At 39.3% G+C, this 60948-nt stretch overlaps 2 long non-coding RNA genes across 2 annotated transcripts; one reads left to right on the top strand and one right to left on the bottom strand.

Annotated features, from left to right (window-relative positions):
• The first annotated feature begins 3487 nt into the window (after positions 1-3487).
• On the top strand, positions 3488-39811 carry LOC120316860. The gene is made up of 3 exons (XR_005559077.1): positions 3488-4158; positions 30820-30887; positions 39030-39811. It is a non-coding gene; the product is annotated as an uncharacterized LOC120316860 (long non-coding RNA).
• Positions 35352-40138, bottom strand: LOC120316859. Its single transcript, XR_005559076.1, has 2 exons — positions 40003-40138; positions 35352-38602 (listed from the first exon to the last, which is right to left on the bottom strand). It is a non-coding gene; the product is annotated as an uncharacterized LOC120316859 (long non-coding RNA).
• Positions 40139-60948: the final 20810 nt, after the last annotated feature.

Raw genomic sequence — 60948 nt, 5'->3', positions numbered from 1 at the left:
CACTCACTCACTCACTCAAGCTGAACACCAAGCTGTTCCAGTTTGAGGGAACTTAGGCAGAAGAAAGCGAAGCCAATTCTCTTGCTTATCATCACAGCTGATGACCCAGGGTTGCAGCCTGCAACTCAATGGTCTCCAGGTGAGAGTTTATACCTCTACATTCTCTCAGTGGCCACTAGCAGTAACATGGTAATAGGAAGAATTTGGCTGGCCTTTCTTCAGACGCCCCCTAGTGGTTAAAGGAGGCACTACATGCAAGCCTTTAACCGCACCCAGAGAAGGCCCTCTAGTGGCCAAAGGGTGAACCTTGAAGCCAGAGCACTCTGGTAGCTGACTCGCAGCAAGTGACCCCTAGTGGTGAAGGGGTGAACTGCACTGAAGTACCCACAAATGCAGGAGAACGCACCCAGTGGCATCTCCACCCACAGACAGCACCTCTGAAGCTGATCTACAAGTAGTGATCCCTAGTGGTCAAAGAGAGAAGTTCTTCAAATTAGCTTCAAAATAGCTGAGAAGAACACTGAACCTACCCTAGCCATAGCAGAGCGTCCTACTGGTCTAGCAAAAGGGGTTCAACCAACCAGCATTTCTCCGGCCAAGGAGAAATGCTGCCAACAAGGAACCTTGACCTGCACACAGAGGCTGAAGCTCAAGCCTCAACACAGCCAAAAACGTCTTAGGGTTACTATGATCTTATACAACGCAGAGAGCTCACAGAAGCCATGCATTCAATCTGATGAAGAAATGGAACACCCTCTACCAGCACCATGAAAGAAGCTGGGAGAGATTATACAAATTCTACCATGAACAGAAGGAGGAACTCTCCCCAGAACGTGCACATGCAGTGGAAGGAGATAAGGAAGACGCCTATGTGCAATGGATGGACTCTGAACAGCAACTCAAGGACATTCAAGAACAATTAAGAGACTCAAGAGTCGATAGCGAGATGCAAAGTCTCAAGGTACTAAACAAGGAATGTAAGAAGTTTCTAGAGAGCTCACAGGGTTCCCCACAGCCCAAGCCTCACCAGAGAAGCAGACCGGTCGACACAGCCAAGTCCGAAGTCTCCCGCTATTCACATGCACCGTCCCACCGGTCGCATACAGCTCCATCCCACGTGTCTGGAACAGCCTCATCTTTCCGCCACATATCCAAGGCACATTCCAGCGTGTCCCAACAACCGCATGTTACAGGTGCCTCCCGCCTTTCGAAAGCATCTTCCCATCATAGCCGAGCATCCCGAATCTCACAAGCAGAGCAAATGATCATCGATGCTAAAGCTGCCGAAGCTGTCTTTCGCGTGGCACAGGAGGAGCGGCAGAAAAAGAAGGTATTGACAGCCATAGAACTTGAAGAAGCCAAAATGAAGGCCAAAAGAAAAGACGCCCAAGATGAGCTTGAATTCATACGAAGCCAGCAAGATATGGCAGATAAAATGGTTAGAGCGGAAGTCCTTCAGAAAATACTCCAGTGCACCACTTTCTTGCCAAATAGGGAGCAACTGGAAAAGGAAGAGCGTCGTAGCCATGCACAGGCCTACATGGACAACCAAAGCACATTCCAGAATGCACAGGTGAGAGCACCACAGCCAGCCACAAGCCCCCCAAGACCGAGTAGGCGAACAGAGGAATCTCAATGACCAGATGCAGCGGTCAGCCACAGAGTTGATGTCGTGATACCTAGGGCACGAGATCTCCCCACCGTTGCCACCCCATTGAACCCTATAAAACCACACCTACAACACTGCACGCTTGTGACAACCAAACCTGTTTTGATGGCAACAGTGTTCCAAACGCGCCTAGAACAACACTGCACGCTAGTGACAACCAAACCTGTTTTGGTGGCAACAGTGTTCCAACTGCACCTAGAACAACACTGCACGCTTGTGACAACCAAACCTGTTTTGGTAGCAACAGTGTTCCAACCACACCTAGAACACTGCATGCTTGTAACAACCAAACCTGTTTTGGTAGCAACAGTGTTCCAACCACACCTAGAACACTGCATGCTTGTAACAACCAAACTTGTTTTGGAAGCAACAGTGTTCCAGACAAGCAAGAATTACAACAACTTAGCTTTGTCCATGAAGGACAAACAAGACAAACAATGCTTCTGAGACTGGGAGTCATGGAGCTTACTCCCAAGAAGTATCCAAAGCATGCAAGTGCAGCATACGTATGTCTCCAGCTCACCTGCCCCAGTGCAGAAGAAAGAATTGTATGCTTCCTTAGATGAGTCTACGAAGGTGACTGCAGCCTTAAGATACGTCTCACTCTACAGCGGGGAGAGCCACACTTACGTTATCTTGTTTGCGACCGTAAGATGCATCAGAGTCTACAGCTGGGAGAGCTGCAGTCTCGGTGTCTTCTTAGGGAAAGCGAGACTAACAATACAAGAAGCCCACACCGTACCAAGGTTAGAGCTATGTGGCACCACTTTGGCTGTAAAGCTGACCAACTTGACAGCAAAGACGTTGTGCCTTGAACTACAGTCCACCACCTTCTACGCAGACAGCAAGGTGATGTCAAGCTACATCTGCAAACAAAGCAGACACTTCTACGTCCATGTAAGCAACAGAGAGAAAAGGATTGAAACATCTTTAAGCCCTGAACAATGGCAACATGTGCCAACAAATAAGAACTTTGTTAACCAAGTGAAGTGGCCCAACCTTGCCACACAGATAACAGAATTGATCTGGCTAGAAAGTCTTCAGTTCTTGGCCTGTCCAAATAGACAGATGCCATAGAGACCAAAACGTTATGCACTTCCAGCTTCAGATCAAAGTGCCAACCTTCAATCTCAGACACCCAGTAAACATCAACCAATCCGCTTCAAAACCCTGTCTAAGCGGAGACACCTGAAATTAGGCATACTTTTGATTGTCTTGATCACTTGTCTCAGCATCCCAAGAATTAGCCCTGTAGGAGCCTGCAAAGACTTACTGACTTTCATGGACTCCATGTCATTAAATACACCCATACCCACACATGAAGTCCTCACCCTGATGACAACAGTAGCAGCCCTCTTCAATACTCCACCGGTGGATCTAGAACCTTCGGTTCTTGAGTATCCTGAGTCTTCTGCTCAAGCTGTTGTTCCTGATTTATCACTTCCAGCTGCTGTTCCTGACCCTTCAGTTCCAGCTGTTGTTCCTGATTCTTCAGCTCCGGCTGTTCCTGAGTTTCCAGATGTTCCTGATCCTGAGTTTCCAGCTCCAGCTGTTCCTGAGTTTCCTGATGTTCCTGATCTTGATTTTTGAGCACCAGCTGTTCGTGTGTTTCCAGATCCATCTGTTCATGTTTTTCCAGGTTCTTCAGTTCCTGAGTATCCTGTGAATCCAGTTCCCTTCGTTCCTGAGAAACTTTCAGTTCCAGTTTTTCTGTTCCAGATTTGGTTCCAGTTTCCTTCACAGGAAGAAGACCTTGTCTCACTGGGAGACAAGATGGCATACCAGAACTACTGGCCCATGGGACTTGCGCACCGGGCCCACCCACTTGATGAACTAGTTTGTCCAGCTGAGGTCCAGATCGTGAAGCCACGTGAGTCAGGTTGTGACTCAAAGACACTTGTACCAGGCTGATCATCGATTTGTCCCCGTTGCTGATGAAGAACAAACCAGAAGATCAAACCTCAAATTATGTATTGTCTTATGCATTGTTTGATGTAACACTTGCTTTTTTGCATAATTGTGCATGTTTTATATTTACCAATAGTTATGCATGCTTGATACCAAGTTTTCACCTATTTAGTCACAAGTTAGTTAACAATGAGGCTTGCATGCCTTGATGCTATGTTTTTATATTTTAGTAGTGGAAATATAAATTTCCAAGTGGGGAGTATTCTGGACCGTATAGGTCTATGTAGCCTTAACCAGAGAGCAGATATCAGTGTGTTGGAGTGTCTGGCAGTTATTGGGTTAAATGCTACGTATGTTGATGGGTCAGTGGGAGGAGTATCAAAGGTCATTGAGAGACTTCCTGGACACAAGCCAGATGGGATCCTTTGTTCACCAGCCGCATGGTTCCTAGCCACACGGTTAGGAGATCCTTACCAACATGTGACGCCCAGGAAGAGAAGAGGGGAAAATCCAATATCAATTTACCTGAGGAATAAACCAACATTGCAAACATGTACTTCTGGATGCATCTCCTCGTGACTGTAAGTTATTGTCTAGAATTCCCAGAATAAAGCTATATTTCTGTTTATTCTTCTGAGTTATCTATCTGTTTGGATTGTACAGAAATCAGCCTGTTCAGTTTGGAACAGAATAGAAAGTGTTGCAAAATTCATGGGAACAGACAGTCTGGGAGTTAGGATGATGAGTGCTAGAGAGTGCTAGAAGAAGCAGAAGAGAAAGTCAGAAAGGATTTGTATGTTTTCATTGGTATATTGTTTTTTTTTCTCAGTGTCAAAGACAAGCAATCTTGAAAACTGGGAATGGAAATGCAAGACCTTGCATGCTGTGGGTGTAGAATGAGTGATTTCTGTTAGAAATTTAAGGGTAAAAATCCGAGATGAGGGTGATTTTGAGTGAGTGACAGGATTATAGGCACAATGGAATGGTTTTATGTAATAGGATTTTTCTATCCATTTGCAATAAGATTGATTATGTTAGCAATTTGCTTTTCTGAGAATGCAACCATTTTGTCAGGATAGCTTATTACATTACATACTGCTCAAAGTCAAAACAGGATATGAATGCAGTTATAGTTCCACAGATTCATGGAATACACATTGTAGCTTATATTGGAGGTAATATGCAATTATCAAGATCAGTAGTTGTTGTCTTCCATCATTTTAAAAATCATTCAAGTTGGGGCCCATCAATGGAGCATGGGCACATTTTATAGTTTGGCTTTGTCTTGTACAAAGAAAACTTTATTTTGCTTGCACTGATTCCTCTCTTTTAATTTAAAAGTACTCTGGGCAAGAGTTTACACTGATACATTGTTGAAATATATCAAAATGGCCATTGGCTTTTAATACAAATGTTACCAATCAATTCTGTATGTTTTATGAAAATTCCCACAGATGTATCTGCTCCTGACAGAAAAAAACGGAAAGGGAACTGATGGATACAGGACAATGCTAACATTTGAGCTGGATTTGTTTATGAAGCAAGCAACTTCGGCAGCTGTTGTAAGCAGCAATCTCAAGGTTTTCTTGACACTGAGTAATGCTGCAAATCTTAAGCATAAACACATCTAAATTTCAAGTAGACATTTTTATCTTCTCTTGCTTTGTGCAGAAGCATAAAAATGCTTCATGAAATGTGAACAGATGGACCACAGGCAGTTTAAAGTCAACCTGTTCTGGCCATGGAGCTTGGGCAGGAGCGATAGACATCATACAGAAAGGCTTGCACTGCCAACTCTTATTTTTCCCATTATTTAAAACAGCAGCTCTTCAGACACTCCATTTATGGAAGAACGTTTCTATCTGATTAGATGCTACATATAAAGCTAACTCTTAGCAGCCTCCTCTCAGGAATACAACTTTTCCTGGGCATCACAATATAAAAACAATAAAAATATAGAAATAAACTGGTACTAAATATGGCCAATATTATATCAGTCTTATTAATGTAAAATGCAAGAAATAATACAAAGTCTGGGGTTTAAATTTTTTTATTTACCTATTAGTCACTAGAAGCTGAGCGGGACTCAAAGAAGATTTAACTTAAAAAACATCCAAAGGCAGGGCTACATACCTTCATAAGGGATGGCCATACATCACCACAAATGAAATCTGATCAGAACATTGGGGGAAATATTTCAAGCAAGAAAAATGTCCTACATTTTGCATATATAAAGGAATACAAGATGTCTTATTCATTTTAAAAACTGTATTCTAAGGTAATACAGAAAATATAGTTCTCCTGCTATAGGGATGAACTATGTATTAAGGAGCATAATTAAAATGATTTCCATTGAGCTTAAATCATGTTGGCTAAAATGACAGTAAATATAGAGCATATGATTGCCAAAGAAATAATGTCAAGGACAAATATTTGCAGATATTAGAGTAAGCTGGTTATGAAATGAAATATGACTATATAAAAATACTTTGAAACCTGATTAATAACTTCCTCTCATGTTCATTTGGCAAAAATAAGATGATGATGATGATGATGATGATGATGATAATGATGATGATAATAATAATAATAATAATAATAATGATGATGATGTTGGAAGGGACCTTGGAGGTCATCTAGTCCAACCCCCTGCTCAGGCAGGAAACCCTATACCATTTTGGACAAATGGCTGTCCAGTTTCTTCTTAAAAACTTCCAGTGTTGGAGCATTCATCGCTTCTGGAGGCAAGTTGTTCCACTGGTTAATTGTTCTAACTGTCAGGAAGTTTCTCCTTAGTTCTAGGTTGCTTCTCTCCTTGATTAGTTTCCATCCATTGCTTCTTGTCCTGCCTTCAGGTGCTTTGGAGAATAGCTTGACTCCCTCTTCTTTGTGGCAGCCCCTGAGATATTGGAACACTGCTATCATGTTCCCCCCTTGTCCTTCTCTTCATTAAAGACATACTTTAATGAACTAGACATACCCAATTTCAGCAGCCGTTCCTTATATGCTTCCCAGCAGCTCTGGGCAGTTTAAACACAATGGAAATCCATTCAGGGCCTCAGCTACTTTTCTGCAGCCTCCCAAAAGTTAGAGTTTGTAGCACTTCCCAACAGCTCTGGGCAGTTGTAAAAGATGGTTAAAAAATTAACCATACAATGTTGCATGTCTAACATACAGTTTCCTTCATAGTACAGAAATATAAAAATAAGGCATGATTTTGAACCATATTTAGCCAAGTGGATGCACTGTACCTCCTGGAGAGCTTTTACCACCTTCTATTTTCAACCAATTGAGGTATTTAATGGCTAACATGCAAAAGTTCTTGTTAAAAAACAGCCACACATATTTATTGCTTTCACTCCCTTATCCATTAGAGTGCATTCAGCATCTACTGAAAAGCGCTCTTTATCTGCCATTTAAACTGATTCCCAGGGCATCTGTAGGGAATTGTAAAAAAAAGTTCAGAAGGTATATATGACATTAAAAAAAAATAGATTGAGCTTCAGATGCACCATGATAGTTGACTCTTTTGACTATACCCTGCAGACATTTCTGCTGGTTTCTATTAATAAGACTTTTTGTTTAATTGTTTGGATGAGATATCTAAGATAGAAAGTTGCCTTATGTTCTACATACCCTGTAGCAATGCAGCTAAACGATATAGGACTTCAATCATAATCTCTTAAATTAACAATTATTATAACCAAGATCATTATAATCCACTACATTAACAATTAAGTTTGGTAGAAGAAGTGGAGTTTTACTTATTCAGCATATACTGGGAGAGTGGAAGTACTTTTTAGGGGAAAGGTGTCTCAGAACCCGGAACAAAACAACAAAATGTCCTCTTGTCATATCATATGGACTTTCTGGCAATGAAGAATCCTTCAAAAGAGCTTTCCTGCTGATCTAAATAACCAATTAGATCCACAGTAGGAATGATGTCCTTCAGACTGGCAGGGCCTAAGTCATGTAGGTCTTTAAAGGTTCACACATGCCCACACCTGTCATTGTGCTTAGTAAACAGTTGGAAACTAGTGCAGATCTTTAATATAATCAGATTAATGACTCAGTCACTGCATGTTATACCAATAGTATTTTTTCAAGGGCAGTTCTACACAAAATGCCTTGAGGTAATAAAGAGAGGATGTAATCAAAGCATAGGAATTTGTGGCTAAATTTGTAATTCAAAACATATTAGTTCTAGAAAAGGAATTGTGTCTCTTGGAAAAGAAGGTAAGGTCTTTTGTTAGTCCATTTTTACACCTCCAAACATCGATCAAACCTAAAGATCTGTCCAGAGACTAAATTTGATCAGCTCAGGAAGATTCATTGTTGAATCCTTAATTTGTAGCCATACAAATATATTCCTGAGCTCAGCCATCAGAAAGGCCCCTCAGACAGCTCATCTCTTTATAAGAAGTGCAACCACCCAGAGGATGCTTCACTTCAACACCCACTCTAACTTTCTCTTTACCAGCAGCCCCTTGGTTTTGTCTGCATTCTATCCTCCCTCATCCAACCTGTTATGGCGCTTCAATGTGTTCAAGGATCTTGATTGCTTCTTTAGAGTTAGATGGGTGGGAAAAGTAGAACCAAATGCTATTACTACACTGAAGCAATGTATTCCAAAGCATTAAATCATGTCATCTAAAGAATCACATAGATATTAAACAACAAAGGGAACAGGATAGAACTCTGTGGGACACCAAAGTTAATGACTTTCCCCAGCACCACATTCTGGATGAGTCCCAACAAAAAAGACTGCAAAATATTGCTCAAAAGCCCAATCCTGCTCCCAAAAAACTATGGACAAAAATATCAAAGGCAACTGAGAAATCCATGCGAACTAGCAGGGTTGCATTCCTCCTCCTGGTTTACTGTGTAAGATAACTTTCAAAGTGATTAAAACAATATCAGTATTACCATATCATGAATGACATCCTGATTAAAATACTGTAGGTGCAGATAATCCATTTCATCCTGGCACATTTGGAGTTCCAAATTATTTTTCCAGGTCTGGGTCCAAAGTTACTAACGGTTGCCAAACCTATTATAAAACCAACTGCTATCATGTTTAGAGATTTTAACTTTTTTTTTTTTAAGGAGGATCTTCCCAAATTACACAACCTGGTAAATTCTCTATTCACTTTATGAGGAATATACTTGGAATATTTTTTTCAGACTATAATTCAAACTAAAAAAATAAAACAAAGTTCTTGGATCTACCGTGTTTCCCCGAAAATAAGATCCAGCTGGAAAATAAACCCTAGCATGATTTTTCAGGACGCTTATAATATAAGCCCCATCGCAAAAATAAGCCCCAGGTAAGATCGTCAGCCAGACAGACACATTTAGTACTGTATTTCCCCGAATATAAGTCCTAACTAGAAAATAAGCCCTAATATGTCTTTTGGAGCAAAAATTAATATAAGACCCGGCCTTATTTTTGGGGAAACGTGGTATTCCAATCGTGTTTGCATCTTGACAATTCCATATATGAAGTACTGCACGGCAACTTAGATTATCTGCATTTCTTTATAATCAGAAAGAGAATTATTATTCCATATACAAACCAAACTTCCTCAAACTATATTCTTCCAAAATTATGACTTTCAGTTCCCAAATTCCTCAATGAACTCTATGGAAGGGTCCTAGATTAAGAAAGGCTTAATAAGATGGCAATCTTTTTGACTTTTTTGTCCCTGAGAGATGCATGGGCTATTGGTGTGATAGCTAAGGACTGTATAGACTCATTGGGACGTATGCAGATATGTATCTCCTCAGGTAGCGCACACACACACACACTCACTCACACACACACACACACACAGAAGTAGTCAACAGGTTAAGCTAAACATTACACTAATCTTCAAATCCCTCTATTAACCACCTGTTATTATATTTAGACTGTGAAACTTTCTTCTTTCCTGGGAATGGAAACTTAGCTTTTTACTTTCTACATGAAACTATCAATTGAACAGAACAATATCTTTGGATAAGCCTTTTTATTATCTTTTTTTCTTTCAAGTTTATTACCTATTTGTAATCTTATTGTATATAATGCTATTTATAAATCCCAGATACACAGGTCACTAGAATGGTGGTGCTCATGAGTTTAGGAATTCAAAGTTGACTTGGCAAAGAATAGAGAAGGTTATGGATTAGATTCATATCAAATTCAGTTTAATTAATCCTTATTTGGCTGAGGTTGGTATGAAACAAAATAAGGAGAAAAGAATCCCAGTATAATGATAATCAGCTTTTGTGAGTCTTGGACAATACTGCCAGAGCATATAATGATAATCAGCAAACAGATTTAAAATGCATGGGAAATTATCAGGACTTGACCCAAGAATGCTTCCCCCCCCTTCATAGTGTATTTGATCTATCCAAGGAAAGTTGGAACCTAAAGGCAGTAATGGTTGAATAATAACTATTGCTCAATTGAACAAGATAAACAATGTTGAAAAAATTGCAGCAAAGGACTTGTGAGTTTCTGGTTCTATTTCAAATAAAGTGTTTGGGTTTATGAAGCTGACTCTCCTAAAATAAGAAAACACGGACATATTTTCCTTTTCTTACCCTCTCTCTTTTGTCTCTCCCTGAACTGCCTCTTCAAGCTGTAGATTTGGCAGCCAAAGTTTTCTGCCTGGGGATCTGGAAAAGCTTTTTGGCTCTTCAACTGAGATTCAGAGTGTTTTGTCCCAGCATTCTGTATCCCTGTGGGGGTCTCCACAGCACAGTTTGCCAAATGAAGCTTTGTGGTGTGTATCTATAGATGTGTCAAATGATTTCCTTAAAAGTGCCCTGACTTTATTTGCTTAAGTCAGTCTGTGTTCATGGAAACTATAAATTTGCTAGAATTAGACAAGGTTGGTGTTCTTAGAAATGTATGTGTTGCAATTTGCACAGAACATTCTGACGGAGGAGATGGGGGCAATTTTGCTTGACAAGCCTGAAGGCTCAAGTCAAAGCACTGCCTTAAATTAATGCCACCCTTAGCATCAATGACTTCAGATAAGGTTTTTCATTACCTGTATCCTTTGAAAATAGTGGATGCTTTAAATTATTAAAACTCCCGGTTCTTGTAATACAGGTCTTTTTGCTAGTGGAGACTGCTCTTCCTCCAGGATGCAGGAGAAAGGTTCAGTATGAAAAAGGCAATTTGGGATTTGTGATCCACAGCATACCCAGTTTGATTCATTTTAATCTCCTATGACTGCAGGAACAAAATTGGATTCTTATAACTGTAGTAGCTTTCTTCAGTTCACTTCTGTTCAGTTCTCAAAGGAATGTGGAAGAACTGAAAATGAAATATTGGAATCTCCTTTGCAGATATTCTCCCAAAAAAAGTCCATATTACGTTAAAAACCCAATTTTCTTCTCTGTTTAATATATTGTTTCAGTTGTTTCCTGTAATAGATCCTGACAACCTGTCTTTTGGTCACTGAAACTGAATCCAAAATAAGCATTTAACATCCAGTTGAGTATGAATTGACAATAAACAACAATGGTGGCAGGGTTGAAAAGAAAGGCTCCCAAAATGCATCAGGCCTGCCTGGTCTACCACCTCTAGACCCAATACCAGAAGGAAAGGTATAAGCTAACTGTCTTACAATAACATGAATGAAAACACAGTTCAAAGAAGATGATGTAAAGCAGAGGTCTCCAACCTTTTGGGAACCAGGAACCGGTTCTGTGGAGAAAGGTTTTTCCACGGATCAGAGAGTGCATGGTTTTGTGTGCTGCTTGCATCCCGCAGATGGGGCTTTGCTTGTTTGTCCGGACTGGTCAGTGATGGGATTCAGCAGAACCAGTAGCTAATTTTTTGTTGCCCAGGCCCAGAATGGACATCCAGAAGCAGCATCCACACAGAGAACTGGTTGTTCACATATTTGAATCCCACCACTGGGACCTGTTGCTGGCATGCCGCGGGGACTCCTGATTGTAAAGGATGATTCCTACTAATTAAGGCTACCATATATGAGCTGCAAATATCTGGACGGTGACTATTGGACTGATATATTCTATCTTCTTTGCTCCTATTTATCAAAGATGTAATTTTGTGCAGTTCAGACATGGTAGCCCCTAATTAATAGTATTTTTTTATTAAAACTGCTTTATTATTCAGCATTAAGTATTTTCATCACATTTTATTTCATCACAGCCTGAAAATGATATGCTACTTTTTGTTTAGTTTCTCTTTTGCTTGATAATGTCAGAAACCATATATTATTAAGGGGAACTATCTCTCATTCTATTTCTTCTATTGCTCTGGGTTCTGTCATACTCCTGGAGGGGAGGGAGGAATCACTGCGGACTGTCTCTTTGTTTTCTTTATTGCTACAATGTATTTCTTTCACTTTCTCTGCATACTTGCTGTTTGAACTGTTTCTCCCTTGATGTCACCTGGTGGGGGGGAGAAATGAACCTCCAGCCATCTGGCTTATCTCCCATTTTGGAAGGGAAGGTGCGAAGCCACAACAACTTCACTACAAGCCTGGGAAAGACCAGTGTTATCAGCAACTTTCCCACAATGGACTTAACACCTGAGGATTGGCCTGTTTGAACTGACCGGATGAACTATTGGGTTGGGATTTGCTGGGGATTCCTTTAACCTATTGATCTGAGTGGGAAACCCTCAGATCCTGTCTGTTATGTCTGCCATCAGCTTCTCCTAATAAAAGTTCCTTTTGGAAGAAACTGCTTCCGCAAGTACTGCTTTCTTAGGATGAGGTATTGAAGTGGGCCCTGACAGATAATATGAACTGAAGCATTCTTAAGACAGTAAAGGTCACACTTCAAAGCAGAATTTGATCTGCTCAAACTCATTCAGTACTGTGAGAAATCGGTGCTATTTTGTAGCCAGAAAGATAGGATCTAAATCAGGTTAGTCTTCCAGTAGTGTTGTGTTACAGTTCCCCATAATCCCCTGTAGTACCCATGTTGGCTAAGCATATGAAAGTTGAAATTCAAAATATCTGGAGCATTTTTATTTAATAATAATAATAGTAGTAAAGTTGGAAGGGACCTTGGAGGTCATCTAGTCCAACCCCCTGCTCGGGCAGGAAACCCTACACCATTTCGGACAAATGGCTGTCCAGTCAACTTCCAGTGTTGGAGCATTTACTGCTTCTGGAGGCAGGCTGTTCCACTGATTAATTGTTCTCACTGTCAGGAAGTTTCTCCTTAGTTCTAGGTTGCTTCTCTCCTTGATTAGTTTCCACCCGTGGCTTCTTGTCCTGCCTTCAGGTGCTTTGGAAAATAGCTTGATTCCCTCTTCTTTATGGCAGCCCCTGAGATATTGGAATACTGCTATCATGTCCCCCCTTGTCCTTCTCTTCGTTAAACTAGCAACCGTTCCTTATATGTTTTAGCCTCCAGTCCCCTAATCATCTTTGTTGCTCTTCTCTGTACTCTTTCTAGAGTCTTAACATCTTTTTTACATCGTGGTGACCAAAACTGGATGCAGTATTCCAAGTGTGGCCTTACCAAGGCATTGTAAAGTGGTATTAATACTTCACGTGATCTTGATTCTATTTCTCTGTTAATGCAGCCTAGCACTGTGTTGGCCTTTTTGGCAGCTGCAGCACACTGCTGGTTCATATTTAGGTCTATTTTCATATTTTAAGTCTATCCAATAAATTGTACTTGGATAATTTTTAGGCTGGCTTGATGGGGTATATATAAAATTAAACTTTTGTGATAGTATTTTTCTGCCATCTTGTGACAACCATATTTAACTGCAGTCTAGAGCTCAGCAATGAAATTTACTTCAGTCAGAAAATATACCATATCTATCTATCTATCTATCTATCTATCTATCTATCTATCTATCTATCTATCTATCTATCTATCTATTTATCTATCTATATGTATATATGTATAACATTGTCACAAGAAATAAAGGAGTTATAAATAAAAGTTTTGATAGATATGTTAAATCTTTAATTTTCCTCTTTAAAAGCACTTAAGAGCCACTGAATGTTTTTTTTAATGTTAAGCATCACTATTTTTAAAGGGCTGAAGCATATGGGATGAAAAAGAAATTAATTTTATTTCAGTTTTAATATAAACTTCCCTAAATCTTAGTTCCTGAATCAAGATGCAGTTATTACTTGGTATTTTCCATATCTTCAAAGTTTTTGATGCAGTTCTCTGAGTTTTTTTTTAAAGCATGTGTATAAATATTTATTGGGAAAGTCTGTACAAGAAGATGAATACTTCTTATATTCAACAAAATAAATTGTAAGAGTGCATTTAAAGTTGTGTAGTAAAATATATGTGTGGATAGGTGTGAAAAACACACAAACATATCAAATGTCAGACATTAAAATAAGTATTTAAAACATTATGTAACATGACTCAGTCAAATTTAGTATCCTTTTACTGAGCTGGACATTCCTTCCTTAGCAGGAGCTTGTATTTCGATTTTAGTGCTGCAGTATAAAATGTGGAATACAGAGTATGACTCTGGAAAAGGTTTAACCCTAAAAGAAGAGTAACTAGCTAGTTAGTTACTAATAATGTACAAATTTGTATTTGATGTTGAGTAACTAAATAGCTCTGAGCCAGGCCTTTCTCTTAATTTATCTCACAGAATTATAGTGACATCAAATGACACATGGAAGGTTGAAATAATCTTTAACTTTTTGGAAGAATACAAAATTTTTGCTTAAAGCAACACCATGCAGACTTGCTGGTAATAAAGTTGCACTAGGCATTTTATTCATATGTTCCTATACTGAATATCTGCCATTAGAAGCAGAACATAAGTTTTCCTCCTCCACTTCTGACAAATGTACCACATATGTTCTTATCTTCTGAGCCCAGGGCTGGTTCTTTCAATAGGTCAAAGCAAGCGGCAACTACCATCAGTAGATGGTAGGAAGCAGAGGCAAAGTGACAAATTCCTCTTTGTGCTTCATATGTAACCTAGCTGTCCAATTGTGTAGTGGACCACAACTTATGTATGAGCCGGCAGTGTGTTGTAGCTGCCAAAAAAGCCAATGCAGTCCTAGGCTGCATCAACAGAGGGATAGCATCAAGTTCACGTGAAGTGTTATTACCATATTATACTGTATTGGCAAGATCACACTTGGAATACTGCATCCAGTTTTGGTCGCCATGATATAAAAAAGGTGTTGAGACTTTAGAAATAGTGCAGAGAAGAGCAACAAAGATGATTAGGGGGCTGGAGGCTCTGTTCTAACTCTGTTATTTTGTTATTCTGCCCCCACGTTGATGGATATTGCTACAACATCCTTATCACTGAATTAAGATTCACCTGCCAATTTAGTTTGCTTACTATATATATGTAGCCTGGGAACAGGAACATCTTATCTTTAACTCAGGCAGCAAAAATATTTTCAGTCTTAACTCTGACTTTATGAAATAAAAGCATGATCATATTACAATAGTTTCATAATTTCTGGCACACAAATCTGCAAGAAGGTATATAAATGTAAACAAAAGAGGGGGGGGGAGATCTCTAGAAAACCCGTGAAGTCCTTAGATGCTCTGTTCACTATTTTTTTAAAGTCATGACTCAAATATTTGAGTAACTGATTTGAGGAAAAATATGCCAAATTGTTACAGTTCTGCATTGCTTCCAATGAGTTCTCTAGAGCTCCTTTGTTGTTCTGATGATAGATAAGCTCACCATGAAACTAGGTTTAGGACCTGAGAAAATTGATTTCCTCACATTGCGCTTCTGCACCCCATGTCTGGCTCCTTTGTTCATGCTTTAACTTGAAGGCACCATTCTGTGGGCAGTAGGTGGATAGGTGTGTTTTTAATGAGAAGGACTCTCACATATCTGCCTCTCTGAACTGCCCTTTCTTTCCAGGTCTTCATTCCACTCGGCATTCCAGTCATTCTGAGACTAAAACTGTTTACACGGTCTGATGCCCTGAAGTTATGCTCTACTGTAAAATGGAGAATATTTTGTTTTAACAAAAGAATGATCTGTTCTGGGAAATTTCCCAGCCAGGATTCAGAGCTTTTGTGAGCACCTGGGAAGAATTTAAAACATGTACTGTTGAGAATTAGTAAGGCTCACTTACAGAAGAATTGTGGAATAGATTGGTACAAAACCTGCAACAGCTCTGTTTTGGCAGCTTCAGCTCTGTTTTATTAGTTCAGTCTAGCCTTCCTTGTTTTAGGCTCTGTTGTAGGATACAACGTTCAGATTTTAAGCAAGTGCCAGATAATTCCTGGACAAATTTTCCTAGCACATTAAGCTAACAGTAGTAAACCAACAAAGGCTGTTCAACGTCATCAGTCATATTCTTCATTCCAGTCACCACTAAAATTAACTTTAATGTGGTACCTTACCTTGTGTCTAGCTCTGTTTGTATATCTAATTGCAGAAATCAGTGATCACAAGAACCTGGTTGCAGACTGCGGGACGAACCTGATTTTTTTTTGGGGGGGAGGGGGTATATTTTCTTATCCTAGAAGCAGAAGAATTATTAAAAATAAAGCAGACCACTGTTTCACAAACATTGTGCCAAAACTAGGTAGATGGATGAATAAACAGCAACAAGGACATTGCAGCATAGTTTAAGTAAGATATTCTGATAAATTTTCAATCAGTGTCTACTTAACTAATCTGAGAAGTCTTGTGAGTGTTCCAAAGAGCAGGAATCTGATCAGAGCAATGATTAGAAGAGCAGGTTTTATAATTATAAAAGAAATAAAATGTATTTACAAGAAATGCTATCTAGCAACAGGCAAAGCCTAGAAAAGAGTCATTAGAGCATGTGCTATGTGAAGCGTGTGCCTGTGAATATAGGCAGAAATATAGGAAGAAATATTAGCAATCTCTTAGAAGAGCAGGTAGAGTGGGGACCAAGAGAAATCTTAACTCTGTATCTATCCTGCACTGCCCTCTAGTGGTCAGTGTGGCATCAGGTGCTGAAGAGTTACTGCTGTTGGAATCACACCTCCGGCAGGATCTATTGTGAAACCTTAAGAAAGAATGTGAAAATGATCTGCAGTCATGACCTCCAATCCTTGTGGCATATTTCTGTTTCTGTCTAAAAAGAATCTGATGCATATGTCCAGGAAGGGCAAGATTAAAATGATTAAAGCAGAGGAATAACAAGTGTCCATATTTTAGAAGGCGTGAGAGATGGAGATTTATTAAATCAAATAAAGGAGGCACCCCAATAAAATCTGGCAGATAAAGTAATTATTCAAAAAGATAATCAAACCAGGTAACAAGTTCAGGAAACTAATAGCTGTGCTAATTGCACTCAGAAACAACAGAAAAACAAGCTCTGAGTCTTCGGGATAAAATCTATTTATCTTCTTGGGAAGTTTGTTACTGCCAGTCAAGGAGCAGGGAACAATGAATGTGACAGAACAACTTCCAAGGCATATTGAGCCTAATATATTATTCTGTTCTGTAGACATACAGTAAGTGATGGGATAAACATGTATAACATATTGTATTGTAATTATTTGAAGATCTAGCAAAGAAGCTCAAGATCCCAGTGGCTCAGGTTCAAGCAGCACTGTCCATCTTTTCAGTCCAAAACAAATAAATTGAAAGGCCATATGGAAAATTTGTTTCTTGCAAAAGAAAGTGGGCATTTGTTCAATTAAACAATTCTGAACAATCAGGAAGAACAATCACTCAAAGAATGTGTAGACTGTGTTGTCTATAGCAGTGTGTCTCAATTTTGGCAACCTGAAGATGTGTGGACTTCAACTCCCAGAATTCCCCAGCCAAGCCCTTGTTGGCTGGGGAATTCTGGGAATTGAAGTCCACACATTTTCAAGTTGCCAAGGTTGAGAAACAGGCCTATACACTAATGCTCAGGGCATGAGAAATAAGCAAAATTGGTTTGAAATGTGAGTAATAGGAAGGTGAATATTATTAAATAAGTAATCTAGACCCTGGTGGGAGGTTTCTCATGATTAGAATAGAGCAGTTGAGTGATATAATTTTTTTCAAAGGAGCAGAAATATAGAAAGGAAAGATCAGGAACTGTATTATTTGCTGAAAGTATTTACTTTTGTTCATCAATCCAATTAAATAAATGATACTGCAGAATGTATTTTGATATTCATACTTGAAGGGAAATATTGGAATGGTGGCAAACTGAATATGAACCAGCAGTTTAATGTGGCTGCAAAAGGTCAAGTGTAGTTTTAGGCTTGATAGAGCTTCCCAATCAAAGAAAGTAATACTTCACATCCCAAATCAGAGGACTTGATTGTTGCTCTGCATTAATTCGCTCTTTCAGTTGTGCACAGTTTTAGGCAGCATATTAAGATAGATTTAAAACAACACAACAGGTTCAGAGAAGGACAACAAGGATTATGAGGGGGATTAGAAAGTAATTCTATGAACAGAGAGTGAAGGGATTGGGAGTATTTAGTGATTAGGGGATTAGGGAGGATAGATCATCCTTTTAAATATACCTATGCCCAGTGCATTTTTTGTAAGAAAAAAGGTGCCGGAACTCACATCTTGTTAATCTTTTATTTACCTTTCACACGTAGTCAATCACTGTACACACACCCACACACGTCAGTTGTGTAAAGAAACATAGTGGTCATCGCCCGCAGTAAGCATTCAGTGTGCGATCACATGACCAATCATAAGTCCAGCAGTGCCACAAGCCGAGCAGCCAGACATTCATTGGACTTGACACACAAGCAGCCAGCAGGCACCGTTTTAATTATTTTGCCACTGACCTGCTACGCTCGACAGGGAGATTCAAGTCCACATGGATCAAACATCAAATTTTCAAAAGTTACTTTTAAAACTTGGAAAATCTGTCAAAAAAGGATGCCGGAACTTTGTTCTGGTGAGTTCTATGACAAAAAAAACCCACTGCCGATGCCCTTTAAGAAAAAGTCAAGGTTTCCCCCCCCCCACACACACTAGTTCAGAGTGTAGGACATGAAATAATGGATTCAAGTTTCAGGAAGCCAAATTCTGAATTTAGGTTATGAAAACAGTACCAGCAGCTTGACAATGGAGCCCATCGCTCAGAGAAGACTGTCATGGACTTCCTTCAATGGAAATGTTTAAATGGAGACCCATTGCTGCCATGGCCAGGGTGAGCTCCCATCACACAGTCCAGATTCCACCAACCCAGCGGTTCAAAAGTGAGCAACCACAAGTAGATAAATGGGTATCATGTCAGTGAGCAAGTTCACCAGGATGTGAAAGGAGCCATCCCCCAGGCAATGGTGATGTCACCGGTAAATCCTTTCACATGGAAGCATTTCAGTGCTTCTAACATGGAGGTATTCATATTCCTGGAGCCCAAGCATGGAGTTGGGTTTGGCCTCTCTCAATATTATAGTTCTAGAACTTTGTAATAACTACTACTTTGTCAAAAGTTTTAGATTAGGCTCCAGCTTTGTCCTTAAATAAGATTTGGAATATTGCAATAATATAGATATTACATATTATATCTGTAATTATTATATATGCAATAGATATTATATAACACAATAATACAGATACTTCTTTTGAAGTATTTTTAGCAGAACTACCTGATTCTGTCATAGCTGTGTTCCCTAAGCCATCCAGCCGGTAAACTCGCAAGATTAATTTTTCTCACCATGCACATGTATACATAATCCGAATTAGACTGTTTAGTTTCTCTGTGTCATATAATATATGTGGGTATATGCATATTTCTGTATTTGTTTTTGTCATATTTATGTAGTGTATATTGGAGGTGGTGACCCTTTGAGAGCTGTATGCAACAAATTTCATTTTAATGTTTGCCAATTAGTGTACAATAAAGTGACAATAAAGTTATTAACTAGAGTAATTGGTAAATTTTCAAGGCAGGCTGTCCCAAGAATTTGCAGGGTGGATATAGTTTGTATGATATTCATTGTGCTAAAATTTTATGTATGACTCCCTTTTAGAAAACAAGAGATACTGTTGATTATCATTTAGCTAGGGCTGTTAGACTGTTGCTGATAGACTCAGGTAAAGCAAACCAAATAAAAGCCGACACTTCACTTGTTCTTCTTTACTTTCTCCTAGAAGCTGATTTCTAGTGTTCCTCCCTTGAGGCTGAGACTGTCGGAGTGCCTTACCAATGGTTTATGATGCTTTGTGGCTGTTAACAGTTTTTATCGCTCTGCTCTTTAGAAGGTTACTCTCAACAGCCTGATACTTGCTAGTGCTCCTTATTTCTCTGCTGTCCCTTCAGAGTGCCGGAGAGCCCAGTGGACTTCTGTATTGTTCTCGAATGCATTGTAAAAATCATTCCAGACATCAGGCTTCATCTCTTAAAGCTTTTCCTTGCCATATAGTGCAAGTGCCTAGAGCTCAGGGCTAACTATGCAGGCTGACATCCCCATATTGTCTTACTTCACACTGTTTATGTCTCTTCCTTTCCAGTCCTCCTTTTTTGCTTTATTACTTGGTTGTTCCTTTAAATAAAAAGTGAAGAGAAGATTTAAACAGTCAGTCTACCAGAACTGCCTTTTCTGCGCCTTTGCTTGGAGTCCCACTATGATCCCTTTAAGTCTGCATAGCATTGCAATTAGTACTGGACTAAGACATTTCTTTCAAATGACAGAAAATTACTTCTCTTGTGAAAGAAGTTTCTGTTTTTCTATTTTATTCTGGTGCAGCTCTAGAATCTCTTTAGAATGCATTTGGGTGGCATCTGTGAGCATACAGTAATTTAACTACCAAATGACAAGGACTTGCAACTGTTCTTGCAGTTACGTATTATTTTTCTGGCTATCTTTGGTTTTGAATCTAGAACAACATTGTGGGAAATCCTTTGGACACTTTCCTTGGAATTTAATGAAATGTGGGTAACCAGGAAATGATTGACTACTAAATAACAGAATAACCAAGTTGAAAGGGTCCTTGGAGGTCTTCTAGTTCAACACCTATAAATGGTATAAATTTCCAGACAAAAAGCTGTCCAATTTCTTCTTTTATATGTTTTTAGCCTCCAATCCCCTTATCTATTCTGTTATGGCATATTCCTTCCTATTGTGGCTGTAAAAAAGCTATCAATTATTTTCTTAGAGGACATCTCTGAATATCTGGTTGTTGTTGATTGGCTGTTCTTATGTCCCAGATCTGGACTCCTTGAGGCATCTGGTCGACTATGAATTTCAGCCTAGATGCCCTTTGTCCAGATTTAGCTGGACATGTTTTTACATAGATATGAAGAACTGTAACATTTTCTTGTTGAGAATAGATTTCAAGCAAATGGATGTTAAAACAGCTGCTATTTGTGGGAGAAATTTATAATTAATATGAATATCTATTTACATTATATGTGTTTATAGGTTTGTTTTTATCTCATCTTTTAGATTACAAACATTTACAAGATGTGAAGTTGCATAAGTAAAGTACAACAAACCAAAAGAATGGCAGCAAGGACTGTGATGTGGAGGCTATTGTACATCTTGGCACTAATGATCTGTCCCAAAAAGATGTACTCTCTGTGCAGAATGATTTCCAGAGCTTGGGAAAGGAACTTAGCAGAATAAGCTGTAGGCTTACTTTCTCAGAGGTTTTACCAGTGTATAAGGAGCAAAACGGAAAAGGCCAGCGCATAGCACAATTCAATATGTGGCTAAAGGAGTGGTGTAAAGGGGAAGGCTTTGGATATATTAGTCACGATGTCAGTAGCTGGTCCAATCAAAAGATGTACAAAAGAGATGGTTTGCATCCATCAAAAAAAGGGACTGAGTTACTCGGCTATAAATTCACAGATTTTCTGGAGGGAAATTTAAACTAAACAGCGGGGACAGGGAGTTAATTGATACGGAACAACCCTGTCCCCGGCAATTTAAAAACTATAGGGCTATCAGTGCATGTAGCATAGATGTGTGTGTGGACAAGAATACCAACCTTGCTATCAATCAAAATGAAGCCTCTAATAGCGAGTGCCACATAAAGTGCACTAACCAAATAGGTGGTAAGACAATAGGGGAACTCAGGCACCACACAGGTTATGTAGAAAGGAAACACAGGGCCACCCACAAAGGACTCAAATGTTTATACACCAATGCACAGAGTATGAACAGCAAACAGGGTGAACTAGAAATTCAGGTTAATGAGGGCAGATACGATATTGTTGCCATTACGGAAACATGGTGGGATGAAACTCACACATGGAACACACAGCTAGAGGGATTTAAATTATTTAAAAGAAACAGACCAAATAAAAGAGGAGGTGGAGTTGCTCTCTATATAAGAAATAACTACATCTCCACAGAAATAGAGTACAACAATGATAAAAACTGTCTTGAATGCATTTGGGTCAATATAAAAGGGGGGGGAATGACATTGCCATAGGTGTATACTACAGACCACCCAACCAAACAGAGGAAATAGATGAACTTTTTGCTAGTCAGCTAACTAAGGTATGTAGGAAGCACATCACAATAGTAATGGGGGACTTTAACTACCCTGACATCAACTGGGAGACAAACTCCGCACCAAGTGGAAGATCAAACAGGTTCCTGGCAAACCTAGCAGACAACTTTGTCTCCCAAAAAGTAGAGAAGGGAACTAGGGGATTAGCCATCTTGGATCTAATTCTCACTAACAGAGATGAAATGATAGACGGTGTTGAAGCCATAGGAACCCTGGGAGGAAGTGATCATGCAATATTAGAATTCAACATTATAGAAGCACAACCAATAGAACACAGTCAAACTAGAGTCTTGGACTTCAAGAGAGCTAATTTCAATAAACTTAGAGAGGGCTTGGGAAGGATTCCATGGATGAGAATCCTCAAGGGGAAAACAACTCAAGAAGCTTGGGAAATTTTGAAAAATGAGATAATAAAAGCACAGTCTAGCACAATACCAACAAAGAGGAAAAACAACAGCTCTCAAAAGAAACCAGCATGGCTGCATAAAGAACTCTCTGACAAATTGAAAGATAAAAAGGACAAGTATAGAAAGTGGAAAGAGGGGAACATAACTAAGTCAGAATATCAGCAAATAGCCCGAGCCTGCAAAGATGAAGTGAAGAAAGCCAAGGCTCAAAATGAACTAAGGCTTGCGACCAAAGTCAAAAATAACAAAAAAAGCTTCTTTCAACATGTAAAAAACAAGAAAAAAATGAAGGAAACGATTGGTCCATTAGTGGGTGGAAGTGGCAAGAAGGTGACAAACAACAGGGAGAAAGCAGAACTATTTAACTCGTGTTTTGCATCTGTCTTTACACAAAGGGAAAAAACAGACCAACCTATTAAAAATACTGCCATAAAAAACAAACAGAAACACAAGTTAAGATAGGCAAGAAAATGGTTAGGGAGCACCTGTCCAGCCTAGATGAGTTCAAATCGCCAGGACCAGATGGATTACACCCCAGAGTTCTCAAGGAACTGGCAGATGTGATATCGGAGCCACTGAACTATATTTTTCAAAGATCCTGGAACACAGGGGAACTACCAGAGGACTGGAAAAGAGCTGATGTAGTTCCCATCCTCAAAAAAGGAAAAAAAATGGATCCAGGAAATTACAGACCTATCAGCCTGACCTCAATACCTGGGAAGATCCTGGAAAAGATAATCAAACAACGAATCAACGAACACCTAGAGGCAAACAAAGTCATTACTAAAAGCCAACATGGGTTTGTCAAAAATAGATCATGCCAGACAAATCTTATTGCATTCTTTGACCAAGTGACAAAATTAGTGGATCAGAGGAATGCTGTGGACATAATTTACTTGGACTTCAGTAAGGCATTTGATAAAGTAGATCACAACCTACTACTTGACAAGATAGAAAAATGTGGGGTAGACAGAACCACCACCAGATGGATCCGTAGCTGGCTGACCGGCCGTACTCAGCGAGTGGTCCTCAATGGAACTGCATCTATATGGAGGGAAGTGTGTAGTGGGGTGCCCCAGGGCTCTGTTCTGGGCCCAGTACTCTTCAACATCTTCATCAACGATTTGGATGAAGGGATAGATGGGGAACTCATCAAATTTGCAGATGACACCAAGCTGGCAGGAATAGCCAACACTCCAGAAGACAGGCTTCAGATACAGAAGGATCTGGACAGACTTGAACACTGGGCACTAACTAACAAAATGAAATTCAATGGTGAAAAAAGCAAGGTTCTACATTTAGGCAAGAAAAACCAAATGCACAAGTACAGCATAGGTGGCACCATGCTCAATAGTAGTAACTGTGAGAGGGACCTCGGAGTCCTAGTAGACAATCACTTAAATATGAGCCAGCAGTGTGCTGCAGCTGCCAAAAAGGCCAACACAGTGCTAGGCTGCATTAACAGAGGGATAGAATCAAGATCACGTGAAGTATTAATACCTCTTTACAATGCCTTGGTAAGGCCACACTTGGAATACTGCATCCAGTTTTGGTCACCACGATGTAAAAAAGATGCTGAGACTCTAGAAAGAGTACAGAGAAGAGCAACAAAGATGATTAGGGGACTGGAGGCTAAAACATATAAGGAACGGTTGCTAGAATTGGGTATGTCTAGTTTAACGAAGAGAAGGACAAGGGGGGACATGATAGCAGTATTCCAATATCTCAGGGGCTGCCATAAAGAAGAGGGAGTCAAGCTATTTTCAAAGCACCTGAAGGCAGGACAAGAAGCAACGGGTGGAAACTAATCAAGGAGAGAAGCAACCTAGAACTAAGGAGAAACTTCCTGACAGTGAGAACAATTAATCAGTGGAACAGCCTGCCTCCAGAAGCAGTAAATGCTCCAACACTGGAAGTTTTTAAGAAGAGACTGGACAGCCATTTGTCCGAAATGGTGTAGGGTTTCCTGCCGAGCAGGGGGTTGGACTAGATGACCTCCAAGGTCCCTTCCAACTTTACTACTACTACTACTACTACTACTACTACTACTACTACTACTACTACTATTATTATTATTATTATTATTATTATTATTATTATTATTATTATTATTATTATATTAAATATAACAGCTCAAATATAACAAGTCAGATGCTTGAGATGGTTGTCAAAGGGTCTGTTCTAAGATTCTTCCCACAAAGCAATTGATAGCTATGGCTCTACTTGGGAAGGAATTTCCCTCCCCAGATCTCTCTTTAATTCTACAGATGGACAATGTTGGCCAAAGAGAAAAATGAAATTTGTTTACAAGTAAATGGGGCATTTAAAAAGGAATATTATGTTTTGTCACTTGGCAGGTACAGATTGACACTTTTAGCAGGTTCTGCAATAGCATCTTTCTTTATTTAGAAGGGTAGAAAACACATTAATTTGCTGAAGAAAAGAAACATAAATCACTTGCATCCAACTGTGCCACCTGGCATGTTAAATATTGGGACTAATTTACACATTTCTTTTGGCTCTTTATGTTAACGACAACTCTAAATAAAATAAACATAAATGTGACGTTTTTCTTCTTTTTTGAACTGGTCAACACTTTTAATAATATTTATATAAGCAAATATACTGTATAAGCCAAAGTGTTCATAGTCTTCAAACTTTACTCTGGTGCAAAGAGGTAGCCTTTATGCATCCTCAGTATATTTACATTCTTTATATGACCTTACAGGTATCATACCTGGATCTTTTCTTGGATTCTATTCTTTTCCACTAAGTGGAGCTGCAGACAAGTTGAATTGGGTGATGTTTTAAAAAAAGAATGAAGGTGGCAATATATTCTGAATCAGTCCAAGATTCACTTTCTGGCTGACTAGGAAAGAAGAACATCTAATCAGTATTACTCTATGATATTCCAAGTACAGCTTGCAAATATTAAGTTAGGATGAATAAGCTGTGCAGAAAGAAATACTTATTTCTGAGATTTTCCCCCCCAAAGAAATGAATTGCATTTTAAATGTTTTTCCATTTAATACACTAATTAATCACACTTATTAGGTAACATTTTGTTAGTTAGGATATAAATGTACAGCGTTTTTTTAACGTTCACTAATATCAATACAGCCCATATCTTGCCCCCCCCCCATACAATTGACCCAATATGTTTTTCAAATTTGTTACTGGCTTCAATGAGAAAGTAAATATATTTAAGGAAATGATTGAATTTTTAGTTCTCTAAAGGTACACAACTGACATAGATATGCATAAACCTATTCATCTTAGGAAGGCTTGGGTTATAGTTGCTATTGTGTATGGTTTATCACTTTTGGGTGGATCACAAAAAGATTAGTTGGACAGAGAACAATCAGAAAGTGAACAGCCTAACATTTTAAATGGATGTGCCATGATGTATATTATCCATTGAGGAAACTGAGAAAGGAAGCATTTGATGGAACAATTTTTCCCAGGAATGGGGTCAATGTTGCCTATAGTATTGTTATCTCAACAGCATTGTTTTGGGCTGAGGAAGCAGTAACTTTTTCTTTCTCTCAGAGAAAGCTTACCCTCTTCCAAGTAAGATATTCATTCTTAAAGAATAATCTGTCAAAGAAGCATAATCAAAAGAAAGTGATGGAAAAGTGAAATGATTCTTTCCTAAAACTTTTTTTTTTAAAGGAGACATTGATTTGGGCATTGAAAGTGACTGATTTGCTTCTTAAATTGCTGCTGGATGGCACCAGAAGGATCTTTTCTGTCTCTCCACCCCCATCCCCCACATCCCAGAACTGGTTGACGTACTTCCAGGCTCAGTGGTCTGGAGATGGCTTGAACAGTTCATCAAAGGTTCCCAGCAGGAAGATCTTCACCTTAAGCTGGCATCTTCAGTATACAGTGTGGGCAATTGCACTGTGTTTCTCAGAGCTTCCCAGCTGCTCATACAAGAATAGCTGTCAGCATATGCCAGGGAACTTTACACGTTGGACACTTTTGATTTGCACTAAGACATTTCCTGTTGTCCCCACCAGTATAGCCCAGTTTGGGAGGCTCCCTCCATAATCCTGCAAGGGATGATTCTGCAGAGCTTTCATCTGTAATATGATCCCTGTGAGATGAATTAGAGGTGTGTCAAGGGACAATAAAGCCAAGCAATATAGTTGCTTTGCTTGACTCAAAGCACTAATGCTGCTTCAAGGCTTTGCGCAAGACCTACTTTTTCATATACTGGTACTCAATCCCCCTGCTAACTGCAGTGAAAAATCACAAATATGTTTCCAGACTATGCCCATGTTGATCTCCCTTAATACTTATCACCATGGTGTGGTCTCCATATCTGTCCAGTGGTCAGTTACTGCAACCTCTCATTAGTATGCTTAAAGAAAAACTTTATTGTCACCTACTTTTTCTAACAGGGATGCTTCCTAGAGGCATGGCTCACATATATAGCTGCCAGAAATTCTGCAATTGCAGGCACTGTAGTTTGAATAAATGCGATAAAGTTGTTATATATTTGATCTTGCTCATATCTCATTTTCTGGGAGATGCTTATTAGATCCTGCATGCCTTGTCTCCAGGGCAGCCTCCTCCTCTTTATGTACTCCAAATGTCTGATGGAGGTCTTTGTAGATATCCCTGCAGTCAGGAATAACTGCTTGGTTTTATGGAAATTTCTGCTTGACTTACAGTAAAGCCTCTGCAAATTTTAGCTTCAACATCCAAATGTCATGGCTAATCATGGTGAATAAATGTAATAACAGAATCTTTATATTGAATATAATAAAGATTTGTTCAAGATAATTTTTACGTCAGTGAGAAGTTTAATTTGTAATTAGCCATCTTGTTGGAAATTTCTGTTGAGATTTGTTGTACTAAAACAGAATGGCCAGCTGTAACTGGCAAGTAACTGAAATGGCAGGTAGAGTTATAAACATAAGCAAACAGAAGTGTCTCTCATTAGGACATAATTTGGATTTTCTTTTGAAAATTAGGAATCTGGTCTGACACCTTAAAAAAAGAATGCCACTGCAAACATAAATCAGCAAACCAGCAGGTATTAGAAAATATAAATTATTTTTCCTGTTTTGCATAAATTAAAAACAATGAGTGAATCTTGATATGAAAGGCATTTGAGAAATTTGGGTGTTTTAAAGTTGCTAAGTGAACTCAGTTGGGAAGAATATTTCTGTACTAGCCGATTAGGGGCTAAATGAACTGAATAATATGGATAATTTTGCTTCTCTCTATGTTTAGTGTAATGGCAATTATTTAAAACTGTTTTCCTTATGATAGTCTAACTAATAGCGATAAGGCATTTTTTGATTGACAACAATATATGAAAAAATCATTTAAAGTCTGAAATATATCCTTGAAGTATTTTGAAAAACTCCAGATCAAGGTATAGATGGGGAGATTCTAAACTGAAGTTGGAATATATTAATGGTAGTCAAATCTAAAGATACAAAAATAGTGGGAGTTGAAAGAATTAATAGTAATACATAGACCTGAGTTGGGAGTAGATTAGGCCATGTTAAAATATTTAAAAAGCGTAATTTATTCTTTAAGTCAGTGATGGCCGAGTGCCAAATGCAGCCCAAAACCCACTTATTTATTGCAAAGTGCCAGGGGCCCATCAGCATTGTGGTACCCTCGGGGGGGGGGGAATGCAAAAACCAGGGGCACAAAAATGGCCACCGCCACAGATATAAGGTGCTGCACCAAGCAAGAACGGGGCAGGGCTAGTATCACGCAGGCACTAGTCCCGCCTCATTTGCAGCACGTGCATACTCGTGGCCCTGTGCGCACATGCGCACATGTAAAACACTTCCCCCTGCCTTTTCTTCTAGTCTGCCAATCAACAATGGTTGGTGACCTCTGCTCTACCACCTCTACTCGAGCTTGCTAGTTGGCCACTTCGCCTCCTTTGTGCTGGGCAGGGCTCCTGCTCCAGGCGGTGGTGGCGGCCTGATGGACCTGCTGCTGGCGGCGGCACACGTGCCAACAGAGAAGGCTCTGAGTGCGGTCTCTGGCATGCGTGCCATAGGTTTGCCACCACTGCTTTAAGTCATTACTTATAAATATGCTTAGGATGGCATCATTTAAATCACAATCATGTAAATGTGCATAGTTTTATTATTGGGAAGTTGCAAAAGCACATTTAAAATCACTGCATTGTTTGGTGATAAAGTTAGGCTATGAAAACACTGCTCAGTAATGCTTTGTGTACAGAATTTTGAGGAAGACATCTGCTGTTCCATTTCCACCAATGAGCTGACTGATGCTTTTCAGAAGTACATTTAGCCTTCAAAGAGGCTGCCACTAGCCTCTACCACTAGTAGAGTGGACTGTTACATTCACAATCATAAAAGACCAAAAAGATCCTTGGTTCTGTTAAATTATTAATTCAACAATAACTTTTCCAGTAATGAGCAGTCAATATTCTCAAAAAGGAGGAAGCAAAGTGTGAAGGCAATAATTTTCTTTCATTCTTTGCTCCAATAGTTAACATTCATAACTTCTCTTTATTGTATTTATTCAAAAGAAAAAAAAGCTATGATCACTGAACTCTGTACAATGCCTAGCTTCTTCAATTTGTCAATATAAGGTTGCTTTAAATCCAATTTGGAGACCTCTCTCCCTACCAGCACTATAAATGTGCACATTTATATGTGACATGCTTTTATGTGTTTGTTTTTTGTGTATATGTGCACGTGTGTGTGTGTGTGTGTGTGTGTGTGTGTGTAGCATGTGCCTAAATGTGTAGATCCCCTGTTCCTCTCTTCCTGCTCTTGCATCTGGTTGTATTAAGTCTAGGGCAAATTATTGTTCACTTGATAATTTTCTCTGCAAGTTGGAACATTAATGAAGTAGATTTATAGTTTGTATGTATAGCTTACCTACTATTCAAATGAACTTGAATACAATTGCAAAGCACTTTTGTTGGAATATTCATGAGTAGGAAGAGTCATGTGGTAACTCAGTCAGCCAATGTGAAGAAAGTGCTACTGAGTCTGTGCAAAGGGTATTGAGTTAGGAGCTGGATTTCCAGTCTCAGGTTTGTCTCTGTATCTCTTTGTAAGAAGTCTTCAATTGAGCTATGTTGCTGTAAAGAAGAATATATGATATTGTAAATATTTTGATATAAATATAAAGAAGTTATTTTGAATCAGCTAAATGCAGTCAACTGTGAGAGCTTCTGATTCATTTTTTCACCAATAGAGAAATTAAAATTCTCTAACAGGTTATGGGCCCAGAGCTTACTAAGGACTGCATTGTAATTTAAAGCTGAAGAAATTGCCTGTGTTTAGAAAGTATAAGAACAAGGCAGAATTAGCAGGATGGCTGCAATGGAATTTAAGGAAAGCTGTGTGCCTTGTTTGGGTCAGAAGAATTACATTATATGGGCTGCAAAAATGGAATGTTTGCTGAAAGCTAAAGAGCTGTGGTATATTGTAGAAAATCCACCACAAGTATTTGCAGGTGCTGATCAGAAGAGTCATGATCAAGCAATGGCTTATCTCATCTTGAATTTAGATGATGAACAATTTCTAACTGTTGCAAATTTAAAGACTGCAAAGGAGATTTGGTTGAAGTTGAGAGCTGTGCACGTGAATGTTTCTGCATGCAATATAGTGCAATTGTCAAGAAAACTTTATAGGGCCTGTTTGCAACCAGGTGAATCTGTGGAACAGCATTTAAATAAAATGCAAAATTTATTTTTGGACTTAGAACAACGTGGGATTAAATTCCCTGAGTCCCAGAAGGTTTTATTGATGTTGAACAGTTTAGATAAAACCTGGGACACAGTTTCTGCAATATCTGAATGCAAAGAAGAGCAAGACTTAAATTTTGAGGCTTTAAAGGCATGTTTGCTTAATGAAGAAAAAAAGCTCCATTTTAGAAGCAGCCACGAGGAGGTGAAATTCCTGAGGAGGGGGTCCAGACTGCAAGTCTCCAAAGAAGAAACATTTTGCAGGCAGAGAGCTAAGCGAGAAAAGAATTGCTACATTTGTGAAAAGACACATCTGAAAAGGAACAATTTGCAGCAAAGGACATTTGTGGAAGCAAAAAGGACTGATTTGCAAAAGGAACATTTTGGTGTTACAAAAATTTATTTATTTATTTATTTATTTATGAGACTTATATACCGCTTTAAGTGCAAGCACTCTCTAAGTGGTGTACACCAGTAAGCAATGTATATATATATATTTACATTGCCCCCAACAATCTGGGTCCTCATTTTACCTACCTCAGAAGGATGGAAGGCTGAGTCAACCTTGAGCCGGTGAGATTTGAACCGCTGACCTGCTGAATACAGTCAGCTAAAGTGGCCTGCAGTACTGCACTCTAACTGCTGCACCACCTTGGCTCTATAGCAACAACAGAGACAAGTGGCTAATAGATAGTGGGGCAAGTCAAACAATTGTTAATGACTCTGAATTATTTTGCAGGTTTGTTCCAGTAACACAAGAAGCTATGGCTTCGGCAAATGGCCAGAAAGCAAAAGTCATCAGAAAAGGTGATGTAAAAATTCCATATTTGGAATCAAAGTTTACCAATGTGCTTTGTGTACCTGAGATGGAACATAATTTGTTAAGTGTGCCTAATTTAGACAAACAAGGTTCTGAGGTCATTTTTGTAAATGGGAAGTGTCTCATCAAAAGGAATGGGAATATTTGTGCAGAAGGCATAAAGGAAGATAATCTATATGTATTGCTGGGACAAAAGGTTCAATGTTCCATATATTTAAGAATGTTGCAGAGCATGATTCATGTGTTCATCTTCTACATAGAAGACTTGGCCATGCAAGCTTTAAAGTTTTGCAGCAAATGCAAGATTTTGCAGAAGGGCTAAATTTGAAGGGATGCAAAACATATTTGGACTGTGCAGTATGCACAGTCAAAGGCATTCCCAGTTAGTAAATGTAGCACAAGACAAACAAAAAGAGTTCTAGAGCTGGTCCATGCAGATTTGGTGGGACTTATGCAAGCCAGTTTGGGAGGAGCAAAATATGCACTGGTAATTGTTGATGATTATAGCAGGTATTCATTTTGCTACTTGCTTAGAGCAAAGACATAGGTGCTACAACAATTCAAACAGTGGGTAAGTTTTGTAGAGAGAAGGTACAGACAACAAGTGTGTCAGTTGCAAACTGACAGAGGTACTGAATTTATGTCAACTAAATTCCAACAATGGTTGGGGCAGTTGGGGATAAGACACAGATGTACAAATCCTTACACAGCAGCAGAGAACGGTGTAGCTGAAAGAAGGAATGGTGTTTTGCAAACAACGAAAGATTCATTATTAGAGGATTCTGGTATGAGCAGGTCATATTGGGGAGAAGCCATATTGACTGCCAATTATATAGTTAACAGGCTGTGGAGTTCCTCCATTAATAATACTCCATATGCCATTCTATATGGGAGAAAGCCATCACTGGCACATTTGAGAATTTTTGGAAGTACTGCATGGGTACATATTCCAAAAGCAATCAGAAGAAAGGGACAGCAAAAGGCAAGAAAGCTCAGGTTTGTGGGCTATGAGCCAGGGTCAAAAGGATATTGCTTTAGCGATGGAAGTAAAAGAATTGTAATTTCAAGGTCTGCTAATTTTGCAGAACAAAATTGGGACAGAATTAATGCAAATTCTGGGTATGTCTCACTTAATGACAGTGATCTATTTAACGACAATAACTCATCTAATGATGGAAAAATGATTATTGAAGATGTCAATGTTCAGGGAGAAGAGGCTGAACAAGACATGAAACCAAAAAGAATTGAGACACAGGAGCAGTTAATACCACGTAGGTCAGAGCGATGTAACAAAGGAATTCCGCCTGACAGGTATTCTGCCAGCAAGGTAAAGGTTTGCAATGTGTGGTATGAGCCAAGAAGTTATAAAGAGATGTTGGCATTACCAAAAGGCTGAACAAGAAAGATAGAAGGAGGCCCTGGATAAAGAGATGAAATCCATGGGAGACCATGAAGTATTTAAATCAGTGACTTTGCCACAGGGAACCAAAGCTGTGGGTTGTAAGTGGGTATATAAGAAAAAGATATTGCCAAATAATGATGTACAGTTGTTGCAAGATTTAAATATTAATGTAAAAGAATCTGTAAAGGTATTTGAAGACAATGCTGCCTATATAAAAATGGCAACTGGTGACAGGGTGAAGAACAGAAGTAAACATGTAGACATTAAGAATTGTAATGTCAGGGAAGCTGTAAAAGGAAAATTGATTAGTTTACATCATTGTTCTTCTGAGGATAATTTGGCAGACATGATGACTAAACCATTGGGTAGTGTTCACTATGGAGAATGTGTTAAGTCAATAGGTCTGATGTCTCTTCCTGTCATGAAGGGAGGAGTGTTGGAATATTCATGAGCAGGAAGAGTCATGTGGTAACTCAGTCAGCCAATGTGAAGAAAGTGCTACTGATCTGTGCAAAGGGTATTGAGTTAGGAGCTGGATTTCCAGTCTCAGGTTTGTCTCTGTATCTCTCTGTAAGAAGTCTTCAATTGAGCTATGTTGCTGTAAAGAAGAATATATGATATTGTAAATATTTTGATATAAATATAAAGAAGTTATTTTGAATCAGCTAAATGGAGTCAACTGTGAGAGCTTCTGATTCATTTTTTCACCAATAGAGAAATTAAAATTCTCCAACAACTTTTCAAAATTTGAGTAGAACAAATATGGTATCATCAAGATGCAAAGAGACATAAGGCGAGGCCAATATATACTGCTCAGTGTTGAGCTACTTGATCCTTCACCTGAAGGTTTGTGTTAGAGATCTATATAACAGAAAATGTGTCTATTTTGAATCTACTAACAATTGATCTATTTACAGTCTAGGTCTACTTTTGAAAAATGCTAGAACTGATGTTGATATACTCTGGGTATTCTGATAGAGTAGACTTTGGTCAATCAACGGTTAAACATTTTTTGCTCCAATTAACTAACACAGCTAATCTCTCTAGTATCTAATTTTGTGCTTGTTAAATTTTAGCTTATCAATTAGCACTTCACTTTATCTTGTCATGACCATTAGGCTGCAGTTTTATATTCTCTTTAGACATTAATGTCTAATCAAGATCTGTTGAATTAAAGGCTGACAGTGAATGTATTAGAATCTTTACAGTCTGTCTACCTATGCTTCAGTAATCTTATCCCTTTGCTTGCAGTAAGCTTCTGTTGCTTTTTTTTTTGACTTTGATGTGTTAAAAGGATTGTCATTCTTTAATAGTTTTAGCAATGGAATTATTTCTTTGGTTGCTTTGTCAGCAGTACATTTGTTCCCCTCCAATCTGCTACCGGAGTTTGTTTTATAGTCTTAATTAGGACAAAACTGCTTCCTGAATTTTGTTTTAAAATAATGCCTTGATTCTCTTTAGCTATGGAAGTAAGGTGACCAACTGTCCTCCTTTAGGGAGGACAATCCTCCTTTTGTAAGTTCTGTCCTCCCTCAAAAAGTGTTCTCCTTCATGTCCTCCTTTTCGATATTTGAAGACTGATCTGCACGGCTTTTTCCCCCCTCATAGAATGCTCAGAACAGCATTCTAGCACCTTTTTTATGTTTTTTCTTTCAACTTTTGCATGAGCTATGCTACTCCCACTATTGGCTTTTGAAAGCCAATAGGAATTGCTGCTGAGCACGCCAAAACACCCGACTGGCAAACTTTGCACATGCAAGTTGTCTGTATTATTGTTGCAATGAATAAAACGTTTCTTTTATTTACGGTATTTTTTCTTCAATTTATTTGTGTCCTCCTCTTCATTGTAAAAAAGTTGGTCACCTTAATGGAAGTGAATAATTTTTATACTGATTTTATATTTTAGAATCTGTTACAGATTTTATGTCTGAGTTATTCTTTGTATGCTTTCAATAGCAATAGCAATAGTACTTAAGACTTATATACCACTTCATAGTGCTTTACAGCCCTCTCTAAGCTGTTTATTGTCCCCAACAATCTGACTCCTTATTTTACTGACCTTGAAAGGATGGAAGGCTGAGTTAACCTGAGCTGGTCAGGAGCGAACAATACTGCATTCTAACCACTGCGTCAGGAGTGAACAATACTGCATTCTAACCACTGTGCCACCATGGCTCAAGCAATTTACAATCAAGTATAAAATGTTAACCTATGGGGAGGCAAAACATCAGAAACCTGCACCTTTTCTAATACATTTTATTAAAAGTAATATTTCATGAGCTCAAATTTATAAATTGGAAAAGGCACTACTCAATTTTTTCTGACGTTTTGCAACCAAAGTGTTTTATCGTGTAGTATGTATGTCTTTCCTCTTTTTCTGTTTGTATGTACATCCAAAGCCAGGGAATATTTGTGTAAAAAATATGTGCCCATGCACCTAAGTTCTCAGTTGTGAAAGTGTAGGCATTCTCATGGCCTTTGGAATAGTTCATATAGTAGTTGGACATTGTTTAAAGCTATATGAATGCACATAGACAATGTCTTACTATTGACAACTTTTACTTCCACTTACTGAAGAACTGAGTTTTAAATAGTAAATTCTTTTGATGTGACAACTTACTAAGCCAGGAATACCAACAACCATTTGGTTGTTCTGTGTTTGGCTGTCATTTTTATATTTATATATCACATAGGTTTAAAATTATGTGAAGGGAGCCAGTTTGGTATAATAGTAAAGGATCAGGCTAGAAACCAGGAGATTGTGAGTTCTAGTCCCTTCTTAGGCACAAAGTGAAATGGGAGACCTTGGGCCAGTCACCTTCTCCCAGCCCTAGGAAGGAGGCAATGTCAATTCACTTCTGGAAAATCTTGCCAAGAAAAATGCAGGGACTTGTCCAGGTAGTCTCCAAGAACTGAATAAATAAATAAATGGTTTTTTTAGTTCGTTTTTTGTTGTATGCCACCCAGAATCACATTATTTGAGATGGGTGGCTTTATAAATCTAGACTTTACAAATACAAATAAATAAATAATGCTGAGAACACTTGAGGCATCAACAGGAAATAAAACATTTTATTGGATATTGTGTAGTATGTATGTTTTATTTAACAACACCTTGAAAACTCTACTGTGGGATTCACTACACAAAAGTGAAACAAAAGATAAACCACCTTCATCAAAACTAAATGTAAAATACAGCTAAACTTGTCAGCTCGTGGGTCACGAGCAATATGGCAGGATAGAACACCCCAAATGTTTCTACAAGATACAGAGAAAAAACCCCACACATAGAAACACTCAAGCAGGCAGTAAATATACACAAAGGCAACTAGGATCTTTCTACAGCATCAGATTCTAATACTTTACACAGCTTTGTCAGGAAGGTACATGTGGCTTCTTTTGAGAATGAAAATGTCATCTTGGTCAAATAGCAGACTTTTCTGCTAAAAATGATGGAACATTACAAGCCAATTCCACAGTGACATTCATTCTGGCAGTGTAAAAAGAGAATCAATTTAGAATACCTTCACACAATGAATCAATTCTGGTAGCTTCGGTCTGAAATTTCTCTCCCATTATGCTGATCAACTAAAAGAAGTTACAGCAGAACTGAACCCTCTGTGTTTAGGCTCACTCTCTTTGAGAATTGGTGGTCGTATACAATTACAAAAGGACCCTCTTATATATAGTTCAGCTTATCTGATTCAATTATGTCTTTTCCTCTTTGATGTAGAATGGTGTTTCTCAATGTCAGCAACTTTAAGATGTGTGGACTTCAACTCCCAGAATTCCCCAGCCAGCAAAACTGCTGGCTGGGGAATTCTGAGAGTTGAAGTTCACACATCTTAAAGCTGCTTAGGTTGAAAAACACTCATGCAGAGAATAGAAAGAGCATCAGAATAAATAAATGTTGCTCCTTGTGGAAAGTTAAATAGAAACTGGATTAAATTGTCACAATCCATTTGTGGCTTGTGAGTTCAATTCTCTACATTTCATAAGTAACATGCCAGCTTAGAGCTCTGAAAAAGGAGATCTGTCATAAAAAAACCCCACGACTGGGGATGCCTTTTTTTCTTAAAAAAGAAAACTATATTTTGAAATTATTTCTGATGAAATTCCACACTTACCACCAAAAGTTTTTTTTTTTTTTTTAATGGGAAGGGGAGAAATGTTTTCTTGGATTTTTTATTTTTGGTGCTTAGTGTTCCTGAAAATAGAACCTGTGTTTCAACATATTAAAATATATTTACAATCTTTTAAATAAATATACAGCATTTAAATAAATTAATGAAAGGGATCTCCAAGGAAGAAAGCCCAGTTGCAAAAATAATGCTCTGATGAGACACAAGGAAATTATATAAGATAAAGTGACCATTGGTCTTGTCTGAAGGACAGCCTTTACCATCAACCTGGGGAGAGATGTGGAATATTGCACAGTGTCGACAAAATGCTGTGTTGTCAGTCCACTCTATATGATGCCTTGTCCTGTGCATAGCTCTTCAGTTCTGAATTGGTCCATAGCTATAAGAACATCTTGTGCTATGCAATCCTTCGGCAGTGCAGTAGAAGGGAATGGCAGTATTTTTACAATATCACTACAGAATAAATTGATTGATATCCACTGAGAGAACTACAGTTTCTAAGCACACACGGCAGTCACAGTGATACACAGAGCAGTCTTTTAAGACGCTTATGGAATGACTAATAGCTTCATAATTGTGCCATTTACTACATAGTAACATTGAAAACATTTAAAAACTCCTCCTGAAACGAGCATCTAGTATACATAAGAGGTTGCTTCAGTTTGCTAGAACTTGTTCTTTGTTTTGTTTCACTTTTTTTAAAGGACAAATTAAAACTTATTAGTATAAATAGTATATAAAAGGTCACTAGCTGTTATCTTTTGGCTTGCTTTGAAGTGCATTCAGAAATATGGCTAATTTTTTGTCCTCTTTTGATGGGATTGTACAATACTGTCTCGTCACCATGAAACTACTTTTGTATAATAAACACACACGGCTGTGATTTTTTTTTTGTTTTGCTTTAAAAAATATTCTGCATTCCTTCTCATCTGGCTTAGTATAATAAAATATTTTGTTACAAAGTTTAATGTGCAAACTCATTAGAATTAGAGAATGTGAGAGCACAAATGGGATTCACAGTATGCAAATTCGTATAAAGGTGATAAAAGGAGAGCTACTTGTCTTCAAGTATATATGTTTGCCACGGGTAAGAGCAGGGCGGCGGCGGCTGCTGCTACATAACCCTGAAATAATTCCCACACATAGTTTATATGGTGCTATGTGTAATATTTCATGCTCCCACCTCCCTCCCTTGATGCAACTGTACCTTCATTTCTAAATGTAAAGCCATGATTTCAGTTTGTTTATACACACACATATATATACAGAGAGAGAAAGAGGAAAAAAAGTGATATATCAGCTTCTGCTATGCTTCCTAGAAGTCAGTCCTACTCAGATCATGCAAAATTGCCCACAAGAAAAGTCTACCAGTGGATTCATTCCTTCAAGAACATATCTTGATATTGTAATGGTTCAGTTCAAAGCTCAGATTTAAGTTGTCCTTTAAGATGTCAGTGTAACACTACTAGTGCCTTACAAGTTGGAATTTTTGCTGGAATGCAGACAATAGTTACCCTATAATATAATTATCAGCTCTCCTATATCTCAGTCAATTTACATAATTTAAAATATAACATCTTATTAAAAACATCTAGATATACACAGATTAGGAAACATTTACGACAAACAAATAAACGGACTAGAAATAAATTTTTAGATACTGGTATGTACAACTGTGTGATACAATAAATAATTTCTGTCATGCTCTATCTACACATATTGCTTAAAAGAAGAGTAGATCTGAGGGCAGTGGTGAGATGGAGTGCCTTATAGGGCTTTTTCTACATTGAAGTTGTGCAAATTAAAACAAGTAGAAGTACCACTGATCTGTGTTGGGGATGCATGGCTGGAAATAAAAGGACCCATATTACTGAGGTATTTACAGATACTGGCTAAAGAGCACTATATGGGCAAATGCAGAAAGGCCTTCTTTTCACATTTCACTTTCTTCCTACTTCTTGACAGCAAGCATGGCATCTACTTCTTCCTCTGGTTGTAAGGTATGCCACTGTGCAATGGGTCGCCTTGGGTTGGCCAACATGTCTGACCAATGTCGTAGCTCTGCACCAGTGCTGTTGTAGCCCACAAAGACTTTGCCAATGGCGTCATTCTTGCCGATCTTGTCATAGTCCAAAACAGTCACAACAATTTGCACTTTCTAAACAATGGGGAGAGAACAAAGCAAAGTTGAAAAATGCAAATCCATACACTTTGCTGCTGAGGTTGTCAGAGCTAACACAACCCATGTGGTAAGTGGGCAGCAATATATGGGAAATTCAGATCTAGTTTACCTTGGTTCTCCTGCAGCCTCCTAGGAATTATATTCTATAAATCCCCCTCCAAAAATCTTATCATTGGCAGTTTTTCAGTTATATAACTGAGCCTCTTCTTCTATTATAATTTCTCTCTAAACTGGATGCTGAAAAAGTTGCAATAATCTTGCCTGGGATAGTGCCAATGCTTCAGTAATGAGATTGCACTGCCAAATCCCTCTTCTTAAATATTTATGTACTGGCAATGTAAGTCTTATGGTTGAGCACAGAGAGACATATTTTTAAACCAAAACTTTGTGTTTAAATCAACAGATACAATATGAACAGATGAATCTTCCTGCAGTCTGTTGTAACAATGCTTCAGCCTCAGTGGCTTGGTGAAATTGTGCTGAAGAAGACAATGACCCTTATCACTTCATTTATATATCAAACTGGAAAGTTAAGCTGTAATCCTATAAATAAGGATGGACAGTCCTGCTTTTTTGCCAAGCGCTGCATTCCCTTGAGACAGTGGTGGGATTCAGCCAGTTCACACCAGTTTGGCACAACGGGTAGCTACTTTTTTGTTGCCCAGGCCCAGAATGGTCTTCTGGAAGTGGCATCCACACAGAGAACTGGTTGTTCACATATTTGAATCCCACCACTGCCTTGAGAGTAATTTATAGAGGACTATATGCTGAAAGTGACTGAAATTTAAGGAAGCAAAAGAAGGGCCACAGAGAAAGATGGATGACCATTTTTTCTTTCCTAAGCTTTTTGATGTTTCTTTTTTTGTCTTCTGTTTTTATCTCATATTTCTTTTTCTGTTTACTTCCAGAGGGCTTTTGAAATGAGATAAAAGCACGGAACTAAGCTTAGTACTCTGGATTGTCAAAACCTACTATTTAGTTATGTATCTTATTATAAGTATGGTTTTAGTTACGCAGTTTAGGAGAAGAAATTTATAATTATTACTGCTCTGCCTTTAAATAATTTTGATTTGTTAATATTAATCAAATCAACTGAATAAATGGAAAACAACAAAACTGATTTTATCCTGAACTGCTGGAATAAAATCACCACTGAATTTTCTATTTAGCACTCATTGCTGCTTAATAAAGTACTCATTATGTGTTGCTTGTTTGAAGAACTGACATTCCTAAGTATTGTATTATTTATTTTTTACCTTTTGTAGCTTCCTCTCTTGTTTCACCCCATGCAGGACTATTGTATAGGTATTAATGAAGGTTCCTGAGAAGAGGAGCAGAATTTTAAGGTGAAGAAGGACTTGCAAGTTTGATATTACCTGGATTTGCTCAAATGGTACTTCAAAGCTGAATGATTCATTGTAATAAGGATTCAGAGTGTTCTTCTTAATTGTTGTCTTCTTCTTCTTCAACCGTTTTCCATTCTGCATCAGATGAATTTTCACATAGGGATCTAAACAACAACAGACACACGTTTTTCAGAAATTTAAAGCCCTAGTTTAAATCTACATAACAACACAGCAGTCAAATTTTGATCATATGACCACAGAGGTGCTGCAATAGCCATAACTTCAAGGACTAGGCATCAGTACCATTTCTTCAGCAATGTCAATGTAACTTCAAATGCTCACTGAATAAATAGTTATTAAGTGAGGTCTATCTGTACTCCCAAGTTTTTTTTTCTTAAAATCAACCCAAAAACATTTTTTTCTGTACAACTACTAATAGCTGCCTCAATTTCAATTAATAATAAATTACTAGTAGGTTTGCATGAATCAATGGCAGACATACAGTATTTTCTACAAGTATATTTCATAATTCTTGTCCTATTTCCTAATCCAGCAATCAAACATTTTTTATGAAAAGGCCACTATATTAATTGCTTAAATAGAAATTATAAATGGTATCCAAATTTTATGATGGTTAAGTAAATCAGGAATGGAGATCAACTGATTAATACATTCATATTTAAAGAAAAGGATAAAAATAGTTTAAATCTACATAATAACACAGCATGTCAAATGTCAATTGGATGGACAGGAGGAAAATGTAAAGCGATTATAATAATTGATTTTGCAATGTCAGGAGTCTGTGGCCAGGCAATCAGTGCACTTGTGCTGATTGTTGTTTACTTTCTTTTCTTTTCTCTTTATCACACTAAATTTGGATTCCTGTTGAAGCACTGGGCTATCCTTGAACAGTAGGAGATGTAGGCCACACATCCAGATAATAAGGAAAAGAAATCTAAAATACAGAATCTGAAATCACTGAAATCTCTTGAGTGCAGCCACTGGCCATTAGTGCCAGTGGTCTCTTTTAAAGGTTGGTCCTCCTGATGAGGCACTCCCTACTACATTGTAATAAGAAGGACTTGGCTTTTCATTATAGCCCTATCCTAAGGAGAAGGAAAGTTAAGTGAAACATATCCTTCGGTTGCTCTAATTAACATTCAACACATGGAAGGCTGGCAGAAGATGAAAAATTCACAATTAGTATTGTGCATTACTGATTTTACAAGACTATTGCAAGGAAGGACTAATAGAGAAGCTTTTAAAAACTGCAACTGACATGCTTTGTTTTACTGCCATTTAATGGCAAACAATGTCAGTTCATTACTTAGAGGCAAACAAAAGACTGATGTCTCAATTGAAATGAAAGCTGAGGTATATGTACAGAAATCTTGATCTCAGAACCGTCACTGCTCATATACAAAATGCGTCTCCAATATCCATAGCAAGTGGCTTTGTGGACAAGAGAGATTTCATTTAGAAAATAATGAACAAACTTCTTGACGTGACAGGCAAGTGAAAAATAAAGTGTTTTGTAGGCAGTAGCACAGTTACATGAATTATGCATCCGAAGCACCAAATGTACATGGATAAGGTAGAGTCTATGGATGCATCAGGAGAGAATTAAGTATTCCTTCAAATAAAAGCTTGAGTGACAGAACTTTTAATGCGAAAACTAAACTATATATAGTTAGGTACTATATGTTTTACATTCTCTTCTTCAGAAAGAGAAAAACCTATTCTCATGAATAGTCACTTGGGCAGAATACTAAAGAAAGACAGTGAAAGTGAATGACAAGGCTAGGACACAATGATTATACATTGAATGCAAAGATATTGATCTTTAACAAAGGTGTGCAAGTCCTGTGGGCTGATATATATAGTTCAGGTAATATACTGAAGTACATTCTGCAGCTTCTATTTGTTTGTATTTTGAGGGGAAGAAGTAGGGGTTGATATTCATGAATCTTCCATCTTATTACAAAAAGAATTGCTCTGCAGATTAATACTGTTGCAACATAGTGAACAAACACTGGAAAAAGTAGTTTAATAAGAAACTCTATCTTATAATTTTCTTGCTGCTTTGCCTGGTTGTGAAAAATTCTTAGGGCTTAGGGCTCAACTATGTACTATCTTGATGGCATAATTTTGTATTCAACAGAAAACAAAATAAGCTTTGCAGATTGTCAGGACAGGCTTCCAAATTCAGAAGGTGTTCCTAGTATAAATCTTTGGTATTCCAATGCGGTCCCCACCCAGTTTTGAACTCACATTGTAATCTCTTTCACTCATCTTTTTTGCTATGCAGACTGGAAATCTATATGCATATAAACACTGAAGGCATCTGGTTTGGGCCTGAAAATTAGGGTGTGGGGGAAAGGTGTGTACTTTGATCATTACAACACAGTTGAAGACAGAAACATATTTCTGATGGTACTTGGCTTATCCAAGTTAGTCTAAACTACCATTCCTAAGAAATGTCTTCATACTTCAACATCTGCAGAAAGAATAGGCTAACCTGGGGAGATGGTCGTGGTGGTGGAATATAAATAATAATATTAATATTAATAATATCAATACTACTACTACTACTACTAATAATAATGTTGCGACTTGGTCATTGAAACTGCACGATCATGGATGAAATGTGTAACAGTGATACCCATTGTCATCGGGGCACTGGGAAATATGTCCAAAAACTTTGCAAAATATTTCAAGAAACTGCAGCTTCCTGCAATAACTCCAGCAATGCTACAAAAAACTGCACTACTCTAAACATCTTACATTTTAAGGAGGTACCTGCTTGGTACCTAGGATGCTGGCAGCAACCCGTATCAACCATCAGCGCCAGTCAATTTGAATGTTCATTTGACTGAGGTTCACATAATAATGATGATGATGATGATGATGATGTTGGAAGGGACCTTGGAGGTCATCTAGTCCAATCCCCTGCTCAGGCAGGAAACCCTACACCATTTCAGACAAATGGCTATCCAGTCTCTTCTTAAAAACTTCCAGTTTTGGAGCATTCACAGCTTTTGGAGGCAGGCTGTTCCACTGATTAATTGTTCTAACTGTCAGAACTGTGCCCCGTTGCCTGGTCTGCTTGCTTGCCCACCGGGCTCGTCAGACCAGGACTTTGTTCTCCCAATAACCTGGTTGACTTGCCTAGTTGTAGGCTCTCTGGTCCCTCTATAAGTCTGCCACTGTTTGGCAACTCTGTAGGGCCTTCCAAGCCCACACTGGACCTCTCAAGGGAATGCATCCCTTCACTCCCCAGCCCCATAACAGGACTGTCTGGGGTTTCTGTATTTCCCCAAAACTCAGTTGCTCCCCCATCTGTGCTGGATGTGTCAGAATTGGGATTTGTCTCTCTGACCACCTCCCTGTGTGAAGGCTTCCTTCTGGAAACAGTAGCCGTACTGGGTCAACTAGACTGTTTGTGTGCCAGCTCTCTTGCAATGTTTGGGTTATTAGGATGGTCCCGGATATTCTCCCTGACTGGAGTGCTGAATGGTAGTTGTGAATGATGAGTATGCCCCCTGGGTGACTCCCTGGCTGGAGTAGGCACTGGTGCCTGTGTGATTTCTTGTTCCCATGGATTCCTGTTTGGAACACTTGCGGAACCTTGGAATAGGCCATCTGTGGCCTCTCCATTTGGCCCTGGCTGCTGCCAACACCCATCCCTTTGCCCATAGTGGTCCCCCTCCCCCCTGGAAAAGGCCCAGGAGTTCCAGAGGGTAAGTCCAGTTTCGTACGCAGCTGGTCGATATGCCGCCGAAGGACACGGCCTTCATCCAAAGAGACCTCGTATGACAAAGGGCCAGTAACCTTGCATACTACAGCAGGAACCCACAAGTGACCAGGCCCGTAATTACGGGCCCATACCGGGGCATCCACTTGCAGATACCGTGGTGCCCTGGGTTGTGTAGCCTTAGGAGGCAGTCTGTCCGTGTGCAACCTGTCAAGTTTGGTGATCAGTTTGCACCCCCAGCGGAGTTCAGCTGGGCTCTTCCCAGTGGAAGTTGAAGGTGTGGTGCAGTACGTAAGAAGAAAGTCTGCCAACCTGTGGTGCCAGTCCCCGTAGGTCAGTTTCTTTAAAGCATCCTTGGTGATGCGGACCATCCGTTCAGCCATACCATTGGTGGAAGGGTGGAATGGTGCAGAGGTGGCATGACGAATCATGTTGGCCTGTAAGAAAGCTTGAAACTCGAAAGAAGTGAATTGAGGGCCACTGTCAGACACCAAAACATCCGGAAGCCCATGTGCAGCAAAAATTCCCCTCAGTACTTGAATGGTGTTGGCAGCGATGGTTGAAGAGACAGGTACAACCTCAAGCCACTTTGAATAGCTGTCAACAAGGACCAAGAAGAATTGTCCCTGAAAGGGCCCAGCGTAATCAATGTGCACCCTAGACCAAGGTGACTCTGTTTCGTCCCATCTATGTACAGGAGCCTGGAGCATTTCTGAACGTGAGCGCTGACACAGGCATGTGTGCACCTTAGCCTCTATTTCCCTGTCTAACCCAGGCCACCACAAATGGCTGCACGCAAGCGCCTTCATTCTTACAATGCCAGGATGGCCCTCATGAAGGGAAGCCAAGACCCTAGACCTCATTGAGGTAGGAATAACAACTCTGCTGCCCCACAGCAGACAACCCTGAAAAGTGGATAACTCATGTTTCTTAAGCCAGAAACTCTAAAACTCAGTACCTGGACAACTCTCTGGCCATCCAGACAAAACCCAGGATAATACACGAGTGAGTGTGAGGTCCGTGGCTGATTCAGCAGCCACATCCCTGCCATTTAAAGGTGACTCAGGCAGTGCCTGAATGAAAAGGATGTTGATGGCAGGGGCAGGGTCAGCCTCTACCACTTGTAAGGGTAATCTACTAAGGCCATCAGCATGGCCCATTTCTTTGCCAGGTTTGTGAACTAAAGAAAAATCATAGGCTGACAGAAAGATGGACCATCTCAGCATTCTGGGGGAGATGATATGGGGGGTTTGTTTGTTTGTAGTAAACAACCCCAACAAAGGCTTATGGTCAGTGTAGACCGTGAAATGTCTGCCATATAGAAAATCATGGAATTTTTTAATCCCAGCAACAACAGCCAAGGCTTCCCTGTCTATCTGAGCATAGTTTTGCTCAGCAGAAGACAAGGTTCTGGAGTAATATGCAACAGGAACCTGAGTTCCATCAGGTCTTAGATAGCTAAGTACTGCTCCCACCCCATAAAGGGAAGCATCACAAGCGATACACACAGGAAGAGTTTCATTAAAATGTGCAAGCACATTATTGGATGTAAGTAAGGCCTTAACCTCATTGAAGCTTGCTTCATGTGCTTGTGACCAATGCCACACTGCCTGTTTGTCTAAAAGCCGATGAAGTGGCTCAGCTACATAACTTTGTTAGGGATGAATACATTATAGAAGTTCAAGAGGCCCAGAAAAGCTTATAATTCAGCTTTAGACATAGGCCTAGGAGCTTGCATAATAGCCTTTAATTTAGACTCAGCAGGATGAATGCCATTGGCATCTATTTTGAATCCGAGGAAATCTGTAGAAGACACTCCAATTTTACATTTGTCTTTTTAAAGCTTGAGTCCTGTTTTCCTGAACTGCAGCAGAACAGCCCTCAACCTCTCAGCTAAATTTTGAGTGGAGTCTCCAGCTATTAAGACATCATCAAAATAGGGGCAAACCCCTGGTATACCCCTCAAGGTGTTTTCCATTACGCTTTGGAAAATTCTAGGAGCCACATTTACCCCAAATTGTAGTCTTTTGACTTTGAATGCCCCTCTATGGGTTACAATGGTTTGTGCTTCAGCAGCAGCTTCATCAACAGGTAACTGTTGATAAGCCTGTGCTGAATCCAGCTTTGCAAAAACACGCCTCCCCAGGGAGGCCAGAATATGACTGACTACAGGTACAGGATATGCATGCTGCTGCAATGCCTTGTTTAGAGTGCATTTGTAATCTGCACAGATGCGAATGTCCCCATTAGCCTTAAGAGGTGTGACTATGGGAGTTTCCCAAGGACTTGAGTCAACAGGTTCTAAGACATCTTGCTGAATCAATTTGTCCAATTCAGCATCAATTTTTCCTTTTAAAGCAAAGGGTACTCTCCTTGCTTTTACTCTGATAGGAGTGACAGTGGGGTCCAGCTTTAAGGAAACTGGGGGGCCTTTGTATGCGCCCAGCTGAGGGCTGAAGACATCTGCAAATTCTTTGCAGACTTCCTGTTGACCTAATGTTTGCAAACTGTGAAGCCCTGTAATTTGTATTCCGAAGGCCTCAAACCAATCGAGTCCTATGAGACTCGTTCGCTCACCCCCAACTACCAATACATCTAATGGACCTTCAAAATCCTTGTATTGTACATTAAGGGTGGCCTCCCCCTTAACACACACCTTGGAATTTTGAAAGTCTGTTAGAACTATATTGGATGGCCTAAGCTTGGCCTGGAACCCACTGCTAGAGCAAATCTTTCTGAATGTGTGAATGGAAATAATTGAAAGTGCAGACCCAGTGTCTAGTTCCATAACCAATGGAACTCCTTGCAACTTCACCTTAAGTGACAGTTTCTTTTTAAGTGGCTTGTGTGTGCCTGTCCTATAAATGCTTCTTTGTGATGCACAGAAACCCATCCTGTTTTGGCTAGGGACCCTGGTACCTTTCAGGTGAAATTCTTCTCGGGGTTGTACCTTCTGACGGCCCAGACACACAGCTGCTATGTGGCCTTGCTTTCCACATGCTGTACAGATTGCAGAACGGAACCTGCAGTCGGTCCTCTTGTGGCGACCTCTACACCCGAAGCACTTGGGTACAGTTGAAGACTTTTCTTTGCTTTCCTTCTGCTTTCTTTCTTTGGCTGGGTAGAGATGATCCACCTCATCTTCAGGATATTCTTCCGAGCTCTCCTGGACTCCCTCATGGTGCACGGAAACAGCTTCTGGGTTGTTCCTGATAGGCCTCATGTTCTTGATTGCCCCACCTGCTGCCTCTTCTGCAATGACCTCTCTCAAGGCATCTTGGAACGATATGTCTTCCTTTGCAAAAAGTCTCTGCTGCAAGTCTCTGTTCCTAAGCCCACATACAAATCGGTCTCTCAACCTTTCTTCTAAGTCTTTAAACTCACAAGGCTTAGCTGCTCTTCTCAAAGCTGCAATACATTCTTTAGCTGATTCACCAGCTCGTTGATCCCTCTGTTCAAAAGTGTGTCTCCATGCAATAACAGACAACTTGGGCTGAAAATGTTCCTTCAGTAATTTTTTTAAATTTGTGTAAGTGACAGATTCAAGAGGCGCAGGGGCTGCTAAATTTTCAGCAATTTCAAATGCATCTTGACCACAGACACACAGCAAGGTAGCGGCCTTTAAGCCATCTTCTCTTACTTGATTTACTCTAAAAAAGTTTTCTACCCTGGCCACATAAGAGTCCCATCTTTCTGGGTGTGTGACATCGAATTCAGACAGTCTCCCTATCTTCGCCATTTTCTCCTTTGTAAGGAAGGGGTCTATCAGCCAGCTTACCTCCAGCGATGCTGTACTGGCAGGCAGGTGCTGAATTTAACGCCGTCTTCCTCTCTTCAGGACTCCTGGGTAAGCTTACAATTCTTCTCTATCTGTTGTAAGGCATCCCACCTTCGTCGCCAGTGTTGAGTCCTCAGCTTAATGGCGAATGAGCACAGAACATCTCATGGTTCCAATAAGTCTTTATTTGCAGTCTCTTCCACTCCATTACAGCTCTGAGGCTCGCAGGCCTCTCTGCTTCTTTTAACAACGTTCCCCGGGCAGAATGGCAACAATTAGGCGCGCTCCGTGCCTCGCGCATGTGTGTGAAGCTGGCACCAGCCAGTCTGGTTCTGGGCAGCTTGCAACTGCCCGGGATCATTGCAACATCCCGAGCCTGCCTCTGCAGGCTCAGGACACAACAGCTATTATGTCCCCCCTCGTCCTTTTCTTCATTAAACTAGACATACCCAATTCCAGCAACATTTCCTTATATGCTTTAGATATAAATGCGTCATTAGTTTAGGGTCCTTGGATTGGCACAAGAAATCCAAGTCCAGCCCTCCTCCCTTGAATTCCACTGACCCTTATCTATCACCAATTTAGTGCTGACTGTTAGTTGACCAGATTCTTGTGCATAAACTTCAATAAATTGTTTACATTGCAACCAACATGAATGATCATGTTTATTTGTGCCCGATAGCATCCTTCTATTCTGCAAGAATCAGATTCTTAATAATACCAATCATAAGACACTAAGAACCTATCCCATTTTCCCCATCTTACCAGATACTTTTTTCAAGTAAGAAAAATGATGGAATAAGTAATGCAAAACATGGAAGAATTACAAATGGAAGGCATCGTATACTTCATTTAAAATTTCACAAATTAAAAACTCTGATTCTACAGTAAGGGTCTGTTTGAGTTATACTGCTACAACTTATAGGGAAACAAAGGGAAATAAAGAGAGATCCAATTTTTTGTTTCTATCACGAGATCACAAAGGAACTCCAAAGTTTGAACAAAATCTCCAAACATCCTTAATCGGATTCAAAGAAGAACAAGCATATGCTCTGTTTCAGAATAGATCTGTCTACTGTTTCCCCTCTAATGGCTGTGCATGGCTGGGGGAAAATTGGGCAACTGACAAATAACCAATCTATCAACCGGGCACAGCCATTATATCTTATATTAGTAAATGTTCAGTTATACTTTGATAACAACAGCTTTGTGAGTGAAATTGTCTGTCATACTTTTCCATACTGCAGGTTAAACTTTGAAGAGAAATGTGGTTGTAGAAGGGCTGGCTGGCATCATGTGTCCTTACAAACAAGTAGGATATGTTTATAGCCTTCAGCTGTATCAGAGGGTTCAAATGCCCCCATAAGGAATTAAAAGACAAACATACTTCAAGGCCATCAGCCAACCCCCCCTCATGAGAAGATTATTCAGGACGTGGCTTTAAAGGAGGGAAAATTTGTCTTAAGAATTTTCTTCCCCTATGTTTGTGTGTCGGAACAGATAATGAAGGCATCATAAATAACTTCTAATGAGATTAGAAAAATCACATACATGACTGGCCTAAATTAATATCTATTACATAAAAGGAAAGCTATGGTGGAAAGGAACTAAATTTCTTCAGGAAAGGAACAATGGGAGGCACCGTTTCCAAGGAATGGTGCAAGAACTGGGGTTACATCAATGTTGTACTTCACAGCACTCTGTCTTTAGATTTCTATGGCAACAATGGTCAGAAGCAGATCCTGGAGATGAAATCCAGGACTTATTACCAACAGGAGCAGGAGGGCCCACATACACTACAAGACTGGTTACGGACAGCAACGTACATCGCCAGCTAGCAAAGAGAAGTCAGGACTTAAAACAACCTAACTGAATGTTGAACCTCCCAAATTCAGAGCAATGCATTTCCTGTTTATTATTTGTTTCTGAGACCCTTTACCCATTATCCTTATAACCCATTGCCTTTACTTTTATTCTTCTTTTGTTTCTGTCAAAGGCATGTCAAAAGAACAGTTAGGTGGCAAATGTTCCTTTCATAATCTGAGTAAATTGTTTATTTCTACTTAGAATGCCACCTACAGCACTTTGAATCTTAACTGGGCACTTAGAATAATTTCAAATGTTAAATGATATTTTGGGAAAATTGAAGGAGAGAAAGTTCTCCAGACATTTATAAATAATTGAAAAAAAATAACTGGAGTATCATGTCTCCTGTATAATATAATAATAGTAGTAGTAAAGTTGGAAGGGACCTTGGAAGTCATCTAGTCCAACCCCCTGCTCAGGCAGGAAGGTATGGTAGGAAATAAGTATGGTAGGGAATAAGTAATTATTGATGATGTTCGTGTGTCTGAAGTGCAGAAACTCCAATCTACTTAAATATATACTGCTTATAATCTCATGCATCTCTCACTCATCTTATGCATTACAATGGCTTTACAACCAAGATCTATCTTATTAAACATCCATTTAAAATTCTGTATGGAGCAAAATTTGTCTGCCTAACATAAATGCCAAGCTTTGGAGTAAAACACGCTTCCTCCTCTTCCACCCAACATTCGTCTACATATCTGGGACTGTATCTAGAAGGATAAACACTCCTGAAATTAGAACAATGGATGGGAAGGCAGTGCTGTTAAACTGGCAATGAGCCAATGATCTATTCATTGGGGACATTTTAGTCTGGGACTCTTATTTGCAGATTGTCAAAATAAAATGATTCATCCTGGTTTAAGATTAATTTGAATCGTTACATTTTCAGTTATCTCATCAGTTAGATGAGGTTCTAAAAAGGTAGAAAGGCTAAATACAAAGGGTAAATTAATTTTAAAGGCAAGAATTCAAGAATCATTCCTGACTGACTCCTTTCATCAATCATAAAATAAAGTATGGATGGACAGATGTGGGATTCAGGCAAACTTTGCTAGCTTAGAGTAACCTGCAGCTCAGTAAAATACATTTTATCTCAAATAGTCTTTGGGGGATAAAACCCAGAAGGAGCTGAAACTTTCGTGCTTAAATCAAGAGCCAATATTACCAACTTAGCATGATGGGAAAAAGTGCAACTAAATTACTTGGAGAAATGTGCTTTAATAATGGTCTACACAATAAAACAATTATCTTTACTCATCAACTAGGGACCAGTTTCCTATGCTCAGAATTGACAAGATTGTTTGTGAGGGTTGCACATTAAGTATACACCAAAAGGGAGAAGGCACGAATAATTTCGATTTCCAAATTCTAACATATACACAATCATGGATATGGATTCCCATGCTTGAATTGCAAGGAAATGGGTATGCTATCCTGAGGATTTAGAGGAAAGGTGAAATATGAAATCTAATGGATGAATAAGAAATAAGCTATTACATTTAAGGAAGTTTTATATTGTATATTGTGGAGGATATAATGAAAGCAGTTGCAAAGGGAGATGGTTGAAACAATCACATATAGTACATAACATTAATGAAGAAGCAAATTAAAAATTATGGTAAGATGAGGAACTCTGGAATAAATATCCACATGAAATGATAAAGACTTAACGCTGGTTGTTTTTGCAGGCTCATGTAATTAATGATCCTGCACACTATAATTTTTTCTGCTGCTGCACATGGCCTTTTAATCCAACTTTACAGCTTTCCAAAATTTATAATCTAGGTCAAATGTTAGGAACAAATACAGTTTTCAGAAATCCAAGTAGTGGCTGTTACATGTTTCAATGACATATCAAGCCAGAAAGCTTGGTTAAAAAGCCAAGAGAGTATGGAAACGAGTACAGTTGTTAACTGGGCTTTTTTTTTACTTATCATGTGAACAGGTAAGGTTTGGAATATTTTGTTTCAATTCAAACTATACCTTGAACAGGATTGGAACTTGGAGGGAAGTGCAACCATCAAATACAGTGCTTGAGGTACATCAAACATCCCAGTTAGAATTTACTATTTTACCAGCAATTGAATTATGCTCCCAGGGTGGTCACAAGAATCTCTTCACATCCACATTCTTAATTTCTCAATCAATTTTGAGAGCACAGGGAGAAATGTTCACATAGGAAACTTCTATAAAACTTGTAGTCTGACAGAAAAATGGTTGTGTGAAGCAATGCCCTCCATAGTAAAAGGGGTCAGTATAATGGATGCCTAACCTTAGTACCTGCAATGTTCAGTTGGGCTCTTAACTCAGATTCTTTAAGGAGAAGTAGAATAGGAAATCATTATCTACTCCTAACAAAAACGCAACCTAATGTGCTCATCACCGGTAAAATAAAGAAAGCAATGAGACTATTCTTTAGATACAAGGAACAATATAAATACATTCTATAGATATACATTGCTGTTTCTTGTTTTGAATGAAAACAATAAAAGAACCATCATAAAGATTAACAAATATTTCATCGCGTAACTTGCATGGATAGAAAGTATTTCATTTCATACACATAAAAAAATGAAAGAATTATTTCCATTGCAGAAAGATGGATATGTAAACACACTGTAGTAAACCAAACAGGGAAATGAAATTTAAAGATAATTGAAGTGAAAATGGTTAACACAGCATAATACTGTAATTCTAGCAGTGACAAATCACTGTTCTTAGTTTGTGTACTTGAAATGATTCATAGGGTTGGATGGGATTAGAGATCTTCTAATCCACCCTTACCAATGCTTAATAAGTGATATTTTTGGAATTTTATTTCCAACTGAGCTCACTGTATACATTTTTCGACCTGCAACTCATCTAACTTGTATTCAATGTGTGACTTACATTTCTACGAAAGTCTTAGTTTGGAAGAATAGTTGATGGGAAAATGAGAAAGAGACTTATTAAAATGGATTATTAAATATTCCATGCATGTAATTTCTAAATAACACAAATCCCAAATGTAAAGAATAAACTGTGCTGTAGTATCATTTTATATTTAAATAACACTTCTTGCATTGATAGACTTATTCTTCTTGCATTGATAAAGTTATTATTCTATTGACAATACTGTAAAAGGTTTAATAAATATGCAAGACTTTGATATCTAAGAATGTGGGTGTTTTAGAATGCAATTTATCAAGCTCCAAACCATGACACAGGAAAGGCAAAGCATCCAATCAAAGAACCAGGAAAAAAGAAAATAAAGGCACCTAATTTCTCTCTGTAACTTTTTATGCAACAATACCATATAACAAACTTGCCAAGTTTGTCTCAGCTTTGAAACAAACACATTTTATTTTTAACTAAGCGAAAACCATATTTCAGAGCTAGACTGTGTGACTGATTGTATTGTTTTATTTGTTTGATTTATTGACACCTATCTCCTAAATAACATTAAGCAAATCTCCAATACTGTACATATTTCATTTTGAAAGCACATGGAGGTCAAGCTGATTTTTTATTTGATGTTTGCCATCTTTGGTAATTGCAAGAACTTGGCAAATGCTAAAACAATAAACCTTTATAATGCTCATTCCCCAATTATCTATTAAGAATTTGGTACTGGTTTGCATATTAAGGTTTCATCATCATTGAAAAATATGTGATAGGGTTTTGTCAAAGTTTGGCTAAAAATAATTAACATACAGTAGTATATGGTAATCTCAAATAAGACTTCAGAAAACAGGCTACATTAGCTGTCTGAATCAAATGAGGAATTAAAAAAACATGCTTCCCAGAACAAGCACTAAGATATAATATTGTTCTAAAATTCCAAGAAATCTTGCGTACAAGCATTTAAACTGTGTAACTCTAGTTATGCTGAATGGAGGATTATAAAAGTATGCAAAACAGTGTCTACAAATTTTCAAACAGACTGGAATAAAGAAGTCAATGCCAAATTAGACACTTATCCTGCTCTTTTTAATAATAATCTCAAAGTTCCTGTTTACAAAACACTATTGACTGAAACATAGGAAAGGGGGGGGGGATTATCATGTTCTGCAAATGACAAAATCCAGAGCTAAAATCTCTGACTTTTAAATTGGACAACAGGAACAAACTAGGGATACTACTCATTGCTCACGAGTATTTTTGTCTTTTAACTCTGGAATTTCTGGTTTGTAATCTGAGAGTGAACATATTTCTGTCATGCCATTCTTGCGATCAGATCACTTTATATTAATAATGAGATTTGCTGGCACCACTGATTTCTGCAGGTAGATAATTAAGATGCGCTGTGGTAGGTATCTCATGGACACCGCTGGTTTTCTACAGGTTTTGGGGGATTGTCCCACTAACCAAGGAGCAATGCATTGGAATTCAAAGAGAGCAAGGACTCTCTAGACAACCCATGTTTCCAATGCACTAGTGATGTGTTTAGTATGAAACAGCAGAAGAAATGAGATAAGGGGTAAGATAAAGGGTAAGTATGACTGGCTGTGGGTATGAGCCCAGATCTGGGCCAAATTCTAGCAATAATGTTGGCAAAATATATTGCTATTCTTGCATTTGCAGAATGTCACCCAATAGCAAAATTGATGTAGGGTAATCTATATCTATACAAAGAAAGAAAGATTTCTGAGGCTTGTTTGTTAGATATTTTGTAGACAAAAACACTCAAATCTAGTTGCATTTAGATGTAACATGAGCAGAAACAGTAGGATGACTGGGCTGGTATGTTATAAAGTTGACCTTGTAGATTCTGGGGAAGTGGATAGGGTTCTCTGAAACATGATCTTGTTTCAAGGCGGATGCTAATCTTTGCTGGCTCCTTTGGTTAACGAGGAAATGGTGGTTGACTGGATTTGAGAACAGAGGAATCCTTTTTTTTGACAGGAGTCATTCCTACTGCTTCAAAGGAAAAAGTAGTGCACCCTGTTCTAAAGCAACTCTCTCTCAGTCAAGTTCTGTTGGATAAATTTCCAGTCTCCAATACCCCTTTTTGGAGAAGTTCTGGAGAAGGTAGTAAGATGTTGATTGTAAGGGCTCATGGATGAAATAATTGGGATACTTATAGCTCCCGCCCCTTTTTTCTTATAAAATATATTTGTGCACTTTACAATAAGTATATAAAATGCAATGATGATGATGATAATAATAATAATATTAATATTAATAATAATAATAATAAGAAGAAGAAGTAGCAACAATGGTGCATTGGAAGATCTGCAAAAAATATCATTTGCCTGTAAGCAAAAACTGGTAGGATCATAAAATAGAGAAAGTCATAGAAAATGATAAAATTAAATTGCTCTGGGACTTCAGAATTCAAACAGACAAGCACCTGCAACATAACACCCCAGACTTAACAATTGTCGATAAGAAAGACAAAAAAGTCTGGATAGTGGACGTGGCAGTGCCTGGAGATAGCAGAATAGACGAGAAAGAACTGGAGAAGATAACAAAATACAAAGACCTACAAATAGAAATAGAAAGACTGTGGCAAAAGCAAGCAAGGGTAGTACCAATAGTGATAGGCTCCTTGGGTGCAATCCCAAAACAACTGGAGCACCACTTGAACACCATTGGCATTGACAAATTCGCTATTAGTCAATTGCAAAAGGCGGCCTTATTAGGAACTGCTTCCATCCTGCGACGATATCTGTAATACCATCAAACATCGACATCTGCCTATCCCAGGTCCTGGGTAAGGACTCGATAGGTAGACAAAATGCCAAATCCAGTCTGAACATCTGGCTGACTGTGCGATGATCCATAATAATAATAATAATAAACAACAACAATAAGCAACAACAACATGGCTATCAAACATCAAAAACATCTGCCAGACTATCCCATCTCCTTTACATGGATGATCTGAAGCTGTATGGAAAAACATCATCTGAAATAGAATCGCTGCTCAACACTGTCTGTATATATAGCCAAGATATTGTAATGGAGTTTGGCTTGGACAAATGTGCCACACTTGCTATCAAACAAGGAAAAATAGTGAAAACTGAAGGAATCAAGATGCCCCATGAAAATAACATTAAGAGTCTGGATGAGGAAGGTTACTACAAATTCTTGGGTATCCTTCAAGCTGACAACATCAAGCACACTGAAGTCAAGAAAAAGATTAGCGGTGAATACATCAAGAGAGTGAAGAAGATCTTAAAGTCCAAACTCAATGGAGGAAATACCATAAAGGCAATCAACACCTGGGCAATCCCGGTCATTAGGTATAGTGGACTGGACTCAAGCAGAACTAAAAACAATGACAATGAATCACGCCCTTCATCCATGCAGTGACATTGACAGACTTATCTACCAAGGCAAATAGGTGGGCGTGGAATGCTACAAGTACATCAGATGGTTGAAGAAGAAAAAATGGCTTTGGAAGAATATCTGAAAAACAATGATGAAGATGCACTGAAATTAGTATATCAGGAAGGCTTACTAACTACTGGAGAGACCAAACTGGCCTACAAGAAAGACCAAATGAAGAACAGAATAGAGGCATGGGAAGACAAAGCACTACATGGCCAATACATTAAAAAAATAGCTGGGAAAGCGGATAATAACAAGACCTGGCAATGGCTAAGAGCAGGAAAATTGAAGAAAGAGAACGAGGGACTAATTCTGGCTGCACAAGAAGTAGCAACAATGGTGCATTGGAAGATCTGCAAAAAATATCATTTGCCTATAAGCAAAAACTGGTGGGATCATAAAATAGAGAAAGTCATAGAAAATGATAAAATTAAACTGCTCTGGGACTTCAGAATTCAAACAGACAAGCACCTGCAACATAACACCCCAGACTTAACAATTGTCGATAAGAAAGACAAAAAAGTCTGGATAGTGGACGTGGCAGTGCCTGGAGACAGCAGAATAGACGAGAAAGAACTGGAGAAGATAACAAAATACAAAGACCTACAAATAGAAATAGAAAGACTGTGGCAAAAGCAAGCAAGGGTAGTACCAATAGTGATAGGCTCCTTGGGTGCAATCCCAAAACAACTGGAGCACCATTTGAACACCATTGGCATTGACAAATTTGCTATTAGTCAATTGCAAAAAGCGGCCTTGCTAGGAACTGCTTCCATCCTGCGACGATACTTGTAATACCATCAAACATCCACATCTGCCTATCCCAGGTCCTGGGTAACGACTCGATAGGTAGACAAAATGCCAAATCCAGTCTGAACATCTGGCTGACTGTGCGATGATCCATAATAATAATAATAATATACAACTGTTCTCATTTGGAAACCAGGCACCTCTTCCTCAGGAAGAACAAAACCCTCTAACTAAAGAAATAAAAGAATTGAAACAAAGAATAACTGAGCATCTAGAACAGCACAAAAACAACAGAATAAGGCTGCCTGCATTGAAGCTTGTTCCAAAGAAACAGCTAGCACAAGCATTAAAAGATGCAAATACTGCAATAGCAAGTATAAGCACCAATTCACTGCAAGAAACAAACCAACTAATGTACAGCACAGCTGCAGTTATAACCGAATACCTGGGATGCAAAATCAACAAAGAAGAAAAACAAACAAACAGTGCACCAGAAAAATGGAAGGTTAGACTAGAAAATAAGATCAGCAAGTTAAGATCACATGCAAGCAAGCTAGAACAGATGAAAGAAAAGAAGCTGAAGAACAAGAAGACCAAAGAATACCTAATCAAGAAATACCACTTAGAAACAAGGAAGATCAAGGAAGCACTGGAAATAATAAAGCAACAAATAACAGCTATAGCCAGGAAAATCAGTAGATATGAAGCTCGAATTGCAAACTATAGGCAGAACCTCCAATTTCAATCCAATCAGAAACGTTTCTACCAATCCATCAATGGAGAAACTGCAAGGAATCAGTCAGTACCTGACAAGGAAGAAACAGTGCAGTTCTGGAAGCAGATATGGGATAACCCAAAGAAATACAACAAGGATGTGGCTTGGTTAAAAGAGGTGGATGCAAATAAAACAGAAGTTGAAATGAAAGAACTAGTAATAACAACAAAAATGGTAGAAAAAAGAGCAAGGAAAATCAAAAATTGGTCAGCACCAGGTGAAGATGAACTGCATGGGTTTTGGTTGAAACATCTAACTGTTATACACCCACTCATTGCCAAGCAGTTCAACAATATACTACAAGGAGGAGAAATTGAAAAGTGGCTAACAACTGGGAAAACCTACCTAATAATGAAAAATCCAGCAAAAGGGGCAACACCAGGCAACTACAGGCCAATTACCTGCTTACCAACAACTTTCAAATTACTAACTGGTGTGGTAGCTGATGCAGTACAACAGCATCTAGTTGAAAACAATCTCTTTCCACCTGAGCAGAAAGGAAACCGCCCCAATAGCAGAGGAACAAAAGATCAACTCCTAATAGACAAAATGATCTTGGAAAACTGCAAGAGAAGGAAGACCAACCTGAATGTGGCATGGATTGACTACAAAAAGGCATTTGACTCTCTGCCACATGATTGGATAATAAAGTGCCTAGAAATAACAGGAGTCAGTAGAAACATCAGAAAATTTGTGCAAAGATCGATGGCACAATGGAAGACACAGTTGCAGATCAATGGTGAGAGGCTGGGAGAGGTTAATATCAAGAGAGGAATATTTCAAGGAGATTCATTATCACCATTACTATTTGTTATTGCACTGTTTCCTCTGTCAACAATACTGAATAACTCAGGACATGGTTATCAAACATCAAAAACATCTGCTAGACTATCCCACCTCCTTTACATGGATGATCTGAAGCTGTATGGAAAACATCATCTGAAATAGAATCGCTGCTCAACACTGTCCGTATATATAGCCAAGATATTGTAATGGAGTTTGGCTTGGACAAATGTGCCACACTTACTATCAAACAAGGAAAAATAGTAAAAACTGAAGGAATCAAGATGCCCCACAAAAATAACATTAAGAGTCTGGATGAGGAAGATTACTACAAATACTTGGGTATCCTTCAATCCCAAAACAACTGGAGCACCACTTGAACACCATTGGGATTGACAAATTCACTATTAGTCAATTGCAAAAAGCGGCCTTACTAGGAACTGCTTCCATCCTGCGACGATACCTGTAATACCATCAAACACCCACATCTGCCTATCCCAGGTCCTGGGTAAGGGCTCGATAGATAGACAAAATGCCAAATCCAGTCTGAACATCTGGCTTACTGTGTGATGATCCATAATAATAATAATAATAATGTTGGAAGGGACCTTGGAGGTCATCGAGTCCAACTCCCTGCTCAGACAGGAAACCCTACACCATTTCGGAAAAATGGCTGTCTAGTCTCTTCTTAAAAACTTCCAGTGTTGGAGCATTCACCGCTTCTGGAGGTAGGTTGCTTCACTGGTTAATTGTTCTAACTATCAGGAAGTTTCTCGTTAGTCCTAGGTTGCTTCTCTCCTTGATTAGTTTCGATCCGTTGCTTCTTGTCCTGCCTTCAGGCACTTTGGAGAATAGCTTGACTCCCTTTTCTTTGTGGCAGCCCCTGTGCAAACTATTATTAAATTGTCCAGGTACACTGTTAAAGCTATTACAAGTTCTTAACATAACATAGAAGACCAGGCTATTTCTCCAGGTATTTGAGGCAGGATATTAGATGAGCTCTGTTGTTGATGATGCACTTTTTTCTATAGGTAGGGTCATTGTTTTTTCCTCTGATGCCTGTAGCTATATGTTGTGAGGTTTTTTTTATGTTACTCGTGGGAGATGGGCAGCTATATAAATTTCATGAATAAATGAACAAATAGTTTAGTTAGCAGCCCATTTCCCTGGATGAAAAAAGATACCTATAGTGAATGTGGGAAAATTCCACATCAGAAATTAGACGTGTGAAGAGAAAATAACTTGACTTGTCAATCCAGGTATTAGGCTGATAAAACTGAAGCACAGGAAAAGCAAATGCTAAAACCAATTAATTTTATTTCCCCCTGAAGGAATACGTTTTGCTTTTGTCTTTGGTGAACTTGAATAAATTATTGATGTGGTTATCTAGAAGCCACATAAGAGAAAAAGCTTCTGAGCTGAGCCAGGTCTGGGCCGCTGCTGGTACTGCCACTGGGCTGCTCCGACGCTGTCACTGCTGCTGGCTGACCCGAGCTGCGGCACCGAGCCAGTCCCCACACCTCCTGGTTGCCCGGCCGCACTCCGCCCCCGGCCGCCCTCCACACCACGATGGAGCTTCCCCCGCGCTGCCTGGCCCGCCTCCCTCGACGTCGGAGGCCGCCTCAGCCCTCTGGCATCTGCTGTGACCCTGGGGCTGGCAGGCAGGAGTGGCTTCTTCCCAGCTCGCCAGGCTCCAGGCCTCGGAAGCTGCCAGGCGGCGGGGAAGAGGGCAAGGTGGCGGCAATGCCCGAATGTGTGTCGGAGGCCAGCCGGCTGGGCCAAGAAGGGAGAAGTGGTGCCTTCTGAGTGGGAGCTGGTGCTCTGGCCGTGCCACTCTCACATGCGACGAGTCGGGGAAGGATCGTGGCGGTGAAGGGCTACGCGGCGTGGAAAGGGGCTCCCCGACCCCTGCCGCTGCGATGGTGCTCAGGAGGCTGGAGGGGCGGGCAGGTCCCAGAGGGAAGCTGGGAGAGGGCAAGAAGTGCCGGGATGAGGATGGGGGGTTCCAGGTTGGCAGGCACAAGAGGGCGGCTGGTGGCTTCGAGGCGCGCGGATCCTCTGCGTGGCTTCCAAGGCCCCGGAGGTGCTGCCACTTGGCTCTCCACCAGGCTCTCTGCCACTACCATCTCCAGCAGCCCTAAAAAGCACTGTGGAAGAGTGGAGAATGCTGGGAGTTGCAATTCATCACCATCTGGGAAAACATGACTCTCCAAAGATCAATCCTTCCTTCCTTCCTACCCTCCTTCCTTCCTTCCATCTCCTTCCCTTCCCCTTCAATCTTCCTTCCTTCCTTCCCTTCTTTCCTTCCATCTTCATCCCTTCCTCTTCAATCTCTCTCCTTCCTTCCTTCCCCTTCAATCTCCTTCCTTCTCCATCTCCTTCCTTTCCCCTTCAATCTTCTTTCCTTCCTTCCATCTCCATCCATTCCCCTTCAATCTCTCTCTCCTTCCTTCCTTCCCCCTTCAATCTCCTTCCTTCTCCATCTCCTTCCTTTCCCCTTCAATCTTCCTTCCTTCCTTCCTTCCTTCCTTCCTTCCTTCCTTCCTTCCTTCCTTTCCCCTTCAATCTCCTTCCTTCTCCATCTCCTTCCTTTCCCCTTCAATCTTCCTTCCTTCCTTCCTTCCATCTCCATCCCTTCCCCTTCAATCTCTTTCTCCTTCCTTCCTTTCCCCTTCAATCTCCTTCCTTCTCCATCGCCTTCCTTTCCCCTTCAATCTTCCTTCCTTCCTTCCATCTCCATCCCTTCCCCTTCAATCTCTCTCCTTCCTTCCTTCCTTCCTTCCTTCCTTCCTTCCTTCCTTCCTTCCTTCCTTCATTCATTCATTCATTCATTCATTCCCCCTTCAATCTCCTTCCTTCTCCATCTCCTTCCTTCCTTCCATCTCCAACTCCATCCCTTCCCCTTCAATCTCTCTCTCCTTCCTTCCTTCCCCCTTCAATCTCCTTCCT

This window comes from Crotalus tigris, unplaced genomic scaffold (assembly GCF_016545835.1).
Source record: "Crotalus tigris isolate CLP2741 ecotype Arizona unplaced genomic scaffold, ASM1654583v1 scf7180000019496.3020429, whole genome shotgun sequence".
NCBI classification, from domain to species: domain Eukaryota; kingdom Metazoa; phylum Chordata; class Lepidosauria; order Squamata; family Viperidae; genus Crotalus; species Crotalus tigris.
Note: the sequence above shows the minus strand (reverse complement) of the source record. Positions and strands in the feature narration are given on the sequence as shown.